This window comes from Schistocerca serialis, chromosome 1 (assembly GCF_023864345.2).
Source record: "Schistocerca serialis cubense isolate TAMUIC-IGC-003099 chromosome 1, iqSchSeri2.2, whole genome shotgun sequence".
Taxonomy (NCBI): domain Eukaryota; kingdom Metazoa; phylum Arthropoda; class Insecta; order Orthoptera; family Acrididae; genus Schistocerca; species Schistocerca serialis.
The window spans coordinates 231140873-231212961 of NC_064638.1; the positions used below are offsets into that span (position 1 = coordinate 231140873).

Here is a 72089-nt window from a genome sequence, read left to right on the forward strand (position 1 = left end):
GATGAGGGGAGATAAGAGTTTAACATCCTGTTGATGACACAGTCATTAGAGATGGAAAACAAACTCAGATTTAAGAAGAATGGAGAAGGAACATGGTCATGGCCTTTTCAAATAAGTCACCCTAGTTATGTGCCTTACGTGGTTTAGGGAAGCCCTGGAAAATCTATATCCGGGTAGCTGGTTGGGAATTTGAGTTGCCACCCTTTTGAATTGCGTCCACTGTGCCGTGGTGCTTGGTACCACCAACAGAATCATCTGCCATAGGCAATGGAGGTTTCTATAAGAGATTCTGACAGCAGATAAATGGGCCAATGTGAAACATTCCATATGCCAATTTAATACTGGTATGAGGCTTTCCACTCTCAACCACCAGCTCATAATGGAGTACCGAAAGTACCACTCTAAACCTGTACATCTACTCACTGCATGTCACAGGATGAGAGATTAGCATGTAAACACAGCACTGCCATTCACTATCCAAAGCATGAGAAGAGGTAGCCTGATCTGTTTGATAAAGTGATACATCATGATACACAATGGTGTTAGGGTATGAGCATTTTAAAAATTCATGTGAAGTTACGTGCCCTGTTTCCCAACAGAGCACAGATCATGTAGGTGGCAAAGATATTCTCATGTGGATGATGTCCACATACAGGATCAAATGGAGCACCTCTTTACCCACTTGCAAATAATAATGGAAGCTACTGTCCAATCACGTGCAGCTGTTTGTTGATCTAAAGCTACATGCAGGCAACCTATTCCTTATGCAAGAAAACTGACCACTTCATCACTCTTAAATTGTGTCAGTTTTGAGCAACACTCCATGGACACTAGAATATGTGTGTGTGTGTGTGTGTGTGTGTGTGTGTGTGTGTGTGTGTGTGTGTGTCCAAGCCAATCCTGTTAAACATGTCTGGGACACCACAGCATACCTTGAATGCAGCTCAAATCGATCTCCAAGTACTGACTTGGTTGAGTGATTCATGGATTATGATGACTCTCCAATTCTTTTGTTCTATTGTAGAATCCATGTCATGTCATTCACAGCATCGAGGCAGAACAGTGAGAAGCAGGTCATTCACAGCTGCCAGAGCTGGTGGGGAGCAGCATACACTGCATGTGATGTGAGCTGGGAAGGGGTGGCAGGACAGGGGAATGGAAAACTGTTGGGTGAAGTGTGTGGAGAGAGAAGGTTACATGAGACTGAGACCAGGACTCTTACAGGAGGAAAGGTTATGTACTAAGGATAACTGCCATCTGCATAGCACAGAGAGGCTAGTGGCGGAGGGAAGGATCCAGGTGTCCTGAGGTGTGAAGCAGCCACTGAAATTCAGCATGTCGTGCTCAGCTGCATGTTGTGATACCAGGTGGTCACCTGTGTTCTTGGCGACCGTTTGGTGGTAGCCATCCATCTTTGTGGGCAGCTAGCTGGTAGTCACACCAACATAAAAACTGTGGAGTGTGAGCACCCGAGTTGGCATACGACACTGTCTCTTTCACAGGTGGCCCAGCCTCTGACAGGCAGTGGGAGTGGCTTAGGGATGGACTAGAAGGAGTGAGTTGGATCATGAGTAGTATGTCCCTCATTTCACAGCAGACCTACAATAAGTGTTAACCAAACACTGCTGGGGAAAACTTAAGACTAATGAAAACCTATGGGCAAGGGCATAGAGCATTTTCAACAACACCATACTTCAAACTTTTTAATATTACAATATAGGTTATTACTTCTTGGAGAATTAATAACCTGGTAATTTTCTGATGTAGGTTAACTGCATGAACAATTAGGAAATATTAAGTCATATTGTTACTGATTCTAGTAACTTTTAGGCTAAGGTGATCAATTACCAGCGTTTTAAGCTCATAGAGAAGTCTTTATTTTACCTCATAAAGCTTTATCAACTCAGACCTTCACAGGAATAAAACCACTGTGATGATGGAAATTTACCTTTCTAGCCTCTCTAACACTTGACTGATTAAATACTTCTGCAACAATAAGATACTCTCATCATTACAATTTGAATGTCTGAAGAATTATCATCATTGAATACACCAGTTACCAAATTTTTAAGACAAAGGTCATAACTGGATAAACCAATCATTTAACTTATCTACAACGTATGATTGTAGCATCTGTAACTGGTTCTTGCCAAAGAAGTTAATAACAACTTTTTTGGGGAGACTTAACCATGCAGCCTTCTGCTTGGAAATTAATTAACTGGTTTCTTCATGTACAAGTATCTTGAACGTACTTTGAGAAGGAACTCCAAGTTTATCTAACCTTTTTACTGATGGGCACAATTTTATTATATAGCTTTATTTGAGTTATATTATACTTTTATCATTAATCGTAATTTATATGTAGTGCTCTTTCATAACTGTCGTTCATACTGTGGCCTTTTTGTTTGATTAGCTGCATTTATTCTTAGCCTACCAATTTTTTAAATTACAAAGTGAAAACAAAATGTCTGGATTCAGCAAATATTACACAAATTCTGAAATTCCATGTTTCGCTAACGGTAGATACTCTACTTTGTTGTTTCTTTTCCATTGCTAATTAAAAACAAAAAACATTCAAATCAGTTACTGTTTTTGAATTACTTCGAAGTGTTAACAGAAGCACTAACATAGAGGCAATGGAGGCAGTTCCAAAGCATTATATAATGCATGGCACTTTATTTATGTGTGTTGAAATTAAGATTGGAAGATAATGAAAACGATTTTATTTACATTAATAAAGGACAGTATAGATTTGGATCATCAAATATAGTGCCGCTGAAAAGGGCTGGCTCTTGAAAGAATTCGAAATGCGTTCATTTACATAAAGGAACGGGCAGTATAGACTGAGACACGACAGGTGATTCTTCAAGTGGAATGCTATCTTCAAAAATTATGTCCCTGACAAGGGCTGTGTGTTCGGAATATCTGGGAAAAAGGCCAAGGGTGATACACAAATGTATATAGTCTAAAATGTCGTAGTACCCTGAAACTGGTTTCAGTTTGTCAGCAAAGTACAGAAAGCAAAAGTAACATCGATTCTGGAGAATGTAAATGTGGATACAACGCGAAATGAAAATTTGTCCACAATAAAATAACAATCTACAGCAAACAATGAACAAGAAAATGTAACAATTGTACCGTTAACTAGTTACTTCGGAGTTTACATTAACAGAAAATACAACATAAGTAAACATCGATACAGTGTTGTAGTAACGTTACTTATACCACATAATACCTCATCCGGCTCTCATTCCGTTTGTAAACAAATACACTAAATGGGCTGTTGTTCAACTGTTTGCCAGGTGTGGCAACAGTGTTCCAGGTAGGGTTACTGATGGTAGACGATTTGGTGTGGACTCTCTGCCCTCTGGTAAATGTGTTGCACTTGGAACTTTGATGCGGGAAGTGGCAAGTTTTGATATGCAATATGGTGTTGCTTGAGAATGAAGTTGTAAGAAGCAAATATAAATGTTTTGTATGTAATTTGTTAGTATTGGTTTTGAAAGATTTTGTTCCCATATATTCGTTCCTTTGCAGTTTCTGACGGAGCTCACGCGAATGTTCCAGCGCGCGCGAAACAGTGGGGCTGTGGTTATGGTTATGAAGAGGTGTAAGTTTTCGGATTCTAATTGGAAACCCGTAACATGTGAAGTTTTTTTATTATTATGTCGAGCAACTAGATTTTTCTCCTCCACTCATATCTCTCACGTGTCAAAATGTCGATGTTAGTATAAGCGTGTCTTTGTTAGTATTGTATCGCGTAGATTATTCCTCAAGGCTCCTTTTTCTTGTACTCTATGTTTGAATGATTTTTTTAAGACCCCATCTCCACTTCTGTAGCCCGCTTTTTATTTTTTTTATACCGCTCATGTATTTTCCACTTGCGTATAATAAACTAAGTTGTTTTCAAGAGGTTGCAGCTGAAGTTTAGTGGTAGGTTATAACAGTGTTGTTTCTTTTTACAACATTTTGCGTAGTGTTTTTTCTTGTCTTGGAGAAGCACGAGTGTTAATATATTTGCTTTGTGAGTAGCTATGTAACATAGAACATGGTTATGTGTTTACATATGTTTTCTTTCCACCTGACGTGTTTATTTGTGACGAAGTGGCTGTAGTGGCCATATTTTTATCCTGTGTAGTTTTGTGCATATCACCTCTTTCCATTAGTGTTTAATTTTGTGTATTTTTGTTTCCATCGCATTACACACAAACAATAAGCACATCAGGAGCTACTTTGAGAAATTCATTGATGTTAGTTGAGGTGTGTGCAATTATTTCCCATTTTTCGTTTGTGGCTAGTGTGTTATGTCATATCCCTCTGAAATCTGATCTGCAGCATAGTGCACCCAGCCCTCTGCAACTGTTTGGGATTCTCTTACACCGTCATGACTTTAGATTTATATGTATAACAGTATTATGATAAGCATAGTTGCTGCTCACCATGCTGAATCTCAGATAGGCACAACAAAAAGGCTGTCAGAAAGTGAGCTGTCAGTCAAAAAGACCTTTGTTGGCAATTGGGGGGGGGGGGGGGGGCACATGAGTGCGTGCGCAAATGCAACTCATGCACACTTCAGGTGTTGATGTGCGCACGTGTATATGTTGTTATTTTTTCTGACAAAGGCCTTGTTGGCTCAATGTAATTTATGCAGAGATAAGCCTGGCAATAACTCTTGATTATCTACCAAACTGTGGTTCATATATCAGTTTGAACAACTCATTTCATGTTTCAGAACAAAAGTATTTATCTGATTATTCATAAATCAGTGATTTGCTTTATCAAGGTTCTTAGTGATTATGTGAATATGTGTTGGCATTTGTAGCATAATATTTATTTTGCTGTGTACTCACAGTATTCACACAACTTGTTTTGAGATATTACAGATTAAATCCCTCATATTGGACAATTGCAGGAATGCCATAGAACTCAGAATCCACTCCAGCAATTGTTGTTTCCAGATTTGTATTTGCACCACAAATGTTCTTCATTCCATTTACTAGTAGTTTGTTGAAGAGCTCCACCTGTGCAATCTTTTCCAGATATTGTTTTAATAAGTCATTGGAGCCTGAACATTAACCTGCAACTTTCATTTTTTTCATGAATTTGTAGGATCCTCCTTGTTTTTTGCTACCCTGGGATTTATCAAATGACCCAGAAAAAGATGGCTGGATCAGATTAAGGAAGATCCAAAGAACAGAGTAGAAAAGTGGGAAACAATATCAAGACAGAAAGTATTCAAGATAGAGCAAAATGCAGGGAAATTGTTTGTAAACATCCTACCTGGCATGCTGGATGGATTTGAAGATGATGAATGTGCATGGGAAGAGCCTGATACGCATTAAGTGCACTTTAGCCAATCAGTCCCATACTTTGAACTCGGGACACCCCATCTCAAATTTTTGTCAAAATAATCTTCAGAGATGGGTTTCTGTAGGCTGTCACTTTGTCTGTAGTTGGGTAGAAATTTCAGTGGACTTACTTTGGAGTCAGCAAACATAATTGCACATAAATCTCCTGGTTGCACAACAAAAACATCTTACATAACAGAACACATAGGCACCACCTGATTATGAGTGCATAGCACCTGTTAAACAGCATGAGTGATTCTCACTAAAGATGGAAAGTAATGAGCTTCGGCGAGTGCTTCCCATTTCTGACAATGTAAGCATGCACAAATGTGCATGTGTATTTGCACTGCTGGAAAAGTGGAGCCTATACACAGGCTGAACAGAGAATAAGGCATCTTGTTGTGGATGCATCCTAAAAGAAATGGAATTGTATCCCAATGTGTGTTTTCAGAATAAAACATTTAATACAACATTACAGAATGTGTACTAACATGCTTTATTCTTCTGGAAAGTGCCCATGGAATGATGTTTGTTTTCATCAAGGATATTACTGCACTGCATATTCCAGGGCCCCATTTATAAGCAGGCTTTGTAAGCTGCAGCCTAAGGACCCACATCAAAAAAATTTAATGTAAAAGTGTATTTGTTTTAATATGGTGCTCTTGGCTCTCTTATCACCATAAAAGGCTTTGTGTGGCCTTATTTAGCTGAATTTTATAGTGGAGAGCTGACATGAACTAAGTTAACATTTATGTGTAATATCCCTTCCTCCTTTGCATTAAATTCTGAGAATAACTTGGTCAGATGTGTGACACTACAATTCCTGAATCGCCAAAACTTTTAAAAGAATGGTTAATTGAGTTTTGGCAGTTCGAAGTGAGTTCAGCTTCTCGAAAAGTCAACTTCGTCTGTAGGCCTACATCATTTCATTCGAGCTAGGAAGCCAAACGCTCTGTGTGTGTGTGTGTGTGTGTGTGTGTGTGTGTGTGTGTGTGTGTGAGAGAGAGAGAGAGAGAGAGAGAGAGATATCATGATTATCATTTTGTCACCAATGATGCACAAATTGCCGTCAAATATAAAGACTTACTGGCCGAACATTCTGAATTGCCTCTCCTGGGCAATAAAGCCACACGCACATTTCATTTCATTTTACTGGCATGTGAGTGCAGCTGCAGGTAACATCTAGTTTTATAATAAACTGTAAATACTGCATTATAGTCCTTTAATTTTAAAACTGCTGCAAAATACTATTTTTTGTGGGTTGATTACCATAAAATTACTCCTGATACTCTGCACCCCAGGTTGAGCTTTGAATCTGTAGATTTTAAATTTGGCCCCAATACATGCATTAACTGACTGTTTCAATGCAGACTACTATGAGGATGTCAACATTGGTCATTGATTCTGGTAAGACCAACTCATTGTGAACAGTCATTGAACCTGGCATTTGATGATGTCTACAGTGGTGATTGTCATACTAATTCGTGTTTATTGTTTGCAATTCATCCTTCAGTATTAAATTACATATATGTAAAGAAGTTATTTGTGATTTGGGTAAAACAGTGTTAGAAGATTTTGATTCAGAAGAAAGTAAAAGTTTATTTCAGCACTAAAACTGGCAAAATTATGAAAAAGATAGATTGTACAGTGAAAAAGATGTGTTACCAATGGCATAGTTCAGCTGGTGTCTGTGTTTGGAATGTTTTTACTGTGTCAGATGGCTGTCAGTTTCTGTTATATGTCTTACTGACGAGCCTTTATGAATTGTTACTCCTGCCCTTACAGTGCACATGGACTGGGGTGCATGGTATCTGCTTCTTTCTTATACACCGCCATATGGAGGAGATGAATTGCAGATGGGCACGACGACCACTGTATCTGGTTACTGAGGCCAGTGCCAGTGGCCATAGACAGTGGTCACGTGTGTGAGTTGTGTTTGTATGAATGTGTGTTTTCTACTGTAGAAGGTCTTTTGGCTGGAAGCTCATCTGTACAGCAGTCTTTTTGTTGTGCCTGTAGGTCATTCAGTGTCTCCTCTAAATGGTGAATAGGAATCTATGCTTTTCATAATATTGTCATTTTTCCAGCCCAGGTTTTCCATTGTTTAGTATTAAAACTGAGAAATACATCACTGTTGTTAGGATACTGGATTGACTTATGAGTGGGAGGAGATTTGAATCCCAGTCTAACTATTTTTCATTTGTACTTGCAGTAGTTTCCATAAACAGTTCAAGTGAATAACTCAATGGTTACTTAAATATGACGACTGCCTTCTTTTCCCTCCTTTTGATCGGCGTTAGTGCTCTGTCCCCTTTCTTTTTGAGGATATCTGTCCATTCTAGCTACCAAAGAACTCCAGTATGTTTATGGAATAGTTAAGTGCAGCAAATTGTGTATTTAATGTAGGGTCATCTTGTATCCCAGATTTATTTTTGAGCCATGCAGCATAGAAGTAATATAAATGAATGTGACACTCTTGGTTGTTCAGTGCTTCATTCAAATCCTGTTTTTGAATTCATCTTAATGAGGAGTCAGCTGGGATACAGTCCTGAGAGAAGAATGGTACATGGATGGACACAAGTGCAGATCACTTATAAACCACATCTGAGCAGCTGGACTAAAAAATGATGATGATGATGATGATGATGATAATAGCCTAATTTAAGGTGTTAGCCAAGTATATGTATTCAATACTGAATGTATTACAACAAAAACACGTTGTGGAGAGTTGAATATTTTCCTTCTGTTCTGGTGTGTTGGTAGTGACTGTGAGGCTACTGTAAGTTATTCATTCATTTCCACAGTTCTGTACTTTCCAAAGTATTATGTGTACAAGTGTAATGCAGGAATAGAACTGTAAACTTACCAGGTTTGCATTTTGCACTCTACAAAGGTGTTGCAAGTGCACTTTGGTCACACAGCACATGTCCAAGCAGTAGCCAAATTTGTTCCACATTTTATGTAACAACTTGAAGATGGTCATCACAGCAGCATTGATGTGTTCTCTGAGCTGTTCCAGTGTTCTTGGCAGTGGAGGTACATAAACATGGTTCTTAATGTACACCCAAAAGAAAAAGTCACAAGGTGTTACGCCAGACAACCTGGGGGAGGGGTCAAGGGAACAATCATATGATTTTCATCACTATGCCCAATCTAATGATCCAAGAGTTCATTGTTAAGGTAGGGACAAACATCAGTGCTCCAGTGGGAGGGTGCCCTGTCTTGTTGGAAGATGAAATTCTCAGAATCAGCAGTCAGTTGTGAAAACAAACACTACTGCAGTATGTCAAGGTAAGAGGTACCTGTCACAGCCAATACAGCAAGCAACCCAAACAGCTTTGTCTTTGAAATTGCACAGAAAACAGTAACCTTTGGCAAATTTCATTTGTGCACCTTAGTTTCAAGAGAATTTCAGTGCCTCACACTTTGAAATTGTGGTGATTAACTTTTTCATATAAGTTGAGGGTTACTTTGTCACTGAATGTCAGCTTGGAGGCAAAATGTTAATCCTCAATTCCTTACTGCATAGTGAAGTGAAATTGATGATGTTGGGCATAATCTCCTCGTTTTAATTGTTGCATGGGTTGGAGACGCTATGGTTTGAAATGAAACCACCACCATAAAATCTTCCCCATTAATTGTTTGCTGCCATTTGCCAAGTTCGTCATTTGTGTGGAACATTGATTTTTTTGGACTATGTATGAAGCTTTACCTGACTAACTCCACATTTGCATCTGGCACACTTGATCAACTGGTACTTTTCTGTTTGCAGATACAATCAGTTCCCCTAAATTGTTGATACTAACCCACAATACTCTGTATACATAGTGGTTCTTTTCCATAATTACTTCTGAATGCACGCTGCACTATTATAACAGGTAAATATCTTCCAGCACAAAAACTCTTTTGTTACTTTGTCAGCATTTTGTCAAGGCACTGCACGCTAATGGCAATAGTGGGCAGAATGCAGACTCAGCGAGTTTCCCATTCAATTCCTGCATTACTCACATTTATACATGTAATACATTGGAAAATACAGAAGTTTGAAAATGAGTGAATTATTTATAATGGCCCTGTACAGTGCATCAGTGAGAGAATATGTGGTTGAAAATATGGGACAGTGGACCGTATAGATGCCTTTTAAATACCTTGTATAGATGCCCTGTACAGATGCCTTTTGTACTGGGAAGTTCCATCGTAGTTGTTAACATCATTATGCTATGCTTCAGCGGAGCATCTTTCATTATCTAATAAAGAGAGAGTACATACTTGATTGATGATGATGCAGTAATAAGTAGTGTATGAAATACAAGTCAGTAAATTGTTTATACCTAGTAGTAGTAATTACTGTTGAACTAGCTTTTCTCAAAGTTTAAGCGTAAAATTTTCTGTTACTGACTGCAGCCGAATCCGGTAATATAAATTAACTCATCTCTACCTTACTAGCTTACATATCAACTGGTCTACTTGAACTTGCAGTTGAAATATCTGTTAGTGTAGCTTATCTCCGATTACTTATATTCAGTGAAATTTAAGGCTTGTTGTATTGCAGTTCATGCACTAGGATTTGTTCTTCAATTGTTGTGCAATGAACTTGGACAACACAGTATGCTCAACCAAGAGTGTGCTAACACAGTTGTTGCTGTAGTCTTACAGTATTACTAAATATATTAACCCCATACCATAAAACCCAAGTTCTCATTATTTTTTATTTTGACAGAAACTTAAAACCCTGGGTATGCTCAGGTGACTTGAGAACAGATCTTCAAGAAAAGTAAAACCCTACTTATATCCATTTCAGCACTGATAGTTAAGTAATTGGCCGCTAGGAAGGATCTGTTACTACAATTGTAGTCTAGCTGTCATGTTTTGGTTGAGATGGAATCCACTAGATATTGTCTTTAGTGTGTGCAGCTTTGGATACTCGACATCAAAACACATGCTTTCAAGTACACTCCTGCATTGTGTTTAGGCATAGTTGTCGAAAAAAGATGGCTATAGTGATTATAAGTTTGATGGTGAATTTAGCAGCTGTGAAAGTGAACAAGAATGTGATGTTACCTCATTAGAGACTGAAAGTGATGGCAGTTTGTCAGTTGAGTGACAAATGCTCGCCATTGGTATGAGATAAATACATCCACTGTGCTCCAGCCAGCTCTTCAAAGGTTTATGTTCACAGGAAACTGTTGTGAAATACATGGTTAGACCTCAAAGCTACACAGAAACTTAAAAATGACTTCGAGTTTCAGAATATTAAAGTGCAGTGCGAGAGTATAGTCAGGATTTTATTATGAGTGATCTTTAAAATTTTGTAAGTCATTATTTTGAGCTTTATAAGCTGTCCTTATATGTCCCTATGTAAAGTCATTCATTGTTTGCTCCGTATTAGATACTGCCACACTTTTTTTTTTTTCCTTTACCTGGCATTTCTTAACATTATCTCAAGCTTTCACCTGTCTTTGTTGTTGGTGTTCCTTCTCTTGGACATGCAGGCTACTGGGGAAAATTTCAAATATTATGAAAAAACACAAATGAAGGAAAAGATTCATTTATGTCCTTAATAACAAAACTTTAATCTTTTCAGATGATGGCCGCACGAAACCACATCCAGCAAAAGGAAAGAAGCCTCTTCCAGAACCTACTGAATTTATGTGTCTAATGAGAGCGACTTTAAAGAACAAAAAAATCAGTACTGTTGTAAGTTACAAAACATATTTGCAGTTTGTTTTATAATAATCAATTTATTGTTTATTAGGGTGTACCTATGAAAAGTTTTGAGTGCTAAGTGCAAAATGAAGTTGGCAAAGAGATTCGCATGTGCGATGTCCCAAAGTAAAGCTTGTGGTTATCTCTTTTTTTGCTATGATTGTGTGCCAGATGAAGGGAAGAACATGAGTTCAGTGAAAAATCAAAGATATTTGAAGGAGCATTTTGCACCAATTATTTTAATGTTATTATATCTAAGTAGTGCAAGTTTATAAAGATACATGCCACTGATAGATCTAGACAGCATGAAGTTTCTCATATGCAACGAGTGGAGCATCTGGGTGGAGAAATTTCACTTTATTTCAGTTTTTACCAGTATTACATGAAGCACTATTTAATTCTTCAGAGGAAGAAAGTGAAAATATAAGATATATTTATTCAAGATAGTAGGTTAGTTTCGCTCCTAGGATTTCCTTTTTGTGCAGCTTCCTTCATCAATTTGAGAACTATTCAGCATGGTTTGTATTAGCATCAGCACAGTTTTTAATTGTTATAAAGTTGCTATCATTTAAATGTCAAAAGTAATGGATTGAATGGCATTAAGCTCTTTCCCTTCTCACTTCGTCTTTGTCCATTGGTACATAGTAAATTTTCTTAAAGAACATCCTAGCTTGAGTTGGTGTATGAGAAGAGCACAGTACTAGGAACAAAGTGAACAGTTCTCATCAAAGAAATGGTTTACCTCCAGCATTGAGAGCCTTCATACTATAAAGGGACATAAGCTGGCAATCAAACAAACGTGTAACACCAGCTCACAATTGACAAAATCTGTTACTCGATGCTCACCTGTTTGTCATTAGGACCAATCATCATCAGATCGTCGGTGAAATGTAGGGCATGAAATTCTGCCAGTGATGTGGATGACGCAAATCATTGTTTCCATACTGAAGTATGATACTGTCTAATTTTTTAAGCTACTGCTTCAGCAAAGCTCTTGAAATGTTTTTTGAAAACATATCAGAAATAGCTGCTGGATGCCCAGCACTCGAATCAGCTTCAGAAAAGGAAGGAAAGACTTATAGTAATTACGCAGAGTTGACAGCTAACACTTTGACCACATTCATCTGGAAAAGCTTCCTTGTCATTTGGATGTTATATTGTACACATTCCTATACTCGTACATAAGCTGTGAACTTCTAGAATTTCAGATATGGCAGCATGAATTTATATATTGCCTCATACGTGATGGACATACATCCGATTGGGAGACAAGATGGTGCTCCTATGGAAAATATTACAAGGCCTCCCTCAGACAGTAGTACAATATTGTTTATCATATATTTCGCTGATACTGTAACTTCTCTACTCCCAACTGTTATTTCGCACGGGATAGCCATGCGGTCTGAGGTGCCTTGCCACAGTTCACGCAGCTCGCTATCCCCCCCCCCCCCCCCTACTCCCAACAGCTTCCCCCCTCCCTGTTGGACACCGAGCGAGGTGGCGCAGTGGTTAGCACACTGGACTCGCATTCGGGAGGACGACGGTTCAATCCCGCGTCCGGCCATCCTGATTTAGGTTTTCCGTGATTTCCCTAAATCGCTCCAGGCAAATGCCGGGATGGTTCCTTTGAAAGGGCACGGCCGACTTCCTTCCCCGTCCTTCCCTAATCCGATGAGACCGATGACCTCGCTGTTTGGTCTCTTCCCCCAAACAACCCAACCCCCCCTCCCTGTTGGAGGTTTGGGTCCTCCCTTGGGCGTGTGTGTGTGTGTGTGTGTGTGTGTGTGTGTGTGTGTGTGTTGTTCTTAGTGTAAGTTAGAAGTTAGATTAAGTAGAGTGTAAGCCTAGGGACTGATGAACTCAGCAGTTTGGTCCCATAGGAACTTACCACCACTACCACTACCCAACTGTTACAACATGCCTCTATTCAGTTAATATGTCTGTGGGATACCTGTCATAGTCTACATTGTGCTGTCATAATACTGGCTGATAAAACTGGGCAAGGAATATCAGCTTGCAAATGCCAAGTAGCGACAGATCCTTACAAAAAATTAAAGCAGCTTGATTCATGGCTGAATTTGGGAGTCCACATGTTACCACATGTTCTAAAGGTGGCAGGGGTAAAATACAGGGAGCGAAAGGCTATTTACAATTTGTACAGAAACCAGATGGCAGTTATAACGAGTCGAGGGACATGAAAGGGAAGCAGTGGTTGGGAAGGGAGTAAGACTGGGTTGTAGCCTCTCCCCGATGTTGTTCAATCTGTATATTGAGCAAGCAGTAAAGGAAACAAAAGAAAAATTCGGAGTAGGTATTAAAATTCATGGAGAAGAAGTAAAAACTTTGAGGTTCGCCGATGACATTGTAATTCTGTCAGAGACAGCAAAGGACTTGGAAGAGCAGTTGAATGGAATGGACAGTGTCTTGAAGGGAGGATATAAGATGAACATCAACAAAAGCAAAACAAGGATAATGGAATGTAGTCTATTTAAGTCGGGTGATGCTGAGGGAATTAGATTAGGAAATGAGGCACTTAAAGTAGTAAAGGAGTTTTGCTATTTGGGGAGCAAAATAACTGATGATGGTCGAAGTAGAGAGGATATAAAATGTAGGCTGGCAATGGCAAGGAAAGCGTTTCTGAAGAAGAGAAATTTGTTAACATCCAGTATTGATTTAAGTGTCAGGAAGTCATTTCTGAAAGTATTCGTATGGAGTGTAGCCATGTAAAGAAGTGAAACATGGACGATAAATAGTTTGGACAAGAAGAGAATAGAAGCTTTCGAAATGTGGTGCTACAGAAGAATGCTGAAGATTAGATGGGTAGATCACATAACTAATGAGGAAGTATTGAATAGGATTGGGGAGAAGAGAAGTTTGTGGCACAACTTGACCAGAAGAAGGGATCGGTTGGTAGGACATGTTCTGAGGCATCAAGGGATCACCAATTTAGTATTGGAGGGCAGCGTGGAGGGTAAAAATCGTAGAGGGAGACCAAGAGATGAATACACTAAGCAGATTCAAAAGGATGTAGGTTGCAGTAGGTACTGGGAGATGAAGAAGCTTGCACAGGATAGAGTAGCATGGGGAGCTGCATCAAACCAGTCTCAGGACTGAAGACCACAACAACAACATGTTACCAGTAACCTTGACTGCATGATTCCTAGTACCAATCTTTGACTGTCAGCTGACATGGTAAATCCACATAAAGTATTTTCTTTAGAGAGTAGAACATGCAAGAAATGTTTATTGTGCACTGGCATGTATTTCATGGTGCATGCCTCCCACCTCAGTGCTAATCCTGTATCATTCACTGCTGTGACACCAACTGAGTTACAGTGCAATCTTCCACCACAAAGGTTTATATTATTACTACTACTACTACTACTACTACTACTACTGTTAACACAGTGGTCTCAGGCTAGTGCTCACCAAATCAGACAAAATACAGTATTCCTGTGTTAGAATTTGTATGTGAGTGATACCTTCACTACAGGTTAAATGCCTGAGGGTGTACAAAGGAGGGCAGCTTGAATGCTCAATGTATTTGACCCATGGGTAGTGTCACTGAGATATTGGAAAAACAGAACTGACAGATGCATGAAGATAGGTGAAAGCTCATAAAGGGTTATTGCATGTCAGACTAACACGGCGCCAAACCACACCATCTCATATTTTCTTGAAATTTGGCATAGGTGTACTGTTAGTATAGACAAAGAAAAATGTGAAATTTTGCTGGGCCAAGTCAATTCCTGAATTACATAGCTGTAAAATTATAAATGGGCCCAAAAACAGGGAATGGCAGGTTTTGGAGTTGCATTAGAAGCTTTTCTAATTGAGCTACAGACCATGGATCAATACCATTTTATAGTATTTTTCACACTCTTTCCTATGGTATACAACAAGATATGGTTAATATAAGAAAATTCTTTTCAAAACAAAATTTAAAATTTTAATTTTTTTTGAAAAGTACATGTTTTAACATTTCCAGATTTATGCTGTTGTAAATCACAGGCCAGAATATAACTCTACTAATGTTGATATTTTCAAATATAAACATTGTTATGATAAAGATTTAAGTAAATAGTCCACTGTAAAACTTACTATTAAGTAATAGGTTCTGTTTATCACTTTAAGTTTGAAAAAGCTTCATTCGTTTGGTACACATCACTTCCAAGTAAAATATATGTTCTTCCAGTAGGATTCACAGGTTTTATTTTCACCAAAACAACCATTACTGATACTCACAGAATATAAGAATTTCTTGGATGTGAAAAGTGCAGTGATGCATGTGCGTACTTTCAAATCTGCAGTGTGTGCCTTGGACTTTTGTATGTGTGTGCGAGATCACCGTCATAGCCCGCCATGTGGTCAACTCTACTTAAGGCCCCCCCTGCGGGTTCGGGGGTTAGAATAGGCCCGCGGTATTCCTGCCTGTCGTAAGAGGCGACTAAAAGGAGTCTCACATGTTTCGGCCTTATGTGATGGTCCCCTCTCGGGTTTGACCTCCATCTTTCTAAATTTATCCGAAGAGCGAGCCAATTGGGGAAGGGCGCCTTACATGGTGCACTGTATCCGTCGTGCAATTAGACCTTTAGCCGGATTGCTCGTCGTTGCAATGGTGTCCCGCTCGTTTTCGATCTCTTGGGCGAGAATACGTCCCTGGGTGCGATTACCACGCTGCCCTCTGCAGTGTTTCTTTTAACTGCGACAACGACCTTGGACATTTTTGCACCTAAGATCCAGCACGGTAGCCAGTCCGTTGTGGTGGGGCCGCCATTTACCCTCTTGGTTGTAGCCCCCTGACAACACAGGGATCGCTCTACTGATGCCTGCGCCGTTAACTCCCCACGTATGCCAAGGAGTAGATGCCTATGCTCCTGGGGTATCGGGACTCCCGGCAACGGCCATCCTGCCATGTGGCCTTTGCTGTGGCTGGGTGGCGCCCGTGGGGAGGGCCCTTGGTCGGAGTAGGTGGCATCAGGGCGGATGACCCGCAATGAAGCGTGGTACATCATCTCTCGCTGGCGGCCAGCCGCCAGCAGTCTCTAAGCGTTCTCGGGCTCAATTTAATGCTCAGAAGTACGATCCGAAAACGTTCCCCTCTCTGGCCATGCCGTGGGAAGAGCGTAAGTCTCAGGATGGAGGTAACAGTTATTCGCCCCGATTCTTAGTTTGTACGAGAGCTGATGGGGAGTCTTTTCTCTCCACAAAGCCTCAGTTCTTCGTCGAGCATTTAGAGGACAAGTTTGGGGAGGTGGAGGGCTTGTCTAAAATGCGCTCTGGGTCAGTACTGATACAAACGGCATCCTCCGCCCAGTCACGCAGGTTACTTGCTTGTGACAAGTTGGGGGATGTTAATGTTACTATTACACCACATAAGAGTTTAAATATGGTCCAGGGTGTTATTTTCCATAGGGACCTCCTCTTGCAGTCTGATGATGAGCTGCGCGCCAACTTAGAACGTAGAGGTGTTCATTTCGTCCGGCGCGTTCATCGGGGTCCGACGGACAATCAGGTTGCTACCGGTGCCTTCATCTTGGCCTTCGAGGGTGATACGTTACCGGAAAAGGTCAAGGTGATGGTCTACCGATGTGACGTCAAACCCTATATCCCTCCCCCGATGCGGTGCTTCAAGTGCTGGAAGTTCGGCCATATGTCTTCCCGCTGCACTTCCAGCCTCACATGTCGAGATTGCGGACGCTCATCTCATTCCGATACTCCATGTGCCCCGCCTCCCATCTGCGTCAACTGCGGGGAGCACCATTCACCTTGCTCGCCTGACGGCAAAGTCTTTCAGAAAGAGTGCAAAATCATGGAATATAAGACCCTGGACCGGCTGACCTATACTGAGGCCAAAAGGAAATATGACAGACTCCATCCTGTGAGAATGACATCTTCTTATGCAGCTGCTACAACACCTGTGCTAGCCCCATCAGTTTCGAGACTTCCAGCCAGCTCGATAAGCAGTATGACTCCTCCTGCCCCCTTGCCCGTGGGGGGCTCTACCCAACCGGTTGCTCCTGCACCACCTACCTCAGGAGCAACCTCCTCCCACCCGTCGGGGACGTCCGTCCCCGCTTCTCATCCGGAGAAGCGTCTAACTTCTTCAGCTCCTCTCGCCCGTAAGAGTTCCCTTGGGACCCTCCCTTCCCAGGGTTCCACCAGCGGGAAGGATGACGGCCGCCAGTGGCATAAGTCCTCACCAGCGGCCGGGCGTAGGGCTTCACGATCCTCCTCTGTCCCGGAGACTGAATCGGTGAAGCCTTCCCGGCCGGTGAAACCCAAGGTTCAGCGAGAGAAGTCCAAGAAAAAGACCTCTAATGCCAAAGAACTTGCAGTGGCACCAACCCCACCGCACCTTTCGCGCTCTGCGTCTGAGGATGAAGTCGAGATTCTAGCGTCCGCTGAGGACCTTGATCTCGCTGGTCCCTCAGACGCCATGGATGCCTCTCGTACGGGTACTGAATCGGTGGCAGTGAGTGAACAAGCGGCGTAAATTGCCTTCCCAGTCCTTTCACGCCTTTCTCAGCCATGGACAATATCATCCTCCAGTGGAACTGCGGCGGTTTTTTCCACCATCTAGCTGAGCTCCGCCAACTTATCAGCCTTCGCCCTTTCTTCTGCATTGCTCTCCAGGAAACTTGGTTTCCAGCAATGCGAACCCCCGCCCTCCGTGGCTATCGGGGTTATTTTAAGAACCGGGCTGCTTATGAAAGGGTGTCTGGTGGCGTCTGCATATATGTCCTTCACACTCTGCACAGCGAGTCTGTCCCTCTCCAGACGCCTTTAGAGGCTGTCGCTGTACGCGTGTGGACGCCACAGGCTGTTACCGTCTGCAGTCTTTACATTCCACCGGATGGTGATGTCTCGCAGCATGTCCTGGCTGCACTGGTCGCCCAATTGCCGCCACCTTTCTTGCTATTGGGCGACTTCAACGCCCATAACCCTCTGTGGGGTGGGTCAGTGGCCACAGGTCGAGGCGCCATCGTTGAGCATTTCTTGTCGCAGCTCGATCTCTCGCTGTTAAATGATGGTGCCTTCACACACTTCAGTGTGGCGCATGGCACCTACTCCGCCATTGACCTTTCCATCTGTAACCATAGCCTCTTACCGTCTGTCCAATGGAGTGTGCATGACGACCTGTGTGGTAGTGACCACTTTCCGCTCTTTTTGTCACTACCACAGCGTCACTCTTCTCATAGCCCTAGCAGATGGGCTCTGAATAAGGCTGACTGGGATTTGTTCTCCTCCACTGCCTCTTTTGAGCCTCTCTCTACTGATGACATTGATGCGGTGGTTCAATCGGTCACCACCAGAATCGTTACTGCCGCCGAATCTGCCATTCCCCGTTCTTCTGGGTTCCCTCGGCGGAAGGCTGTGCCTTGGTGGTCGCCTGCGATCGCTGAAGCGATTAAAGATCACCGGCGGGCGCTCCAGCGTCACAAGCGACATCCCTCCTTAGCCCACCTTATCGCCTTCAAACGGCTGCATGCGCGGGCCCGCCTCCTTATCCGCCAAGGCAAGAAGGAGTGCTGGGAGTGGTATGTGTCCACCATTGGCCTCCATGTCACTCCGTCGCAGGTCTGGGCCAAGATTCGACGCGTCTACGGCTATCGGACCCCTGCCAGCGTCCCTGCGCTCTCACTGAATGGAGCCGTTTGTACTGACTCCGACGTCATTGCAAATCGCTTAGCAGAGCATTTTGCTATGAGTTCCGCTTCTGCGAATTACCCCCAGGCCTTCCGCTCCATTAAAGAGCGGATGGAACGTCGGAGCCTTTCGTTTCGCACCAACCACCCGGAATCTTACAATGCTCCATTCAGTGAGTGGGAATTTCGCAGTGCCCTAGCTGCTTGCCCTGATACCGCTCCTGGGCCAGATGGCATCCACTGTCAGATGCTGAAACACCTTTCAGTGGACTGCCAGCGGCGCCTTCTCGATCTTTACAACCGTCTTTGGGTCGAGGGGGAGTTTCCGTCGCAATGGCGGGAAGGCATTGTCATCCCCGTTTTGAAACCTGGACAGAGCCCTCTGGAGGTGGACAGCTACCGTCCCATTAGCCTCACCAACGTTCTTTGTAAGTTGCTTGAACGGATGGTGAGCCGGCGCTTGCATTGGGTACTGGAGTCTCGGGGCCTTCTGGCTCCGTCTCAGGGTGGGTTCCGTAAAGGCCGCTCCGCCACCGACAATCTGGTGAGCCTGGAGTCGGCCATCCGTACTGCTTTTGCCCGCTGTCAGCACCTGGTCGCTGTCTTTTTCGACATGCGGAAGGCGTACGATACGACATGGCGTCATCACATTCTTTCTACGCTTCATGGATGGGGTCTTCGGGGTCCTCTGCCGATTTTTATCCGCAATTTTCTGTCGTGTCGTACCTTCCGCGTGCAAGTCGCGGCCTCGTATAGTTCCTCCCACGTCCAGGAGAACGGTGTGCCACAGGGCTCTGTTTTAAGTGTCTGTCTGTTTTTAATAGCCATTAACGGGCTTGCTGCGGCCGTGGGAAATTCTGTCTCCGCTTCCCTGTATGCTGACGACTTCTGCCTTTACTACAGCTCTACTGGCATTGCAGCTGTTGAACGTCAGCTACAGGGCGCTATCCGTAAGGCGCAGTCTTGGGCTGTAGCGCATGGGTTTCAGTTTTCGGCAGCCAAGACCCGCGTTATGCATTTCTGCTGGCGCCGAACAGTCCATCCTGAGCCGCGGCTTTATCTTGCCGACGAACTCCTTGCTGTGGTGGAGACCCACAGGTTTTTGGGGGTGGTTTTCGATGCCTGGTTGACTTGGCTGCCTCATATCCGGCAGCTGAAACAGACGTGTTGGCAGCATCTAAACGCTCTGAGATGCTTGAGCCACACCCGCTGGGGCGCCGACCGCTCTACCCTGTTGCGGCTCTACCAGGCGTTAATCCAGTCCCGTCTGGATTATGGGAGCCTGGCTTATGGCTCAGCATCCCCATCTGCGTTACGGGTGCTGGACCCAATTCTCCACAGTGGGATACGCCTTGCCACTGGTGCTTTCCGCACCAGCCCTGTGGACAGCGTCCTAGTGGAGGCAGGTGTACCTCCACTGCGGGTACGACGCCAACAATTACTGGCTGCTTATGCTGCCCATGTTTTTAGTTTGCCCGGGCATCCAAATTCCCGTGTCCTGTTCCCGCAGTCGGTCGTCCATCTGCCGGACCGTCGGCCCCGGTCGGGTTGTTCGATCGCCGTACGCGTCAAGGAGCTTCTCTGCGGGCTTGGGTTTTTCCCTGTTCCACCTCCTTTCCAGGCGCCTCTGCGTACACCCCAGTGGTGTGTTCCTCGCCCTTGCCTTCGGCTCGACTTGGCACAGGGCTCGAAGGACTCGGTCCCTCCAGAGGCCTTCCGCCGCCGCTTTTATTCCATCCTTGCCACGTATCAGGGCTCTGGAATTGTTTACACCGACGGTTCGATGGTTGCTGGTCGTGTCGGGTATGCGCTAACTCTAGGGGACCATTCCGAACAATGGTCCTTGGCGGCTGGCTGCAGCGTTTACACTGCTGAGCTAGTCGCCATCTTTCGAGCCCTAGAGTATATCCGCTCCTGCTCAGGTGAGTCCTTCGTGATCTGTAGCGATTCCCTGAGCGGTTTACGAGCTCTCGACCAGTGTTTTCCTCGTTCTCGTCTGGTGATGGCTATCCATGAGTCCCTGCATACTCTTGCGCGTTGCGGCCGCTCTGTGGTCTTTGTGTGGACCCCTGGTCATGTCGGTATCCCGGGCAATGAACATGTTGACCGCCTGGCGAAAGAGGCCACGTGTAAACCGTCTCTGGATGTTGGCCTCCCAGAGACTGATTTGCGGGCAGTCCTCCGCCGAAAAGTTTTTGCGCTTTGGGACGCTGAATGGCGCGATCGGATTACACCCAATAAACTCCGTGCCATTAAGGAGACGACGACTGTGTGGCGGTCATCCATGCGAGCCCACCGCAGGGACTCCGTCGTCCTTTGTCGGCTCCGCATTGGCCACTCCCGGCTAACACACAGTTATTTACTGCGCCGGGAGGACCCTCCTGTATGTCGCTGCGGGGCGGCTTTGACAGTGGCCCACATTCTGTTGGCCTGCCCCCTTTTAGCTGTGGTCAGGCAGACATTTGTGCTGCCTGATACGCTCCCTGCCCTTTTAACAGACGACTCCACTATGGCTGACTTAGTTTTACGTTTTATTCGGGCAGGGGGATTTTATCATTTAATCTGAGTGTTTCTGTTTTATTTTATTGTTTTGTGTTGTTTCTGGCCTTTGGCCTATGATTTTCAACTGTTTTTTTTAATGTGTTTCTAAGTGGTTGGTTTTTCCTTTTTTATTTCTATGGTCAGCCAACCACCGTCACACTCTGTGTGGTTTTAGTTCGTTTTGTCTTGTCTTTGTCTCAGTTTCTCTTGTTCTGTATCGTCTGTGATCTCTTCTGTTCCTCGTTTTTATTCTCTGTGGGTGTTCTTTGTCTTTGGAAAAAGGGACCGATGACCGTAGCAGTCTGGTCCCTTTAATCCCCCAAACCAACCAATCTACTTAAGGCCAGCCAAGCAGTGCTCAGCCTGTTCTCTGTGTGCTTTGCTGTAGCTCTTTGTGTGCATGTTGGTTCCTGCTGAATGTTACTTAAACACTATGTTCAAGTTGTTAACACTTTCGTGGCATAAAGTTGTGTTCAGTCTACTGGTCATGTTGTGCTTGTACCTAATTACAACATGATTGGTGGCCAGTGGTGGTCCTGTTATCCGTGCATTTTTATGTCTTGGTTGGTCCTTCATTAATTCTCATGATGGCTAATAGTGTTAAGTAGGACATTTTACATTGGTTGATCAGAGATCAAGAATCCTTCTCCACAGTGTTGCACCACCAAAGACAATGGGCAATCAAACTGTGGTACTTCAACCATTGGTTTCTGTTTTGTTTAGTCGGCATGCTCCTTGGCTGCTGTTTCGGCCTTTGCGGCCCCCATGGTTTATCTGTCTCCCTTTTCTACATACGATGGGTCTGTTGAGGAATAGGACACATATGAGAAAAGTGTGCGACAACACTGTCAAGCTTTTGGGACTACTGACAGTTAATGTTGGACCAAATCTGTGGACCTCTTTCAAAAATGTACTGTAAGTGCATCCATGTTATTGAATCCTGGGTTGAGTTTTACCACTGAAGGAAGCAACCACATCAGTCCTGTTGAACACGGGCGGCGAACGCCATGGGTTAAGTTGTCATTGTCATTTGTGTCCGATATGATAGTCATATGCTGATTAGATTGTGAGAGATGCTATTACACTTTTAATTCCAGATCTTGAGTGTGACCTCTAGTGTGAAAATCCACCCCTTTCTGAGGTTTTAGCTATAGCACAGTGAGCAGTGGATAACCAGATTGAGTCATGGTGTGCAGTATCAGCAGTCCAACCCTCTCCCCTACAACAAGGTTCATATAGTTCGCAGTGAGAAGACATGGGCTCGATGGCCCGCACACGATCACAGCATCAAGGTGGCTGGTGTCGCAAAGTAAACTGGCCAGTGAACAGCAACATACGCGCTCCACACTCCTATACTGTCCTTGTTGTTTCATTAACCATGAGCACCCAGACTCCCCAAAACACTAAGCTAAATGTCATAATTGCAACGAAAAAGGTCACATTGCTTCTATTTGTAATGCTAAAACTTAGCACAACGATCCTGATGTGGATATGGACAACATTGTATTGACTATTTCTGTTGTGTCAACCAAGTTTTTAATTGATGTTGTGGTTTTTCATAAAGTTCTACACATGCAAGTGGATACAGGAGCTGCAGTAATCTAGTTAAAGTCACAAATTTGTACGAGCTTGAGTTCCTCTTTGCTTCTCCCGGTGTCACGAAAGTTAGTAAATTACAATAAACAGTGTGTTCCTATTCTTGGCCAGTTCTCTGCCGCAGTGACAAACAAGTCAGTAGTCCAGTCATGTACATTTCTTGTAGATGACACATGTAAGGAGCATCTTTTGCATTAGTTGCTTTTTAGTTGTTTGGTTTCACCATTTCACATGAAGTGAATTTAGTATCTGAAAATGTGCTGTGTACACAGTTATATGCATTATGTTCTGAGTTTTCCTCTTTGTTCTCTCCTGGATTGGAGTGTACCAACAGTTTTCAAGTGCACATTACCATGAAACCTGCTTGGCCTCGTCTTCTGGGCCCACCTGCTTCCACAACTATGAAAGATGAGTTAGATCTCCTTGCGGAACCTGGCATTGTTAGACTTGTTGTATTAAGTGAACGGTCTACTCCCTTAATTATAGTAAAGAAACCATTGGGCTGCTTACACCTCTGTGCCAAGTTTCAAATGTCTGTGAATGCACACTCTATAGTGGATACATACCTGACACCGTGCGTGGGCAAACATTTCAAAGTTATCAGGTGGTCAATATTTCTCAAAAGTTCACCTGTCGGACACCTATTTACAACTCCATTTACATAGAGTGTCACGACGTATATGGGTTGTCAATACCTTCTTCGTTCTTTACCATTACTTGCAGCTATCTTTCAGAGTCGCAGTGCTACTGCTATTTTTCACTGGTTTTTGGGGCAACTTACATCGTCTGTGCTGGACTGTGCAAACTATTTGGATGATATTGTAGTTTCCGGTGCCTTCACTGAGGAGCATTTACAAAATCTCCATACTCGTTTTACTCTCGTCCAAGTGGCCAAGTTGAAGTGTAATTTAGAAAAATATCAATTTTTTTTCAAGCTTTTATCATTCATCTTTTGAAGTTTCTTACGAGGGTCTCAAACCCCTGCATCAACATGTTTCTGCTATTATGTTACTTACACACCCTATGTCAGTCAAAGAATTTCAGATTTTTGTAGGTAAAGTCACCTACCATCATAAATTTTTGTCTGGGACAGCGACAATTGCGAAGCCAATCGCTGCGCCAGGCGACTCATGTTCACTGACTGCTGGCTTGCGAAACCACATTTTCCACCCATAAGCCTACGTTACAGTCTGGGACCTGCGTAGTAGTGTACCAGCAAGGTTTCCACTTGCTCCTAGCAACAGAAGATTCAAATTATTGGTTGCGGGCGGTACTGGCTCATAGATATCGTGATGTCTCCTAGCAGCTTATTGTTTATGCCCAAAAAATGCTGACTCCTCCTTAAACTAGGCACACTCAGATAGAAAACTTTATCTGTTGTATATGCTGTGAAGATTTTTTTCTCTGTGGTACCAAATTCCACCTGATCACTGATCACAAACCATTGGTTTCCTCATTCAGTCCTTCTGCGTCGTTACCAGGTGAAGTGGCACATAACATTCAGTGTTGGACTGTTTTGTTTTTCTGTTACAACTATGAGATTCATTTCTGTTCTAAGAGTCAACATGCAAATACTGATGCTTTGTCTTGTCTGCCGGCCATTCTGGACCCAGGATTTGATCAGGAGAAATTGCTTTTTACCCACAATGATGTCTCTGTGCAGAAGACAATTGATGGTTTTCCTGTAACTAGTGCACAGGTCTTGAAGGTTGTAACTTCAGACTCCATTTTATGGGAGGTCATAACGTTTGTACAACATGGTTAGCTGGATTTACCAATTCCTTATGCGCCCAACACCCTCAATAATTATTGGATCTTTCGAAATGGTGTTCTGCTTTTAGCCATGTATCACATGGCCCCACAGTGCTTCATTCAGGGGCATGCAGATCATTGGGGTGATCATGCATAATATAGCACTGGGCCCATTGACATGTGATTTGGCACAGCTTGAACGGTGAAATTACCCATCTTGTTGCCTCCTGTTCACAGTATGTGATGCTTTAAACTGCTCCCTGTGTATCATTGTCTCTTTGACTGATGCTGTCACATCCATAGGATCATATGCATATGGATTTAGCTGGCCCTTTTCTCAACACTTAATTGGCAATTGGTGATTGATGCATTTTCTAAATTCCTCTGTCGTTTGCACAGCCTTGTCCAAAATTTTATCATTTGAAGGCTTACCCATGACGACAGTGTCAGACGATTGTCCACAGTTTTCATTGCAAGGGTTTGCAGCATTTTGTGATTCCCTCCACATTCTTGGGCCGCAGTTCCATCCATTTTCAATCTCATGGTGAGGTGGAAGCCTAGTTTGAACGTTCAAAACTGAGATGAAACAGTATGCTGTCCACACTTTGTCTGACATTGCCTTAGCTTGATTTCTCTCCTTGTACCGTTTCAAGCCATTCGGCGAGAAGAGCTACTCCATGCATGCCAGCTGAGGACACTGGTACGCTTCCTATGTCCTCCATTTGGATGTCAACCTGTGCAGCCACTGCACCTCTTGCCACTGCACCTCTTCCAGCCAAGTGTGGCTGTCTGGTCACGTGGTTTCGGATGTCGCCAAATGTGGATTTCACCTGTCATCACCACTTGCCTTGGGCGGTGCCCTCTGACATCCACACGGACGCTCTCTGCTCGAGCCACTGGGCCCATGATGTGTGTGCGCCCGAAGCACTTCAGACTGTACGCTCCCATTGCACCACGCCATCTTAGCCAGAGTCCAGCATACAAAAAGGACAAGAATCCGTGATCTATCTAAAAGGGGAGGAATGCAGTGACACATGCACATACTTTCACAAGGCCATGTGTGTGTGGCAGTGCTGTGTTGGACCCGGGGAAGGTGCCACAAAAAGGAGGATACATATGGCCCAGCTGGATGAAGAAAAGTTATTTTTACTTCATCAAGTTCTTCATTTTTGTGTTGTAAGACATACCCAAGCCACAAGTTTGCTTGATAGAGAACAGTGATGTAGCCTGATATGTCCGCTAATTTTAGTTCATCAGGAGATTTTGACGCTCCCCTTTTACAAACTTCTGAATTCAAAGAAAAGTTTATCACCAATATTTTTGATCTAGTTTTCATAGTAAATGCATGGTATTGATGCATTCTTTGGATAGTCAGTTCTTGTTCAAAGCAGTTTTTCGAGAAACATTTGGATTCAATGTCTTGAGCTGAATATGCAAAGTCTACATTGGTAATGTTTTCTGCTGCCCATTAAAAAAGTTGCAGTGGGGTTTGTATTTGGGTTTCATAGGGACTTTGCAAACTGGCATAAGCTGCCAGTCTCTTTACAGGTCCTCCAAGACCGTCACAAGTCCCTTCTCCATGTGCTATGGCAAAAAAGTGCCTCTGTGCTTCCACTTTAAAATCTTACTAATGGAAACAGAGTTCAAGAAGAATTTTTTGTTTTTGTGTTGGGCAGCAGGCCCCTCTACATAATAGTAAAACTTTTTTGCAAGATTTTAAATTTTGGTTGTCAGAAAAGTTGAGTTTTTTAACAAGTATATACAGCAACTGTTGTTGCGCTCTAGTGAATTAGAAACAATTACATAACTAAGATGTTCAACTTTGTTTTCCTGTTTGAAATATATAACAAAGGGATGGGTTGTGACCTGTTGGTTTGTGGTAACTCTGAGCTTCATCTTGTAGAAATATGTTGTGATTTTCAGAAAAATCACATGTGGCAATGAATTCTGACTCTTTCAGATTTTCGTTTGTGCAGATAAGAAAATGTCTGTGCTGCTTGACCATGTAGTCATGCTGAACCAAAGAGGACAACTTGCTGCAGAGTAAATCCGTAAACTCTTCTGAATCTTTTTCCAAAGTCTCTAGATTACAATGGTCAAGTGAAACCTACTGATGAAATTGTACTTTTTCAATTGGATTTTTAGCATAGGATTCTTCCAAAATTTTGTGCGTCTCAGTTCCACCTGAACAAATAGCACACTTCCCCTTGTTGCAATCAACAGACAATGGGTTACAAAGCACTTTTACAAGGCATTGCTAGTGATTTTTAGTTTTACATTTTTTTACAGTTCTACGTGTAGTATTTCCTGTCCTCAGTTTTCATATTTTGCTGATTTGTCCAGTTTGGCCAGCTAACGTACAATGTGTAGATCTCAATTCAGCAAATTTAGAGAAACCACTTTGTATGCCCGAAAACATGTCTTTTAAAATTTTTATGTTCTTATTTAAGCATATGTAATACAAGTCTTTCCAAGATCTTTTATTTACTTCCGTCTGATACAGTAACTGTCTCATATTCTTTAATACCTGGCATGGCTCTACCAACTACATTATATTCATAAAATGAATTTACATTTTCCAGTGCCTATATTGGCAAGCTTTATCCTGGTTTTAAATTTGGACCTTCCAAAAAGCCTTTTTCTTTAACAATTCTTTTTGACTGCCTAGCCATGTAGTTCGGTGCATTGAATTCACGCATTATGTTTCTAATGCTCCAATTATTTGGCAAACATGTTCCCAGAAGCATTAGCCTTTTCATTCTACCAATACATCTGGAAAACTTATTTTTCAGATTTTTTTACAATTTCACATTTCTCAACATCATTGTTGGTTTCTGATGACAAACTTTCAGCAGAAGCAGAAAACAGTTTCATAGTTGCGGAAATTTTTCTTACTTTCGATGTACAGTATTATATTTTGTTTTTCTCTTAGCAGTGGGAGACTTGCCCAACTTTTCAAGAGATATATTAAGTGACTGTACAACCTTTGAAGTTCTGTATCAGTGTGCAGTAATGTTTCTGAGTAAGAATGCTCATGTTCAACATTTTTGTCACTTAGGGACTGTACATTTTTTAACACAGTAATTTTCTTCCTACATTTATCATGGATTTTTGAATTGCAGTTACAATTCAGGCATGCATTGTGTGATATTTCTGAGCTTTCTTCTGTCTCTAACAAAGTGATTTTTTCTGTAATGCATTGCAACACTGTATTCTCAATGTCTGCTCCCATCTTGATGGACACTGTCATTTTCTATCTTGGGGGGGGGGGGGGGGGACGACACTCAAACACAGTTAATGTTGAAGTGGTCGTGCGGTAGCGTTCTTGCTTCCCACGCCCGGGTTCCCGGGTTCGATTCCCGGCGGGGTCAGGGATTTTCTCTGCCCCGTGATGGCTGGGTGTTGTGTGCTGTCCTTAGGTTAGTTAGGTTTAAGTAGTTCTAAGTTCTAGGGGACTGATGACCATAGATGTTAAGTCCCATAGTGCTCACAGCCATTTGAACCATTTAGAACTACTTTCAAATTAGGAAGGACTTAGTAACGATAATCCTGACAAACTGAAGCCGTGTTTTGATTGATCTCGGTCCCTGACTTCAGCCGTCGCACGGACGCCAAAATGGAAAATATTGAAATAAACGATATCGGAATTGAAAAACAACAGCTATCACTTAGTAGCGGAAAAGCATCCGGACCAGACGAGATACCCTTAAGATTCTACAGTGATTATGCTAAAGAACTTGCCCCGTTTCTATCAGCAATTTATCGTAGATCGCTGGAAGAACGTAAAGTACCTAGCGACTGGAAGAAAGCGCAGGTCGTTCCCATTTTCAAGAAGGGTCATAAATCAGATGCGAATAATTATAGGCCTATTTCGCTTACGTCAATCTGTTGTAGAATAATGGAACATGTTTTGTGTTCTCGTATTATGACGTTCTTAGATAATACAAATCTCCTTCATCATAACCAACATGGATTCCGCAAACAGAGATCATGTGAAACTCAGCTCGCCCTATTTGCCCAAGAAATTCACAGTGCCGTAGACACTGGCGAGCAGATTGATGCCGTATTCCTGGACTTCAGGAAGGCATTTGATACGGTTCCGCACTTACGTTTAGTGAAAAAAATACGAGCTTACGGAATATCGGACCAGGTTTGTGATTGGATTCAGGATTTCCTAGAAGAAAGAACACAACATGTCATTCTTAACAGTTCAAAATCTGCAGATGTAGAGGTAATTTCAGGAGTACCGCAGGGAAGCGTGATAGGACCTTTATTGTTTACAATATACATAAATGACTTAGTTGACAACATCGGTAGCTCCGTGAGGCTATTTGCAGATGACACGGTTGTCTACAAGAAAGTAGCAACATCAGAAGACTCGTACGTACTCCAGGAGGACCTGCAGAGGATTAATGCATGGTGCGACAGCTGGCAGCTTTCCCTAAACGTAGATAAATGTAATATAATGCGCATACATAGGGGCAGAAATCCATTCCAGTACGATTATGCCATAGGTGGTAAATCATTGGAAGCGGTAACGACCGTAAAATACTTAGGAGTTACTATCCGGAGCGATCTGAAGTGGAATGATCACATAAAACAAATAGTGGGAAAAGCAGGCGCCAGGTTGAGATTCATAGGAAGAATTCTAAGAAAATGTGACTCATCGACGAAAGAAGTAGCTTACAAAACGCTTGTTCGTCCGATTCTTGAGTATTGCTCATCAGTATGGGACCCTTACCAGGTTGGATTAATAGAAGAGATAGACATGATCCAGCGAAAAGCAGCGCGATTCGTCATGGGGACATTTAGTCAGCGCGAGAGCGTTACGGAGATGCTGAACAAGCTCCAGTGGCGGACACTTCAAGAAAGGCGTTACGCAATACGGAGAGGTTTATTATCGAAATTATGAGAGAGCACATTCCGGGAAGAGATGGGCAACATATTACTACCCCCCACATATATCTCGCGTAATGATCACAACGAAAAGATCCGAGAAATTAGAGCAAATACGGAGACTTACAAGCAGTCGTTCTTTCCACGCACAATTCGTGAATGGAACAGGGAAGGGGGGATCAGATAGTGGTACAATAAGTACCCTCCGCCACACACCGTAAGGTGGCTCGCGGAGTATAGATGTAGAAGTAGAAAATCACTTTTTAAAAATTAGCCGTAACTTTTACATTTTCGTGATTGATTTTTAAGTCACTTTTTATCTTCCAATAACACCTTCTGTTATTAAAGCACAAAATATTTGGCCTACACAGTAAGTAATCTTTAATAGCAGTCACAAGTAACTAACTTAACTACACACACACACACACACACCAGGACACTCCACTGTGACAGTGAGTATTGTTGTAACAATTGGCACGAGTACATAGTTAAATGCTGTAAAGTGTTATCTATCCCAAGTCTGTAGGTCCAGTTGTTCTAAGAACTGCCATTCCCTGTTCTTGGTCCCATTTATGATAACTTCACAGCTCTGTAATTCAGAAATGAAGAGTCGACATAGATCAGTAAAATTTCATATTTTGCTAAGTGTATACCAACAGTACACCTGTGCCAAATTTTAAGAAAATCTGAGGCAGTGAAGTGAAAAATGATCTTTTTCTGTGTTGATCTGACATGGAATGACCCTAAATGAAGATACCCCTCCCCCACTCTTGTAGAATAACAAAAAGAGATTTAGGCTAATTACAGCATGCACAGTAGTGATTGATCACTTTCGTCATGCTTCATACAGGAATGGAATAGGAAAAGGTACTGGGAAGATGCACACTCAGTGGTTTGCAGGGTATGGGTATACATGCAGAATTCTCCTCTAATAAGGCCTACTAGGAAGCTGAAGGGACAGAAACATAAAATTATGTGGACAGTGGTTCCTAAGATCAAGGGACTTCTTTGGATCTGAGAATGTCATATTAATCATAAAAATACGTCTACTGATCTTAGAAATGCTGTAGAAGAAAATTGAGTTACCTCAGTGGTAAAGTCTAAAACTGTGCTAAGGAGCAAACGTTGCTAAATGAAACAGTAAAGATGGCTTTCTTGGCTCACAGTGGGAGAAATGTATTAACAGTTCTGGCCAATACTTTTGAAATAATAAACAGTTAACTTACTTTTTCTGTTTGCTTGCTTTCATTTGACTGCCCTTATATATTCAATTTTGGCATTGTCTTTTGTGGACAAAATAGGAGTTTCCCTGCTGTTCACAAACATTCAGCTGGAAAAAAATGTTGGCTCTCATGCAAAGTTACCTGCGGATACATTGCTACAGGAACTGTAAGTCATAAGCAGTTCATTTGAAAATACTGGACTCAAACTGTGATCCCGATGCTTTCTTTGTGAATGGGAAAGAAATTCCCGAATTACTTGATATGTCTGCCAGTTTTTAATTGAGTGTATTAACATAATGTCTCATAAACTACATGTTACAATTTACTCTTAATTTGAAATACTTTGTTACTTTGATTTGCTAACATTAGTGGCCAGATTTGTCTACTTCGCTGATAATGTGATGATGAAATATGTAAGTTTTGCCAGATGTTGTCTGCTTTGGACAATCATCTCTTACCTGCTTGCAATAGTAATCTGAGAGATCAGTGCTTCAGAAATTTTGTCATCAGCTTTACTTCTGCAAGTGTTATTCTCACACAGTCATTACATATTGGTGTAATGATGTATTAGCAGTAGATAAGAGTTAAGTGGTCATAATCTGTCTAACAAATTGTTACTGGCAACATTAAGGAAAGTAACTGTGCAAGACACAGTGCACTTTTTCCTTTTTTTTTTTTCTTTTTTTTCTTTGGCGGGGGGGAAGAAATAACGTTTTGAGAGCAGATGGCAGTCTCGATGTGCTATTGGATTGGTAAGGCACACAGGAATTACTATTCACTGCTTATTTGCTGCTTACTGATAAGCCTATAACTGTATACAAGGTGTACATAAAATGTGGGAACACTTTCAATTATTTACTGCACAAGAACTAGACATTGTACAGATGTCATACATATTGCATTTTGAAGAGAAACTCTGAAAGCTTTTTTTACAAACATTCAATATGTGAACCATGAGTGACCCGGGAGACGTCAATACAGTAATCGAATTCTTGCTGTACCCGTCCCAGCATGGCGTCATCGACTGTGGCAGTCACTGCCTGTATTCTCTCACGGAGCTGTGCTACATCACATTGTCGAGGCGGTACATGACACCAGATCTTTAATGTGTCCCCACAGAAAAAAGCCACACGGATTGAGATCTGGTGATTGGGGAGGCCATTTTGAAACAGCTGTCCCCTTCTGTAGCACAGCCGATTCATCGATGTGGCAGCTCCGTGTTCAGGTACCCACAAACTTCATGATGAAAATAGGGTGGATCCCCATCCTGCTGAAAAATGCCTGGAGAGTCCGATTGCATTTGAGGCATCAGCCATTGCTGCACACTTGTTTTTGTTGAACTCCAAAACACAGAAAGCTCACTCCGCACCTGAACTCGTGATGTTTGCGACTAGCGCTGACTATCGACAAATGACCAAACTATGTTGTGGTGTATACATGAAAATAAACTTTCAGGGTTTCTCTTTAAAATGACATATTTATGATATCTGTACAATGTTCGGTTCTTGTGCAATAAATAAATAATTGAAAGTGTTTTCGGACTTTATGTACACCTTGTATAGTGTTCAGTTAGAAGGTAAGGTGTTACGTGACATATCAGTGTTGATGACTTACAAGCACGTACTCATACTACAGCTCAGGAGTATTTTGTTGTGGGATGTGAATATGAATTGACTAAATCTTTCCAGAATGCTGTCGTAATGTTTGTTACACGTGCACCACCTTTTCAAATTGCCAATTGTTTTCATTTACTAACACAAATGTTAAATATTTGTTCTTTTGTGTCATGGTGAGTGCCAGAGTTTTTCAAGTTTGTGGAATGTGTTTTATTTCCACCCTGGCCTTTTTTTTATCAACTGAAATTTAATTTGGAAGAAATGTGCAAGTTTTGCCAGAGTTTGGCTGTTGTGGCCAAACATCTCTTACCTGCTTGCAATAACAATCTGAGAGTGCATTTTTACAGAAGTTGCGAGCCATCTGCTCTACTTCAACTATGTTCTCTCAAACAGTTAACATTCTTGCTACACATTATGTGAATATTGAGAGCTAATAAAGGGTCTCCATAATTTCTTGATTATTTGATCAACCATAATTGCAGTAAATTTATACAAACAAAATTCCTTGAACCTTGACCAGTTGAACTTCGTTACAAAGGTTCATCATCACTGAGGCAAAAAAGGGGCTTGGAAGCAACTGGTTTTAAGTTATTCATAAACTTTTAATTGCTCAGTGGAGTCACTGACTTTTCAGACATCTACTTATTTCTCATTTCTGAAATTCTGGTACTAACCATATGCCTGATGCTGTGCTGCAGTAATGATCACTGCGTGTAGGGAACATCACAATGTGTCGCAATTTGAAATGTGCAGACCTCCATGGTTCTCACATTTGTTGGCTGGTACTTAGCAGACGGTTGCCTTTTTTTTATTGTTTGTAGATCAGGAAGGTAGTTGCAAATGGTAAGGATTTGTTTTGCTGTTGGGAACACTGATTGGAAGCTTTGTAGTGTTACCCTATTTACCTGTGCTAAAATGCCTCCAGTAGCTGCACCTCTGCCATATCTGGCTGAAAAGTGATTGTCATTAGTAGTCTATTGTAAATAATGTGGTCAACACCAGTTTTACAGTCCAGAACACTTTAATTGCACTTCGACTACTGTTTATTTTCAGCTCGAGTATCATCTATCATAATTTATGCACAGATAAATGGTTAATCCCTTACTACACTCTGTTGATGTTCTATTAATACAGTTGTTGAAGTGCAGTAACTTAACATAGACGTATTAGTTCAGTGAATCGTTAACACATTCACTAAATAAAGCTTACAAATCTCTGTCCTTGAAATCTAATGGGCAACTCATTACAAAAATTATGTACACAGTAAGTATAATTTGGAAATAATGATTCACAGTCCAATACTGTTGTCACAGTTTTCACATTATTCAAGATTTACATAATTCATGAGATTAATTACAAGTTCACAGACAATCACTGAAATACAGTCACTGTATAAACTCTTGAAAACAGAATTTGGGCAGAACTGCACCTTTTACGACATATGATTTGTGCTAGCTTATCTGCGTACATTGGCTGTAATTTTGAGCACAGATCTTCTGTACTTCTGTTAGTTACAATTCCAGATTTCTATTATAGAATAACTGAATGGTGGAATAGACTTGTTAGACTGAAAACTTTTATCTAAAACAATAATTTCTATTAAATCACACTGGTTAGTTTGCCAAAATATGGGGTTCTATTTCAGTAACAATATTTTAGTCAACAGTGTTAATTACTCTGATGTGCCGTACCTGTGTGTTATGTCTCAGGCATTGAAGCAGTTCAATGGCATGGTGCAGTATTTGTTACCGGGAGGTTGTCAACACACAAGCATTATGGAGAAGCTTTGCAAACTCAAATGGGTATCCTTGGAGGGAAGATAATGTTCTTTTCATGATAAAATTTAGAGAATGGCATTTGAAGCTGAATGCAGGATGATTCTACTGCTGCCAATATACATTTTGTGTAAGGATCAGAAAGACTAGGGCTTATACAGAGGCTTATAGACAGCCATTTTCCCCTTGCGCTATTTGTGAGTGCAACAGGAAAGGAAATGACTATTATTGGTTCAAGATACCCTTTGGCATGGATTGTGGACTATGTATGCAGATGCAAATGTAAATGTACATAAATACCAGGTAAGTGAGGATTAGCAATTACTGTCAGAAGAAACAATAGACAAGAATATGGAATTGGTAATACATATGATCAGGATCAATGTGTCTTATTCTTTGGACATCTAATCAGAACAACAGAAAACAGAATGGGTAGAGAATAATACAAAACTGTGGGATAGTAAGAATAACATTAAATGGATTGCAGAAATTGAGGCAGTTGGAAGAGAACTCCATATTACAGTAGATGACCTAGAAAACAAAACAGACAATACCAAAATACAGCAAGAGGGAGTTGGGGATGGGATACCAGAAGACTGAAGACATATTGAACAGGCACAAGAGCAAAGAAACCTATGTAGTAACACATTATAATAATTCATTGTATAACTATTGTACTATAGAATAACAACAACTCCTTGTATTAATAATTGTACAGTGACCTAGAGTGGTCCATTGAAGGCCATATTGCAAATTTTGGTATCACTTTTTTTATAATCTTGGCAAGTTCTTTGAAATCAAATACTGTAACCCACAGTATCTCTACTGTATGTGAAAATGGTTTTTTTTTTGGTCGCCACCAGGGTTCATGTAATCCTTTGTCAAAATATCTATTTAATTTTAAATGTTCTCAATGAGAAATGCATCAAAATGCACATTGGTTATGATGGAATTTACATTTGTGGGCAGGTCGTCAGAGTATTTTATATTTTTCTGTTATAGACTACTAACATAAGTCTGTACTTCCCTTGAAATCATGTTGAGCTGACATTTTTGCACTTAAGTACACATGCGATAAGAGAGATGTGAACTGATATCTGTTGCTGCACCTGCTCTGCCAGGTATATAACTGGCAGGATCAGGACTGGATTTAGCAGACTGAATGTACCAAACATAGATAGAACAGAGATGATGTATCCTTAGCTTCTCCATTACAGGAATGTGGTTATTAATGTAAGCTGTGAACCATGTTATCAAACTATACATGCAGTGGTATGTGAAGCCATTGAACGATATTGTGGAAAATATTGCTACCAACAATTAAGCATGTGAACTTATGATGGAGTCTTCAAGTTAGCTTTTTATGTGTGATTATGTATCGTGTACGAAGCTTGATTATTCATTTTGATAGAAGAAAAGTAACTAATACTCATTTGTCTCCTACATTATCTAGTGCCAAAGTTATTTTCAGTCTTTCAGCTCAAATGAACAGATCATTTTCTTCTCTCCTCGCTTCTTATTTTTAAAGACACATGGACATTTCAGGCTCATTTCGAATTACTGTCCATTTAAATTTCCTAATGCTGGTGTTACAGACATCAATGTTTGTCCACTACACGAGTTATAAGTTTCAGACTTCTCAAAACTGACTGGATGTGTTGTCAAATGAAAGAAAGATGTAAATTTAGATACTGATATGAATATGCAAGTTTTGACAGGTGCCATCAGTGTAGCCAAATCTCTCATACCAGTTTGCACTATTAACCTAAAAGAGCATTGTTTCTGTAGTTGTGAGTAATCATTGGTTCTGCTTGGTACCCTTATACAGTCAATATTACACATAATTATTACAGTGTGAAGGACTGGAAGCGTATAAGAAAGGTTCCATGATTACTTGATTTTCTGTCATTGTTTAATTGAGCTTACTGTGTCATGGATTACATATCACAATCTGCACTTTGTGTCACGCCGTTGTTCTGACTTACTTACACTAATGTTACAGAGTGTTTAAGTTTGTGTCATTTGTCTGTAATGAGATTAGACAGGAAGCAATATGCAAGTTTGGTTACATGATATCTCTTGTGGCCAAATATCTCTTACCCGCTTCCAGTAGTAAGTTACGTTTTTACAGAGGTAGTGTTGTCAGGTTTAACTGGTTCATTGATTGCTTCTGGCAGCAGTGAAGGGACTAACCGTTCAAGCTGTGGGATCCTTAGGATGGAGGAGGAGCATAGTTGTGAGCAAGTCATGGTTCAAGAGCATCTGTGTGTACTGCAGGTTCTGTAAGGAGTAGACCAACACCTATTCACTATTCTTTTATTACGCAGTACAAAACTAATAAACTTACTTAATATTTGTGTGCGTGCGTGCGTGCGTGCGCGCGCGCGCGCGCGATCTCCCTTCCCTCAGTGTTCGTGGAATATTTATGCTAGTAACCAGCATGACAAAATATTTTTAGTGGCGGAAACTGTCGTAATACTGTCATAAATGTTGTGGGTGAGAGTTTTCAGAACTTCCAGTGTCTCTTGTACAGTTTTAATTTACTCTAATAAATACAGTAATGCTTCTTCAGGAAAAGGAGCGTTTCAGGATCAATATCTTCCTTTTGCACAGACTGTAGTAGCCAATTGCATTAGTGAAGTTGAGCACCAGTACTTGAATTATTCAGTTGGTACACTGTTGTTAGTTGCACAACTCTGTGAGCAGATGCTACTGACACCATAGTCTGAAGTGACGATTAGTTATTTTCCAAAACTACTCCCAACTTGTCTACTCTACTGCTTATATAGTAGCATCCTTTGGAATGCTCAAATGTTTGCATTTGCTGACACTGTGTTACAGTTTTGTCCTGGTCAGGAAAAAGTGGCAGACTCATCACAATTTGTAGTATTTGTTTTCTTTCTGCCTCTGTGTTTGCATCAAGAAAATTAAATGTGTAATTTAGATGCTGAAAGGAATACACAAGTTTGTGCCAGATGTTGGCTTTTCTCATGCTCAAACATCTCTTTATCTACTTGCAGTAACAACCAGTTCAAATGGTTCAAATGGCTCTGAGCACTATGGGACTCAACTGCTGAGGTTATTAGTCCTCTAGAACTTAGAACTACTTAAACCTAACTAACCTAAGGACATCACAAACATCCATGCCCGAGGCAGGATTCGAACCTGCGACCGTAGCGGTCTTGCGGTTCCAGACTGCAGCGCCTTTAACCGCACGGCCACTTCGGCCGGCTAACAACCAGTGAGTGCATTGTTACAGAAGTTGTGAGCCATCTGTTACACTCTGTCTGGTTGTAGAGAGGTGTATTAGCAAGTGAGCATTCTGCTTCAATAAATGTAAATACATAGATTATCAAACACCAGTCTTTTTCTTGGTTGCAACCAAAAACTACTGAGTAGTACACACGTTTTACAATCATAGTGTTGTCATTGGTGGGGACTTTATAATGATCCAACAATCAATAGGGGTAGTTACAATTTTGTATGTGGTAGTGAGACAAGGCACCCTGTAAAAAACTAGTCATATGCCTTCTCTGAAGAATACTTTGATTATATAGTTTGGAAGCCCACTTGTGCAGGAAGTGTATTGGATGTTATGGCAACAAAAAGAACTGTCGTTTTCGAAGATGTCCATGTTGAAAGTGGTATCAGTCACCATGGGTCAGTTGTAGCAGCAATCATTGCTCAGGTACAAAGGGCAACTAAAGCAGTAAAGTAGACAAAAAGGCAATATGTATTATTTATTGCTGCAACTCAACATCTCCGCTATATGGTGAGTGCAATTTTCCTTTTCGTAATATTGTTACATTCCATCCTGGATTTTCCATTGTTTGAAGAACTAATCATTTAGGTCTGGACAGGACCATGGATCCAATGGTGGCTCAATTTTAAACAAGTAATTAACAAGTAATTAATTGATGGATACGTAACTAGAAAAACAGTTCAAGTTGGGAGGCACCTCCTGTGTTATATAGTTGCTGTAAACAAACTTCAAAAGAAACATTGACTACATCATAACAGGTGTAAAGCAAAACATATGGCTATAGATAGATGTTGAATGAAAGTTGTTTATCTGTGAAGAGGGCAACATTTTAAGCATTCAGTGACTATTACAGCTGAATATTATCAAAACATTTCTCTCAAAATCCAGGAAATTTTGGTCATATGTAAAAGTTTTTAGTGGCACCAAAGTTAGTTTCCAGATACTCATTGATAAGGCAAGGACTGAAACTGAAGGTAACAAGGGGAGTATAGCCCCAATTTAATTTTCACATCACCACAGAGATAAGCAGATGTTAAGTGTCAGCAGCATTGAGGAACACCGGAAATTGCTATAATTGAAAAAAGCTCAAGTCCCAATTGAATCTCCATCAGATTCTGTACTGAATATGTGGTTAAATTAGCTCCTCTTTTCACCTCAGTATACCATAGATCCTTCAAACAAAAAACTGTGCGCAGTTTCATATAACTACAATATCAATGAGTCGTAACTGGGATTAGTGAACACAAGGTCATTGTAGCGAGGCTCAAAACCATATCAACCAAAACCACTAAACAGCAGATAAAAATTCGGCTGATGCCTTCCTAAGAGAGAGTCTCCATTCCTTCCAAGCTAATTATGTAAGTGTAGACCAGATATGGCTCAAATTCAAAGATACAGTATCGACAGCAATAGATAGATTCATACCACATAAGTTAATAAGAGACGGGACTGATACACCATGGTACACAAAACACGTTAGAACACTGTTGCAGAAGCAACGAAAAAAGCATGCCAAATTCAGAAGAAGGCAAAATCCCCAAGACTGGCTAAGTTTCACAGAAGCTCAAAATTTAGTGCGGACGTCAATGCGAGATGCTTTTAATAGTTTTCACAATGTAATATTGTCTCAGAATATGGTAGAAAACCCGAAGAGATTCTATTCGTATGTAAAGTACACCAGTGGCAAAAAACAGTCAATACAGTAACTGCGTGATAGCGATGGAAATGTTACCGATGACGGTGCCACTAAAGCAGAGTTACTAAATACAGTTTTCCGTAATTCCTTCATGAAAGAAGACGAAGTAAATATTCCAGAATTCGAAACCAGAACAGCTGTTAGCATGAGTGACATAAAAGTAGATATCTTAGGTGTTGCGAAACAACTCAAATTACTGAAGAAAGGAAAGTCTTCCGGTCCAGATAGTATACCAGTCAGGTTCCTTTCAGAGTATGCAGACACAATAGCACCTTTCTTAGCAATCATATACTACTGCTCTCTTGACGGAAGGTCTGTTCCTAAAGACTGGAAAGTAGCACAGGTCACACCAATATTCAAGAAAGGAGATAGGAGTAACCCATTGAATTACAGACCCATATCACTGACCTCAATTTGCAGTAAGATTTTGGAGCATATACTGTACTCGAACATTATGAATCACCTTGAAGAAAATGACTTATTGATACATAACCAACACGGATTCAGAAAATATCGTTCTTGTGAAACACAACTAGCTCTTTATTCCCATGAAGTAATGAGTGCTGTCGACATGGGATCTGGGATCGATTCCATATTCCTAGATTTTCAGAAGGCTTTTGATACCGTTCTTCGCAAGCGACTATTAATCAAATTGCGTGCATATTTAGTATCGTCTCAGTTGTGTGACTGGATTCATTATTTCCTCTCAGAGAGATCACAGTAACCGAGCGAGGTGGCGCAGTGGTTAGACACTGGACTCGCATTCGGGAGGACGACGGTTCAATCCCGCGTCCGGCCAGCCTGATTTAGGCTTTCCATGATTTCCCTAAATCGCTCCAGACAAATGCTGGGATGATTCCTTTCAAAGGGCACAGCCAACTTCCTTCCCTAATCCAATGAGACCGATGACCTCGCTGTCTGGTCTCCTTCCCCAAAAACAACCAACAACCAACCAGATCACAGTACATAGTGATAGACGGTAAATCGTCGAGTAGAACAGAAGTGATATCTGGTGTTCCGCAAGGTAGTGTCATAGGCCCTTTGCTGTTCCTGATTTATATAAATGATCTAGGTGATAATCTGAGCAGCCCTCTTAGATTGTTTGCAGATGACACTGTAATTCACCGTCTAGTAAAATCATCAGACAATCAATTCCAATTACAAAATGATCTAGAGAGAATTTCTGTATGGTGCGAAAAGTGGCAATTAGCACTAAACAAAGAAAAGCGCGACGTCATCCACATGGGTACTAAAAGAAATCCCATAAATTTTGGGCATACGATAAATTGAACAAATCTAAGGGCTGTCAATTCAACTAACTACGTAGGAATTACAAATACGAGCAACTTAAATTGGAAAGACTACATAGATAATATTGTGGGGAAAACAAAAACTGTACTTTGTTGGCAGAACACTTAGAAGATGTGACAAACCCATTAAAGAGACAGCCTACATTACACTTGTCCGTCCTCTGCTGGAATATTGCTGCGCGGTATGGGATCCTTACCAGGTAGGTTTGATGGAGGACAACGAAAAAGTGCAAAGAAGGGCAGCTTGTTTCGTGTTATTGTGCAACAGGGGTGAGAGTATCACTGATATGATATGCGGGTTGGGGTGGCAGTCACTGAAACAAAGGCGGTTTTCTTTGCAGCGAGATCTATTTATGAAATTTAAATCACCAACTTTCTCTTCGGAATGTTTAAATATTTTGTTGACACCCACTAGGCAGAAATGATCATAATAATAAAATAAGAGAAATCAGAGCTCGAACGGAAAGATGTAGGTGTTCCTTTTTCCCACGCGCCATTTGAGAGTGGAATGGTAGAGAAGTAGTATAAAAATGGTTCGATGAACCCTCTGCTAGGCACTTAAGTGTGAATTGCAGAGTAACCATGTAGATGTAGGTGGTCAACCCATACAAATACCAGTGTGTAATAACTTGTAGATTTGTGAAATGAAAGGATCACATAAGCCCAAGAGCAGTTGGCAGACTTCATTTCAGTGGTAGAATACCAGAGAAATGCAGTCAGTGTACAAAACAGATTTAGCCCTAGATAAAAAAAAAAAAAAAAAAAAAAAAAAAAACAAACACACACACACACACACACACACACACACATTGCCTGGTGGCGAGGGGGGAAATCACCTAGTTGAAAATTTTTGTACAGTGCTAGGAGGGAGTGCTATGAACAATATGTGTGTGATTGTGTGTTCATTACAAAATTAAACTGCATTAAATTTCATACAAAAACATCCTCTTCATTTATTCTTCAAGATTAATAGTTTTCAAGTTGCAGGGGATAGAAAAATTACAGATTATTAAAAATATTATTTCAATGTTATAAAATAAATGTTAATCTTTAAATGAAATGGATTAAAACAAATATTAAATGTTTGTACCACTTCTAAATGCATTAGAGTCATGTCGGGATAAATTATGTTCTGGGGGTGTAACGGGGTGGAAAGGGGGAGATGTGTGTGGCAGAAGAGCAAGAGGAGGTAGGTTCTCAGATTGTGTTCATGCACTTCCTTCATTCACAGGTCTGCAAACTGAAGAGCAAGAAGGGGATTTCTCATTCTGTCTACCCCACTATCTCACAAGAAGCAACTTCAGAGTGTTTCACAAAGTTATACTCATACTCCCCAGTACCCCTTATGAACCACTGGTGATGCAGCATGCAGACATGCCCAGAGAGAGTTTATTTTCCACAACATACGAGGGCTATCCACAAAGTACATTACGTTTTGAAATTAAAAATAAAGAAACTATTGTAAAAAAATTTTATTATATACAGATGAAAGCCACACTTAAATAATACTTTTTTACATAGTTGCCATTTAAATTAAGGCACTTATCGTAGCAATAGACGAGCTTGGAAGTTCCTTCGTCGTAAAATTCGGCCGCCTGCGCCTCCAACCACGTGGCGACTGTCTTTTGGGACAGAAAAGGTGTGATTTTTGTGGATTTCCTGGAAAGAGGCACTACAATAAACTCTCAAAGGTATTGCCAAACTCTGCACAACCTCAGAAGAGCAATACAAAACAAGTGCAGGGGAAAATTGGGCTCAAAGATCTTGCTGATTCACGACAACGCCCGGGCCCACACGGCAAATGCCACTCGTGAAGTTCTCGGATCTTTTAAGTGGGAGTTGTTTCCTCATCAGCCGTACAGTCCCGACCTGGCACCGAGCGACTTCCACTTAATTCCCAGCAATGAAGAAGTGGTTGGCTATGCAGCGTTTTGATGATGGTGCACAACTTCAAGAAGAGGTAACCACATGGTTGAAGGCACAGGCGGCCGAATTTTACGACAAAGGAATTTCCAAGCTCATCCATTGCTACGATAAGTGCCTTAATTTAAATGACAACTATGTAGAAAAGTAGTATTTAAGTGTGGCTTTCATCTGTATATAATAAAAAAAATTTCCAATACTTTATTTATTTTTAGTTCCAAAACGTAATGTACTTTGTGGATAGCCCTCGTACACTATCACTACATGGAATGCAACTACGAGATACTAACAACACAAACACCAGAAACACAAAGGACAGAATCTTACCTGAATCTCTGCTCACTATTCCACACAGTTAGAGGGGAAATTTATTCTTAGTCATCCTATAGTGCCTCTGTATTGTTCTTCCGGGAAAGGCATTTCCCCAACACCAGCGCTGCTCGCTTTTCAGTTTACAGGTAAACTATACTGCCCCAGCATTTCCTGTTCAATTCTCTTATGTTAGTAGAGAAAATAACTTTAGTGAGCTTTTCTGTGGAGTGGAGTTATTTACAGTTAATTAAGTGAGTGCTTATCTGCAGTTGTTGAGTGAGCTGTTACGTAATAAAGCTCAGCTGCTGGGGCTGTCAGCTGTGTGCCGCCATGAGGAGCTTGTACCAACTGCAACATGCTATCAATATCTATTCGACAATGCCAATTTCATTGTCTCCACTGTCTGGAATACTTTTCACCATCTGAGGGGTATGAAATGCATCATACCAGACTCAGCTCACCCAACATCTGAAGGGGCTAAAGACTTAAATTGTCCCCCTCTGCAACAGAAATAGGTCACCCAAGTGTTACTGAACTTCAGACATTTCAGCATAAGTCAAACAGTGCATTGCAGCAATTACTGTTTTAAATTTGAATGTTTCATCGAACATATTCACATCCATATTGGAAGATATACTAGTTGCTGAAAGGAAAAGATTTATACAGTCTTCCAGTAACAAAATTAATGGTGAGAAATGTGCAGTAACTTTCTGGTTATTCATCAATTCACTACCAAGTGACTACAACACAGTTGTATGGCTTTACAACGTGCTACAAACAATAGACAGCTGCAAGGTGCCATGTTTACCAATCAAATCCTCTTCCCACCACCACTACACATGTCACTGAGAACATTGTACTTACAAGTTAAACACTTTTCAGTCATTGTTTACAGGAACATTTTTTACACAAAAGCTCACTTAACAACTGCAAATAACTTCTCATTTAATAAACTGAAAATAACTCCGCTATATAAACAATGATCCATGAAGTTATTTTGTCTGCATGCATAAAAGAACTGAACAGGAAATATAAGAGAGGTATGGTTTGTCTACAAATTCTAAATCTAGCAATGTTCATGTTGAGGTAATTTGCCTTTACCAGAAGAACACTACACCAGCTGTACAGAATGACTAAAAATAAATTTCACCTGTCGCAGAGTAGAACAGTGTGCAGAGATTTGTGCAGATTCTGTCCACATTGTTTTCTTGCATTAGTGTTATTAACGACTCAGATCAGCATGCCATGTAGTTTTAATTCAATGTGTAGAAAATATAGACCCCTCCGGGTATACCTGCGCATTGTATTGCCAGTGATGAAGAAGGAGGAGGGCCAGTATAACTTTGTGAAACACCCTGTAGGTGCTTCTTGTGAAGTAGGGGGAATCGCCTGCTCGATCTTTAGTTGCAGATCTGTGTAAGAGGGAAGTACTAGAGGTTGAAAATACCACTTCAGTTGTATGAGTGCAGAACTTCCTGTTCTCTACTCATAGGTAGCGCACCGCACCTAGTACACGTCCACTGCGGTGCTCGGGGTCCACAGCACAGTTGCGACACTTGAGGATGGGCTTATGAGAGCCCAAAACTGGCATGATAATAAAAGAAATTTAAAAGTGAAGCGGTATTTTCAACCTCTGGTATAATGCTTAGTTGCGGATGTTCTTCCAACAGGATTGTTTGTAAAAGGGAAGTGCATGAATATATATGTGCTTCTGCCCATATGTCCTCCTCCTTGATCCCCCTCCACCATGTTACACCAACAGAACAAAATTTGTTGCTTAATACACCTCTGATGCACTTATTTATGCTACACACATTTAGTATTTGTTTTAATCCCACTTCACTGAAAGATAAATGTTAATTTTATAGCATTAAAACAATATGTTTAATAATCTGAATTTTCCATCTTCTGCAATGCAGAAACAATTAGTTTCCAAGGAAAAATGAATAATACTTTTTTTTTTTTTTAATATGAAACTAAATGTGGTTTAATTAGTGTAGACATGCTGAAAGAGAAAATTGAGTTACTTCAGTAGTAAAATTTAAAATTATTGTAAGGAGCAAAGTTGCTAAGTAAAGCTGTTGCTCCCCAATTTGATTCAGTACTCTTCAGTAGTTATTCAATCTACCCATAAAATTGTCAGCATTCTTCAGTTACACCACACGTCTTGTTTGTACTGTTTATTCCCATGCTTTGATTCCGATTAAGATTACATTCCTAAGTGTATTTCCAAAAGAAACATCACAGAACTTCTCAACAAATTCAGTTTTTGTTTCTTCTAGTAGTTTTCCACTTTACTGGTTTCTCCCCCGTGATCTTTATCATCCTCTGCATTGTTACAACTCATGACAGTCTTACACATACTTGTTGGTTTGGGAGGGAACCAATGTGTATCAGTACTATTAGTTACGAAAACCATTCATCGGTGGGTGAAGGTATAGAGTAACTGCTTACATTCTATTAAAATAGTCTGAAGGTATCCAGTTATAGTGTGTGTGTGTGTGTGTGTGTGTGTGTGTGTGTGTGTGTGTGTGTGTGTGTGTAAGAATTGTTCCTCTCTTTGTGATGCACCGTGCATTTGTTGTATTGTCTCCTGTTAAAGTTGATTGCGTGCATCTAATACATTCCTACTCAGTAAACAAAACTTTGATGAATGATGCTCTTCTTCTATGAATTTCATGTAATTTTTCCATTAATCATGTGTAGTAAGAGTAATGGGCGGAACAGTAATCAAGACTGACTGAGAGATATAGACATATTTTTCTGAATGGTGTCCCTCATTGATGAACTATATTTGGAATCATTCTCCCTATGAAGATCAACTTAGGCTCTACTTTCTTGACAGTTATGCTGCCTAAATATATTATTTTTGTGAATGAGTGACTAAAGATTTGTTTCATGTATTGTAGTTCTACAAAGCTGCTCATCATGCCTTTTCATGTGTGTTACATATTAAGTTTATGTGTATTAAGCACTCTATTATGCAATACTCAGCTGTATCAGTATATTTCATTAGAGAGACAATTGATTTCAGTCTACGATCAGACCATCATTGGGTCCAGAGACACCCCCGCTATGGACCCAATGATTGTCCGTTACTAGACCTAAATTCGTACTCTCTAATAAAATGTACTGCTAAATCTGTATAACACCATCTTCATAAAATATTTGTTTATATAATTTAAATATTGTATCACTGGATATACTGCCAATTAGGTGAAAGTGTTCCTGCATTGCAAGAAAATTTCCCACTGATTGCAGTTATTTGTAAATTAAAACATCATCTATGAGCAGCCTGATAAAGATGTTGGCAGTATCTTCAAAGTTATTTATAAATACCATAAATGGTAAAAATATTTTGGCACTGTCTCTCCCTTGTGAACAATGTATAAAATTTGTATTTTCCCTGCTATTCGCAAGCATTCAAACAGGAAGGCACAGACTTTGGCAGATGTTGGCTATCACTGCCTGCAATCTGATACACTAATTATCTGCAGCTACATTGCTACAGGAACTATAAGTCACAAGTTGTTTGTTTGAAAATATTGCACTCAAACTGTGAATGTGATGCTTTCTCTAGTGTGACACTATGAACAGGAAGAGCATTCTCAGATTGCTTTATTTGGTGGCCATTTTTAAATTGAATCTTTTAGGATAATGTCTCATAAACTACATGTTATATCTATTGTAATTCAAAATGTTTTGTTATTTTGATTTACTAACATTAATGACCAATTTTGTCTGCATTGCTGATAATGAGATGATGAAATATGCAAGTTTTGCCAGATGTCGTCTGCTTTGGACAATCATCTCTTACCTGCTTGCAATAGTAATCTGTGAGATCAAGTGCTTCAGAAATTTTGTCATCAGCTTTACTTCTGCAAGTGTTATTCTCACACAGTCATTACACATTGAGTGTAATGATGTATTACCAGTACATAAAGGAGATCAGTGATTATAATCTGTCTAACTAATCACTACTGCCCCAACACTGAAGAAAGTAACTGTGTGGGGCATAGTGCACTTGTGATTTTTTTCATTTTTATTTACTTATATATTTTGGAGGGGATGGGGTAAGTTCGGGGGAAGAAATAATGTTTTGAGAGCAGATGGCAGCCTTGGTGTGCTATTGTTTTGGTAAGGCAAACAAGAATTACTATTCACTACTTATTTACTACCTACTGATAAGCCTATGACTGTATATAGTGTTCAGTTGGAAGGTTAGGTGTTACATGACAAATCGGTGTTGACGACGTACAAGCAGGTACTCATACTAGAGCTCAGGTGCATTTTGTCGTGGGATGTGAATATGCGTCAACTGAATCTTTCCAGAATGCTGTTGTAATGTTTGTTATACATGCTTTTCAGATTGACAGTTGTTTTTTCATTTACGAACAAAAGTGTTATAGTCCGTGAGACGGGTGATTGGTACTGACAGTTCCGGCGGGCAGACGGCGCTGTTGCCGAACGTTGCTCCCAGCACGCGGCGCCCTGTCTGCTACACGCATTCTCTAGCAGCAGAAATAATAGCGAGACAAAATACAAGTCTTATTGGTACGCGTGAATTTATTTAAAGTTGATGCTTGAAATATATTAACTCGAAAACTGATAAGAGCTATTTAGTACAAGTATCTAAGATGCTGAAACATAATAAAGTTATTTGTTAAACTTCACAACTGAAATGAAAACTATTTTCGCAAGTTGTTGAACATTAGCAGTTTTGGTTTCCATTGTTAAGTATTAGCATTATTAATTTGTTCTACTACAAGCTACAGAATAATTGGTCAGTGTATTAAGAGTTATAATCTGAAGAAAGTACTCACAATATGATGATCTGGTTGTAGATCGATAGCAAACTCCCTCCTTACATTCCTGAATACGTTGTAGTTACTGTAATGGAAAAACACCACTCACATCACTGTCAGAATCTGATTTGACATTGTCTTCCTCAGCACTACTCGAACTATCACTGCTCTCTCCCAGATGTATAATTAAATTTTCGATGCATTCTTCCACAACCCCTTCGGTTTTGGCCGCCTCTCTGATGGCACTTTCAGTGCTGTTTACAATTTTAGCCCACGTCTCGCTTGTCACTTTATTGATAGCTGCTGGAAGGAGAGTTTCCACTTCAGAGTTCTTGAATTTTTTATTGTTTGCAGCAATGTAATTTTTTATTTGTGCCCACACTCCTTCAATTGCTTTGAAGTGACAGTGGTATGGAGGAAGCCGAACGATTTCATGCCCGTGCCTTTTAGCAATCTCGTCAATTACATATGTTGGAAATTGGGGTTTCTTTTGTGCCACAATTTCTAGCAGTTCCGCCTTCCTTAAATCTTCTCTGAAATCTACTTTTCGCCGTTTCAACCACTGAATGATATCGTCTTTTTTTGTTGCCAAGGTTGGTGCCTTATCGTGAACAACGGAATGATAAGGCGCATTGTCCATAACAATCACTGATGGACATGTCAGATTCGTCATAAGCGATGTCTCGAACCATTCTTGAAATACTACACTGTTCATTTGTTCATGGTAATCTCCCGTCTTTTTTGACCGAAGCATTTTCAAGCAGTTTGGCACAAAACCTTTCGATGTTCCTGCATGTAAGACAATAATACGCCCTCCTTTGCCAACAGGCACTGCCATTGTCCCCTCGGGCGTTCCATCATCCAGCCTCTATGTAAAGAATGGCTGGCATTGACCCAAGTTTGATCTAACCACACTATACTTTTGAATTCCACACCCATGATCCTGCGCAGAAATCTGCACAGCCATGCAACTACATCTGTCCTTTCCATTAATATTTTGCGTCCGTTAAACAGTGAATAGCTGAAGCCTATGTCTTTCAACACTGTACGCAATGAAAATTTGCTCCCTTTAAAAATATCATCTTTCTGAAGCGACACCTGTAATTTAGATAGAGTGGGATGTTCCCTTCTCTTATAATAGCTGTATATATGACGACGAATAGCGCCTTTCTGAAAATCGTCCAAAGCTGTCACCTGCTTATTTCTCGGTCGCTTCTTTCCTGGTGTGTGCAGCTACGTTGTGCCACTCTCGTCACAATCTACACTATACTGTTCTTTCCCTATCTTTACAACAGTGTTCTTACTTATTTTCAACGCTGCTGCAGTTCTCTTCACAACCTGAACAACAGGAATTAAGGGCCCACCTTTGTCCTTTTCTTTCTCAAAGTAATCCCTCACAGAGCACACGAATTCACGGGTCTGGGTGTGTAGCACACTTTTCTTCCTCCGTTTCACTTCTTGTGTTGGGCTGGTACTACCCGCCGCACTAGACATTGTTTACAACGAAACATAATCAAAGAAACACTAAAAACAACAAAAACGAAATAAACTGCGAATTCAACTTCAGACAAACGCCGAACGATCGCACCGCATGCACGCGAGACACTGGTAAGTTTCATAAGCGCGCGCGACCGGGTTTCAGAGCGGCAACGTGGCCCTTGCTACCCGCTCAAAGTCAGGCCGTCATTGGCTGCCTGCCTGTGGTCGCTAGGCAATGGAAAGACGCTACCGAGCTGTCAATACCAAAGACTCGTCTCCCAGACTATAGGTGGTTTTATGTTTTTTTGTCCCCCCCCTCCATCATGCTGAATGCCAGAGTTTTCAAAGTTTGTAGACTGTGTTTTCTTTTTACCTTGCCTTTTTTAATCAACTGAAATTTAATTTTGGATACTGAAAAAAATATGCCAGATTTTGGCTGTTGTGGCCCAACACCTCTTACCTGCTTGCAATAAAAATCTGAGAGTGCATTTTTACAGGAGATTAGTCATTTGCTTTACTTTGAGAATGTTATTCTCAAACACATGTAATGTGAATATTGTGAGCTAAGAACTTTTTATTCATTTTTTAAATCTCTGAGTAATTGATTAGCCTTAATGGCATTGAAATTTATACAGAACAAAATACCTTCAACTTTGACAGGTTGACTTTGTAACACAGGTTTTTCATCACAGAAAACAATCTCGGAGGAAACTCCTGGGTTGCAATAAGGTCCCTGCACGTTGGAAACAGCAATACTCCAGAATAGGGCGTACAAGCGTGGTGTAAGCAGTCTTGTTTAGTAGACGTGTTGCACCTTCTAAGTGTAGTGCCAATGAATCGCAGTCTTGGGTTTGCTCTACCCACAATATTATCTATGTGATCATTCCAGTTTAGGTTATTTGTAATTGTAATCCCCAAGTATTTAGCTGAATTTACAGCCTTCAGATTTGTGTGACTTACCGCGTAATCTAAATTTAGCTGATTTCTTTTAGTACTCATGTGAATACTTCACACTTTTATTTATTCAGGGTCAATTGCCGCTTTTCACACCTTACAGATATCTTATCTAAATCATTTTACAAGTTGTTTTGATCATTTGATGACTTTACAAGACGATAAATGACAGCATCATCTGCAAACAATCTAAGACGGCTACTCAGATTGTCTCCTATGTCGTTAATATAGATCGGGAACAATAAAGGGCCTATAACACTTCCTTGGGGAACGCCGGATATTACTTCTGTTTTACTCGATGACTTTCCATCTATTACTACAAACTGTGACCTTCCTGACAGGAAATCATGAATCCAGACGATACTCCGTGGGCACACAGTTTGGTTAGAAGACACTTCTGAGGAACGGTGTCGAAAGCCTTCTGGAAATCTAAAAATATGGAATCAATTTGACATCCCCTGTCGATTGCACTTATTACTTCATGAGTACAAAGAGCTAGTTGTGTTTCACAAGAATGATATTTTCTGAATCCATGCTGACTGTGTGTCAATAAATCATTTTCTTTGAGGTACTTCATAATGCTCGAATACAGTATATGTTCCAAAACCCTACTGCAAATCGACATTAGGGATATAGGCCTGTAATTCAGTGGATTACTCCTACTTCCCCTTTTGGGTGTTGGTATGACTTGAGCAATTTTCCAGTCTTTAAGTACGGATCTTTCTGTGAGCGAGTGGTTGTATATAATTGCTAAATATGGAGCTATTTTATCAGCATACTCTGAGAGGAACCTGACTAGTATACAATCTGGACTGGAGGCCTTGCATTTAAGTGATTTAAGCTGCTTCGTTACTCCAAGGATATCTACTTCTATGTTTCTCATCTTGGCAGTTGTTCTTGATTGGAATTCAGGAATATTTACTTAGTCTTCTTTGGTGAAGGAGTTTCGGAAAACCGTGTTTAATAACTCTGTGATCAGTGACTTCACCATTGTTATCACGCAGTGAAGGTATTGATTGCGTCTTGCCACTGGTGTGCGTTATGTTTGACCGGAATCTCTTTGGGTTTTCTGCCAGATTTTGAGACAGAATTTTGTTGTGGAGATTATTAAAAGCATCTCGCATTGAAGTACGTGCTATATTTCGAACATCTGTAAAACTTTGACAGTCTTGGGGATTTTGCGCTCTTTTGAATTTGGCATGATGTTTTGTTGCTTCTGCAACAACGATCTGATCCGTTTTGTGTACCACGGGGGATCAGTACCATCACTTATTAATATATGCGGTATATATATCTGAATTGCTGTCGATACTATCTCTTTGAAAACATTCCACAACTTTTCTACACTTACATGATCAGATCGGAAGGAGTGAAGACTGTCTCTTAAAAAGGTGTTAAGAGCATTTTTATCAGCTTTTTTAAATAGATATACTTTGTGTTTCTTTTTGATGGTTGCAGGTGTTACGATATTCAGCCTAGCAGCAACTGCCTAGTGGTCGCTAATCCCTGTATTTGTCACAATACTCGCTATTTGTCCAGGATTATTTGTTGCTAAAAGGCTAAGTATGCTTTCGCAACCATTTACGCTTCGAGTGGGCTCATGAACTAATTGTTCAAAATAATTTTCTGAGAAAGCATCCAGTACAATTTCAGATGATGCTTTATGCCTGCCGCCGGCTTTAAACATATAATTTTTCCACCATATTGAGGGTAGATTGAAGTCGCCACCGACTATATTTGTATCAGCAGGGTACTTATTTGAAATGACTCAAGTTTTCGTTGAACTGTTCAGCAACTATATCTTCTGAGTCGGGGGGTCGGTAAAACGATTCTATTAATAGTTTAGTCCGATTTTCAGGTATAACCTCTACCCGTACTATTTCACACGAACTATCTACTTCAATTTTGCTACAAGGCAAACTATCTATGACAGCAATAAATACTCCACCACCAACTGTATTTAGTCTATCCTTTCTGAACACTGTTAGATCATTTGGAAAAATTTCGGCTGAACTTATTTCCGGCTTTAGCCAGCTCTCTGTACCTACAACTATTTGAGCTTCAGTGCTTTCTCTTAGGGCTTGGAGCTCTGGTTCTTTCCCAACACAGCTACGACAATTTACAACTACAATACCAATCGTTTCTACAACTACCTTATCGTGTTTTACCTGATCACTTTTAGACGGACGCCCCTTCTGTGGTTCCCTGAGAAATTCTAACCTAAAAAACTGCCCGCTACCCATGTAAACGCCTCCTGCGTGTAGTAGAACCCTGACCTATTAAGCGGAACCTGGAAACCCACCACCCGATCGCGCAAGTCAAGGAATCTGCAGCCTACACGGTCACAGAACCGCCTGAGCCTCTGATTCAGACCCTCCACTCGGCTCTGCACCAAAGGACCATAGTCGGCTCTATCGACTATGCTGCAGATGGTGAGCTCTGCCTTAATCTCGGAAGAAAGACTGGCAGTTTTTACCATTTCCGCTAGCTGTCCGAAACCAGACAGAATCTGCTCCCATACAAAGTGACACACGTCATTGGTATCGCCATGAGCCACCACCTGCAGTTGGCTGCACCCTGTACTCTTCATGGCATCCGGAAGCACCCTTTCAACATCAGGAATGGCTCCCCCCCAGAATGCACACGGAGTGCACACTGGCTTCCTTCCCCTCCTTGGCAGCCATGTTCCTAATGGGCCCCATTACGCGCCTAACGTTGGAGCTTCCAGCTGCCAGCAAATCCACCCTCTGTGAATGCCCAGACCTTGCGGGCCGAGAAGTGTCCTCTGGAACAGGGTGGATGATTGCATCTGGCTCAGAGACATCGTCAGCCACAGATAATGCCCGAAACCTGTTTGTCAAACGAACTGGGGAGGCCCTACGATCGGCCCCTCGGAAAGTTTTTCGCTGCCTGCCAGACTTTGGAATGATCTCCCACTTGACAACGGATGAGGGATCATCCTCAGCGCAGGCAGCACCTGGGGTGATCACAGCAGTAGACCGATCGGGGGACACATAGGATGTGCTCGATGTCCCTTGCATCCCCGCGCTCGATCCCCCACAGTGATGCCCCTTGGCAGCAGCCTCAAGCTGTGTGACGGAAGCCAACACAGTCTGTAGCTGTGAGCGAAGGGTCGCCAAATCGGCTCGCATTTGTACACAACAATCACAGTTCCTATCCATTACTGCTATCGCTCCTGTTTTAAGCCCTTAAAAATATGCAACAAACGAATGGTGTACTCGCTTTATTAGTAGCAGGAACTAGTGGTGCGCTCTCGATGACGGTCTAACATATATGTATGGCACCTCCATACGCAAATATTTTTATGAGCCATCTAGAAGAAACCTTTTCTGAACATCAATACCTTAAACCGCTTGTCTGAATCAGATTCTTTAATAACATCATCATGATGTGACATATGGCCTTCACTCTTTTCTCTGGACCCACAATACCTATTCCCAAATCTATCACATGGTCCTTATGATGTTGAGCTGCCTTCATGGGAACTGATCTCAATTTCTGTGGCTCTCCATAAAATATTCTCATAATACAATTGTGCCAACAATCAAACAGTACCTGTGCTTTGACAGCTATCAATTGTTTCTTGTCAGAATTCCCTTCTCTGCAGCTTTGGTAACTATGGATGCTATCTGCTGTAGCAAGCAGGTTAAGTTTACTAGAGCCAGTTAGTGTTTCCTCAACTTGACCTACATGGCTGTTCTACCATAAATCCATTGAGTGTTTTATATTTGTTGCATTTCAGTGATTGATTGAGAAAGGTTTATTAAAGTAAGATTAGATGTTTTTAACTTTTTGTTACTGTTGTTTATATTCATAGTCATTTGGTGTGTGTCCTATGTAGGTCTCATTTTGTAAATGTTTTCTTTGTATGGGAAATCCGTTTGTACAAATGCATGCGTGTGAAAAACTGGAAAGCTGTGAGTGTTATCTGTCAAATAATTCCTGTGTACAAGTGAGTAGCATAGTTCTGTGACTTGTTACTCAGGGTAGGCTTATTTAAGTTTTGTTTCTGACAATGAGGTCCTTGCATTTAGAACAAAATACTGGGTTCTATCAACATAAGAGTTCTTTGGACCAGTTGCATACCTGACATATTTTGTTAACATGTAGATCTGTGTTGGAGTTAGCAGTATAAAACTGAACTGAAGGCTTTCCAAAAATGGGGAAAGACAAATCAATGTATACTCCAGCCTACAGGACTGAATGAATGAATGAAAAGAGTGAACTGTTTTTTGATTGTAGAATGTGTTGATTTCTATAATGTAGTCATTCAGTCTTCAAGAGAAGCATTGTCTGCTAGTGTTATAAATGTTTCAGTACTTTGCAAAATATTAATGAGAGTAATGTAATTTTTGGTGCTGTACCTGTGTTGAAAATTTTCTGAAAAACTGAAATGTTGGACACTTTTTATGGGCAAAGGGATTTAATGATTCTAATACTTTGCTTCGTTGGAAAGAGGAGAAAGGTCATTACTAGAATTGACTGTGAAGAAATCAAATTCTATAACTAAAAATCTTATCCACTTACTACATAAAGAAGGCGTTGAGTTTGACAGGAACAGTGAAAAGACTGTTAAACATTGAAGGTTACACACACACACACACACACACACACACACACACAAATTCACACAAACACAGCTTGCACATACATAGCTGCTGTCTCCGGCCACTAGAGACCAGTACTCTCTCTCTCTCTCTCTCTCTCTCTCTCTCTCTCTCTCTCTCTCTCTCTCTCTCTCTCTCTCTCTTTCTGTGTGCGTATTTCAGAAGTGGGATTTTTTTGTCTGAAAGCTTAAATGTGTGGCACTATGTTCATTGTGCCTCTCTGCATCTCAGTGCCTCCTGAATGTGATGAGTAGCAATCTATCATTTTCATATGTTATTATTACATCCAGGGCTTTCCATTGTTTAAATACTGTATTGGCAATTTTACCACTTGCACTTGGACCAAATTATTTGTGAATTATAACCTGACTTTACAGCTTCAGTTTCAGTGAAACTGGAACTGCACAGTGGTAAATCAAAATCAGGATGCAATTCTTCACATGAGCGTTCCACTTTAAACAACGTCTGACCATAACTGATTATTTGTGAGATGTTTTGCTGTTGCTGTATTGGCATATTGAATTGATGTAGCAACATTATGTCATGGCTGCAAATTGAATATTCCCACCTGAAAATGACTATCCCCTTGGTATAACATTATGCATGAATAATACTGATACAACTTACGCACAGAACATTGTATACCTGGATTTATTGTAGATTTCTGTACCTTGTTCATGGGACATAAAATTTATTTTTAATATTAATAGCTGATATTTCAGAAAAATCTGTTAATTTTTTGCTTAGTCTTGGAGTGAGAAAATTGAAATCATAATCTATTGCATGTATGAGGAAAGAGGCGTTCCATATTATTTACATATATTTGATTGCATATTTCTGTTTTCAGATTCATCCTAAGGATGTCAACAAGTTTCAGCAAGCCTATTGCAACCTACTGAGGGGAAATTTGGATGGACTGAAGAAACTTAAGAAAACGAAAACTAAAGCAAAAGCTACTCAATAATGTTGATGTATTTGTATATAACTGATATATTGTGTTATTTAAGAGTCTAATTTATGTTTTCTATGAGATGTTCCTGATGTGTTAGTCTCTGAATGAAAAAGAAATTTTTTGTGGAACTGGTTTTTTACATTTTATTTAAGAGAATGGGTACTTGACTATAATATGTTGTTAGCACATTGCCTTAGCAGTGAGTAAAATCCACTTCCTTGAATATATCTTGTTGGAACATGACTTTATTCTAGAGAAAAGTATAAAATATAACAGCACAAAAAGAGATCATTAAAATGGATCAGACAATTGATATGTACAACTTATCTGGGCCTATAGTTTTAAGTTTGTAATTGCTATGGCAAAACAGGGACAAACAGTTAGTGATTGTAGTTCAGCGGACCTCTATCTTATTACTGAGTAAAAATGTGATTCTATTTATTTCAGTTACATTGATAGTGTTGTATGCTAGCTAGTTTGAAAAGGGGTTGTTACTTTTTTGGCTGTTATATAAATATGATGTGAGGAACACCACAAAAATGTACAAATGCCTTAATTCCTACAGTTGATGTTACAAGTGTCATTAGTACCATAATTTTAAATACAAGAAGGAAAAGAGATATTGGATCTACAATTGACAGTTTGATGCAACAGTAATGAAAATTTTGTCAGATGTAGTTGGAGTTGAGGAAGAAGATCATGTTTCTCTTTTTTTCTATATACTCTAACTTAAAATTGTTGAGAGCTAATGGGCCTCGCAGGGTTCTTGGTACTGTGAGGTCGTACATTGAGATTGCAACTTTACTTGGCTAAAACCCTACAGAAATTCACAGTGCATGAAGGGGAGATGTGGGAGAAAATGGATTTGTTTGCATAATCTAACACAGTATTTGATGCTTGAAAGATAATAGAACCAAATTTTGCATGTTAGGTAATTATGTAACGGGCTACGGTCTGGATTTTTTCAAATTTTTTTCTCAAAATATTTTATCATGGTATTGTTGGAAATTTTTACATTTGCTGTCACACAAGGAACATTTTCACAAAAATGACTTTACTTACAACCTTCATATTGTGGTAGGTAATTCTTAGTAACCAGATAGCAAACATGTGGAACAGTTTCTTGATATCAGTTTTAGAGCTCTTACAATGTATTTTAAAAAATTATGCATATGAAACAAAGCAATTTCAATTTCACAGAAAAGTAACTAATTTTGACAGAAATACACATAGAACAATTTGGTACCACAGGAAGTTGTGTTATACTATGAACAAATCTGCAGAAAATTTCACTTTTCTATCTCCAGTTGTTCAGGGGAAAATGTTCCTTATGCACTGAAAAATAAAAGTTCCTTGAAATGCACAGAAAAGATTTTATAAGGATTTGGACCATTAACTAGTACCTTAATGATGACCATAACCATACATTTGGTCTTCGTGTATGTGTTTACTTTTTATCTGATGTTTCTGGCATGTCCTTGTGGGTATATCCTTCACAGACAGTTCAGAACGTGCAACACTCTCGCAGTATCTCGTCTTCTTCAATAGCTTCTCGGTGGAGCAACCTGCAACAAATCTTAGTCCAGTAAGGGTCCTTATTCTTCCAATGTTACTATCATTAAACACCAGACATGAATCGTATGTGGCAATTTTAACAAGAGTAGATGAGCTAAATGTTGTTTTTGAGCATTTCTTCCAAATGAGACTGTTGAAGCTCTCAGTTGGGTTTTATGTTCCGCCATGGGTACATTTCTTTAACAAATCTGAATGAGCTAGAAACTGGAATTTTGGCTTTGTGGTGTTTAAGACTGCTTCAGGAAGACTGTGTTTATGTTAATTAGTTTTGTTTTCGGCTTTTGCCTGCTTATATTTGCATCAAGATATATCACACAGTTCATGTACTTCATCAGTTGACAACTTGTGAAAAAATGAATGTTGTCTACACTACTTCTGCATTGTCTTCAAATCTCCAGTGTTTTGGCTTATTGCTTTGCCATAATATGTTTGCAAATTGTGGATCTCTTTGTCAGTCAGGCATTGTGGCCCACCCCGTGGCTTTCCATCTTTGAGTTTTATACTTTTTTGTTCTCGTTTCAGTTTCAGAAGTCGATCGCCCATCCTCTTCTGAATGTGCCCCACACACTCGAGCTTTTCAATGTTGCATCCATTTCTATGTGGCTTGCTTTCTACAACAGATTTGAAAGCACTAGAACCTCCATCACCAAGATATTTCACATATCTAACACCATGCCTCATTTCGCTCCGATGAAATATTAATTCTTACTGGCTCCATGCCACCAGTACAACCATCATAATTGTTGCTGCAAATTATTTTGGGGTTTATTTGCCATTGTCTCTCTTCTTCATTATTGCCTAATGTCGTGCGACGATCTGTGTCATTTTGTTTTGATTTGCGCCCACTACTACATTCACACGATGACGTCTTTCCATGTTTTGTGTAGGCTGTCATGAATGTTGAAACATTTGCTCTTGAGACATTCAATAAGTTGGCTGTCTGGGTTACTGATACTCCAGCTAATCAGATCCTCAAAATGTGCCCTGTTTGGAACTCTATTAGGTCTTTCATTGCACATCAACCTCAACCTCTAAACTCAATTATGAAATGTGCACTACTCGTAAAAAAAACTGCACTGATGCCTAGTCCGTACTGAACACTAACAGACAGCATGACTTTTGCCTTACCTGCACTGTTGACCGTGAAACACAACCATCCCATTATTACCATTGTTCACATTATTTTACCTATCTCATGTATGTAAGATACAAATGAGAAGAATTAACAACAACTAAAATCTGGTCTAAAAAAAGTAAGGATTTAAACTAAAATACATACAGTAAACGAAAATAAGTCGTCATTACCAGTAGCTCGTTACAGCTCAAGCTAGACAATCTACTCTGATGTTCTACTGCAGAGACAAGCTGTCTACCAATGCCTTAGTGATGTTTTGGACAGGTTGTGACTTAGCAAACTGAATCATCGCTCCTGTCCTATCAGCTTTTTGATTGCCACTCATTCCTGAATTACCTAGGACTCATTCAGGTTTATGCTAGTGCTTTCCTCTATCCTCGCAAGGGCTTCATGGAATTCTGTGACGATCTTTGATATCATTGCAGGGGCTGAAAGGGATTTCAGAGCCACGTGGTTGTGTGAATGAATGATGCCATGATTCTTGTTCCACCTGTGCAGATTCTCCTCCGCACACGCTCTGATAGCAATGTTTCTGCCCAGACTACTGTGGCCGGCTTCCCTAGAGAGATTTTTAGTCTAGGGTGTACCCCCTATACCCCAGCCTCACCAGCTTTGTCTGTTCTCCAGATGTTTGTAAACTAAACTATGTCTTCTGAATGGTATCGTGCTTCCCCCACTGCTCACTTCTTTCAGTTGTTACCATGAAAGGTTTATTGAAGCTGCTGGAAATTATTGTACATCCAGTCAACATTTCCCCCATTGTTTCTATATTTACCACATTCATTATATCGGTGTGTGATTCTGGACATCCTAATGGTTTCCAGTTATTTCCAGTTTTTAACCGAATATCCCCTTCTGGTGCCTCCATTATAATCCAGAGGTGTGATTGGGACATGTCTACCATGGTCTCCATCTCAGCGGGTGGTGAGCTGCTCATTATGCCTATTATTGCTACGTAGAACAGTCTCTCAACCTTCCCAAGCTCCTTAGCAGCACTCTTCTCTTCTGCTTTAGTTAACCATACTGTAGACACAAAAATTATCACATGTCTTATTACAGAAGTGTATGTACAGTACATGGTCCTGTGATTTGGATCCCAGCCTTTACCACAGGCCATTCTATCACACGAGAGAGTACCTTTTGCCTTAGAACATATATTCTTTACGTGAAGGTGTGAGGGAACCACGATAGTTTCACATCCAGGATTTGCCTTCTGTACAGATAGAATTTCGTCGAAGAGCTTAAGATTCGAGCACTTGTTATGCATATGTTTCCTCATGAACGGTAGTTAACATGTTTTCCTTGGACTGACCCATAGATTCTATTTCCTGCACCAGTTCTGCGCAATGTTCAGAATGCATTGTGCCATTGTTTTGATTGTATTTGTATATCCTTGGCAAAAACTAACTTCTAGTAGTTAATTCTTTGATGAATTCATTCAGAATTAGATTCCATAGTACTTGGAATAAAAGCCCTCCTTCTGAATAGTCTTTGTTGGTGTTTATCATCATTTTCTCATTCATCATGGTGGCGTCTACCTTTCGTGTACTCGGCATGGTTTTAGTCCACCTGAGTATACTTGTCTTAAGGCCATACACTTCTGCAGTTCTGACCATGAATTTGAAGGTCATACTGCTAAAAGCCCTCAATATTCAGGAAGATGCAATATCCAGGAAGACACACTTCCTCAGTATTCAGCACTTCCTGAAAGTGAAGAGCTTTTTCCAACTTTCCATCAAACTGGTGAAGTGCTGTTTTGCAGGATTTACCTGGTTGGTATGTATTTTGGTTTGCATGTAGAGGAACGTTTGTTTATCTCCTTTACCTGATGTACACATTAACGAATGCATTGATTTGAAAAAAAAAAAAAAGGTCCAATTGTGGTGGGAATGTTTCAATCGTTCAAATCGCCAAGTGGAGATGGAAGTTTCCTGGCTGTCCTAGCAGCAGGAGTCATTCCTAATGCTTGGAGGACAGTGAACGTAGTTTCCCTTCCTAAGCCAGGGAGAACTGCTCATACGAGGGCTAAGGAGGAGACTGATGTCTGACCTCCTAAATGTTTTCCTAATATCTTTATGAGAGAGGAGGACAGACATGTCAGTCTCGTCCTCAGCCTGTGTGTGACCAGTTCTCCCTGCTTAGGAAAGAAAACAATCTTCACTGCCCCTGAAGCATTGGGAATGATTCCTGGGCGTGGTGACTTGAACAGCTGAAACATTCCACCACACACTGGATTTATATTATTATTATCTTTTTAATCACATTCTTTGGTTACCTATGAAGCAATACCTCCCAGGGATTGAGTCTTGGTCTGTGTTATCTGTCAGAATGCAACAAGGCAAGTGAGTTCTGAGGAGCACAACTAGCGTCTCAAGTGCTGTCCTTGCATACCTACCATCCTCCTTACTTAGAGTGCCTCCTGGATTATTTGATATTCTTGTGAGGCCTTTATGCTTAATAGAAAGGCTGTATTTGGCAAGAGCCTCTCAAAATTTTAACCATTATCTTTTCCTACTTGCAAAGTTGGACAGTTTTCTTACCTGCTTTTCTTGCGATTCCATGTTATTGTTTCCCCAAGGTACACTCCTGTTTGTGCACTTCTTAATGATTGAGCAGTTTTTTAAGTACAAGGTCTTATAATTTCATCCACATACTGTATTTATTATCGAGGTTTTGTCTTGATATAAGGATGAGTCTGTGTCTCTTCTAGATGAGTACCAGCTTGTTTTCAGAGTATACCTGTAAGCCATGATCTGTTTGACACTGATTTCAACCCCAGACTTAATATACATGTGGCCAGACGAGGTTGGCTCCGTCACCACATGCTTTTGTTCGACCTCACTATCCATTAAGATACATGCGAAAGTTACATCTTCCTTTCTTCTATTCTTGTAGATAGGTTCCCTACCACTAGTCAAGATCTCCCAATTCCTCTTAAGTATGTATTCAAATAGGTGGCTACCTCTGCTGTTGGCGTCACTGCTTCTCCTCACCAGTTTGTGGGCATTGCCATCACAACAAACCAACAGCTGTGAGCAGTTATCTATCTGTCTCCTCACTTCCTGGGAAGTAGGAGTATTGTCCTTGTGAGGAAGATTCCCTCGTGCCTTCTTCCTCATGCTGTCTCGTCGTCGTGATGGTCAGTAAGAGTAAGTCCCGGAACAAAGGTCCACCATTGACATGTGTGAAGTCCCATTCTTGGCATAATGTTTTTTTTTTTCTTTTTTTTTTTACATAAATCAACTTCAGTTCCTCAGAGGATTGAGATGCTTCCTTTTTGTAAATAGGGTCTCTGCATCAGATTCACATCCACATCCTGTCTTCGCAGAATGTTGCCACTTCCTGTTTTTCAGGTTTATCTTTTACACTTCCAGCCATGAGCTTGGTGCTGGGATCATTTCCGGCATCTTCGATTGTCCTGACGATAACCTCGAAGGACCCTAAATGCAATTTCAGGTTCTGTTCTTGCATTGCCCTGAGGGATTCTTTATCGACCTCCACCACAAGGGTTTGGCCATGTGATACAACCTTCTCATTGATTACTTTCCTGTCTTCTGCTGCAACCTTCTGGTTCTGTACCTGTACTTTCTCGAACAGAGTTTTAGGAGGAATGTCGTTACGAAGTTTAGATACTCAAGTTGATATCTTCGCAGTCTTGAAGAACTCAGCCTCTTTGTAGACCAGCTTATTTGAGTTCTTGAGCTCTGCCATGAAGATATCTTGGACAACATCTCCTTAAGCCAATCCACTGTTCCCTTCCCCTCAGAGACAAAGAAAAGTGCATCTCTGTCCCAACCCTCCTGCATTTGGAGCCTGGACTTACTTCCTCCCAAATGGTCTCTAAGACAGCCATATGAACAAGCTCCACCTGGTGTGAGGTTATGTCAGTCAGTGGCTATTGTTATTGGGTAACCACCATTCTAAAGACCGAGATTGCAGTGCTATGTGTCAGTATCCATATTTATTGCCTCGACTTTTTCTGGGCCTGTTTATCCTGAGAAATGGCAGTATCAGACTCCTCCCTTCTTCTCTTGTTCCCTGTCTTAGAGGTAGAAGGGATCTGATATCTGCTTTCACTCTGAGACGGTATTTTTTGAAGGTCCTTTATGTTTAAGAAGCCATTCTTTATCTTCCTGTTCTTTCTGTTCTGTGAGAAGTTTTCTCAAAGGATTTGACCCTGAGTTGGTCCAACTTCTAAGTGATGTTTACCACTTCTTGGACTGGTCTGACACCTGATCCAGTTGCCTAAATGGTTTCCATCACTTCCAACACCGATACTCAGTTATTTGATGTTTCATAAAATTCATCATTTTTGTACTGTTTTCTGTGTCTTCCATTTTGGTTCCGTGAGAACTGGAGACTTAAGAGGTCAATACCAGAAGAGAACTTCCAAAGTGCCTCACGGTCTTTGACACAGATTGCATTGTACTTTGGGTTGGATGCTTAGGAAGTTTGGGAAAGGCTATGGGAATGGGTTTTGGAAGAGATGGGCATTGTGGGACACACTTTGTCTGATCCACTTACCGAGACTTTCACAGCGTGAGAGATCCTTCCCATAGCTGCGCTACAGTTGGCTTAATCCTAAGCTTCAATGAACACACAAATCTATCTGCCTGCACGGTCAGATGGTGTCCCCTGGAGAGTGAGTTTTTTTCAGAAGCACAGCCTCTCCTGAAGCAGCGTATAATCTTCTCATCTGAGATAAGTTGTAAAGAATTAGCTGCTGTAGACATGGCAACAGTGTGCACTTATGTATTTAATAGTGTTACACTGTTGAAGTGAGTCAGTTTTACCAGTAACCAGGTCTTCATTTAAACATTGTTCTATATCGTCACTTCATGCACACACATTTGCTACCAAGTCAGTCTTAGCACATAATTACATAATTCCGGAAATGAAACAACAAATAAGCACAGGTTATTCTAATCTTTTCACACTTCCTCTCTCTCTCTCTCTCTCTCTCTCTCTCTCTCTCACTCCCCCCCTCTCTCACCCTCCCTCCCTCCCTCTAGTATCCAGTATAAAGTGTTAACTCAGACCTGTTTCTGATAGAGATGCACTTTTCATCAGTTGATAAACAGTTTGTAAAAACACACAGTGATTAATGGCTTTAAAAGCTTGCTCAAGTGCTACGTGGATCATCACTTTTAGACTCTTGCATGTTCGCAGTTACGACTGCACAGCACGCCACGCGGATTTTATGCACCCCAAAAGAAAGTCTCAGTCCTCATTAAAGTTCCGAAGTTGTATTAAGGATTCACCACAATTCAGTCTTAACGACAATGACTAGAGCTCCGCATTACGTGACTACTCGTCACAAGAGCTGCCCACAGACTCTTCTCGACTAGGCCTTATATTTCAGTTCATATAACCCGGTACTCTCCCTCAGTGAACCAATTCCAAAAACAGTTTACGTGAAATTAAAAAATAATGCATTTTCAAAAAATCAATAAAAACAAATTAACCCCATCTTTAATCATTCTAAGGAGTGAAATATATTTTACATTTGCGAAATATCAAATAATGGCTGTCTTACATTTGTTATGTTCCCACATAACTCACATCAAGGCTGCACAATCTGATTTCCATGCTCACTCATAGTTACTCGTGGTTTCAATGATTCATACTCCACATACAAGTGTTGAACTATATGAAAAAAAAAACGTAAAATAGTTGCAAAGTACGGCGTGTATACATTTTATTCAACATGTAATTTAGTTTGCGGTATGTTCTATACGCCTACCATTATTGCTGCTGATGTGGCGCAGACGAATAGCGAAATTCTGTGTGACACACTGAAGTGTCTGAACATCGAGGCTGTCGATGGTCTTCTGAATGGCTGTTTTGCGCTCAGCTATTCCTGTACACCTTGTCCTTAATATAGCTCCACAAAAGAGTCGTGTGTGTTCAGATTCAGAGAATATGGTGGCCTCAGGGTGCCCCAGAGGCAGAATGTGCTCCTCGAAGACATCAAACCCTCTCCTGCTTCCATGGGGTCGAGCTCCATCCTGCATGAACCACATCTTGTCGAAATCTGGATCACACTGGATAATGAGGCTGAAATCAACTTCCATAACCTTCACGTACTGTTCGGTAGTCACCGTGCCATGAAGGAATATTGCACCGATTATTCCGTGACTGGACATCGCACACGACACAGTCATCTGTTGATGGTGAAGGGAATTCTCGTTCGCGAAATGCGGATTCTCAGTCCCCCAAACGTGCTATTTTGGTTATTGACGAACCCATCCAGTTGAAAGTGGGGTTCATCGCTAAATCGAAACATACAGCGAATGTTAATTCCCATCATGTCCCGCGGCCAATTGTGCAGTTTGAACATCCTAATGCAAACCATTATGAAGTTATGACGATTTTATTTCATTAGTTCAATAATCGTCAGCCTGTATGTACCTGCGTATCGCTTGAAGAACCACTTTATTCACATGTGAATATATCTTACTGTCAGTTTGCGAAAACACTGTATGGGACCATGACGCATTGCATACGACAAGGAACCTTGTCAGATTCCCAACGTCTCAGTTTCGTTGTAGTATTCACTGTAGGGGAGGGCTAGGCAAAGTGGCCATAGGTGTCCTGGGGGCTATAAGGTGCTGGCATGGCGCTGGAAATGCTTTAACTTATTCTACCTTATCCAGTCACCCCGTGAAATCTAATCTGTCTGCTGTGCCGCTCCTAGGAGTTTTAACAATTTTTGTGAATTTTGGTTATCCTAATGCAAGGTAAGCGGTCAGTTTGTATATTTATTGTGGAGAGAGAATGTGACTTATGTCTTTTTAATGACTGTTTCATAGCTTTTTAATGACTGTTTCATAGCGTGAATCCACAATGTTACTTTTGTTACTGAAGATTGTCATGTTATTAGAGGATATACAAGCTTCTGTGCAAAGGCGTCAATGCGGGCAAAGTGCCCAACTCGGCAGTGGCTTCTAGCCACTTCGTGTAGGGAGAAACGTAAAAGCAGCGACCAGAAGGATGGCTCCGCGGTCATAGGCCTACTTATAGCAAGTCCTTATAACAATGACACAGAAGTGGCAAGTAAAGAAAGACAAGAAAAAGAAAGCAAAAAGAAAAAAAAACCGGACATCAGCCGTCGCAGAAAGGTAGTAAAAATGAGTACGAAGAGCAGGAAACCCAACCCTAGAAGAGCTCATTTTGACGAAAACGACGAATACAGAGAGTGCATGTAATACGAAGAAAAATTTTCAGATTCAGAGCCAGAAGATCAGTACCATTTGTGCTCCTTCTTGACCCACCATCTTTGTAGTGGAGTCGAGGGAAAAAATTTGACTTGTGTGTGAAAAGTATAATTCGAATCACATTTCACAATAAAATATGTTTAGTTAAAAGTGAAAACAGTTTTTATTCGTCATTTCTGTGTTTTAAGCTGATCACTTTCCCCACACTTGTTTGGGCAAAATGGTCAGTTTGTCACTTTGTGAAAATTGAATTGTTTAAAGTACTTAATTTGATACTAAGGTAATCAAACTACTCGATACTACACTTCATTATCCGCACTCTACAATCGCTCATTTGTATACATTTCCATCTATTACGACACAGCTTAAAAATAGGAATATCTTAGCATGGCCACTTCGCTCGGTTCTCCTCTTCTGGTTTCTGCATTTACTGTGCACATAAATCGAGCCATGGCGCCATATTTTGCTTCACTTGGGTCTTGTCTGGCACCACTGGCTCAAGTTTGCTATCGATTTACTATTTGTTCAGCAAGTATCTTTGGTCGAAGTCGGCCTAGTTGGCTGTGTGATGTCTTGGGGCAGGAAGACAGTTGGTCTGAGACAAGGGAATTGCACGGTTAGAGCCGAGTTGTTTGTGACATCGGGTTCCTGTGTGAGAGCTGAGATGGGCTGTTTGAGCCAAGTTGGTCTGCGAAAGCCGCATCCGTCCGACACAGGAAATTGGCTGCTGGACGAGTGGTGTGTGGGGCGTGTCGGTCGGTTGGTGGGGTTTGCCTTCATCGCGTCCGCTAGCTGGTGCGGGCGTCCGGCTGTGGAAAGGGGCAACTTTGTGGCCATCCGATCGTTGGTTAGCGATACCGAAGCTCATCGGGTTTTATGGACTGCCCCTTCACGTTGCTCGCAGCCTGATTTGTCTGCTTCACCCTGGACTGATCTTCCGGATACACTATCCGACTGTTTGTTAAAAAATTACCACTTAAGGCATCCTTGCAGCGCCGACGCCTTACACAAGATTACTGAGTGTGGCTTCGTTTGACTACAGTAGCCTGAAAAGAATAACTCTGTAGTCATATTTCTTTAAACTGTGCCCTTACGATTTAAATTGCACATTTCACCTGAACTTTTACATATCTGGTCTTTTCTGGTTATTATTATTATTATTATTATTATTATTATTATTATTATTATTATTATTAAAAGCACGTTATATTTCTCCAAACTGTGCCCTTACGATTTAAATTGCAGATTTCACCTGAACTTTCACGTAGCTAGCCCTTCCATTATTATTATAAGCATGTTACATTTCTTTTAAAATGTGGCCTTAAAATTTAAATGGCAGTATTTATTTCTTCGATTTTAAGTTAAACTTTAACTTAATCAATAAATTATTTGCCTGAAATAAGTACCACATGATTTGTGAGCCTGCTCCTTCCCGTTTTCCTTAACTCCCGGTTGTCCGGTTCATAAATAGTGACTTTTTTGTACTGCTAAACTGGTGGCCAAATATTAACGAACTAGAAGCACGCACTATGGAATCAGTGCTGCTTTAAAGAGTTGGAAGAACAGCAGCAGATCCCGACGCAGTGGCAGCCTTTGGGCCGTCTATAGAAGCAGCTGCCTACGGATGACTGGGTCAGTTATTTGTGGTAAGTATGCGTAAAACTTCACTATGCTATGTTTCAGGTTCAAGAACCTTTCATTCAGAGGTCGCTTCTCTCTGTCTTTGGTCGATTCTATCTTTGTGTCGTTTGTTCCGAAGAGATTGTGCCTGTTGTCTGATCCACACGAATGACACTTCCCTCACATGTGCGAGGTGCTGTCGGAATATTACGGCAGCAGAAGACGTGGTGGCCACCCGTCTAGAATTTGGTCAATGATGGAAGACTGCACGTTTGTCTTGGGTAGTGTCGATTGCTGATTTAAAAGCTTTGAGGAGAAAGTGTCACTTTGTATATAGTAATGTGCATTGCAAAGCTATCTTGTTCTCATTTATGATTGGTGGTTGTGTAATTAAGTTTTCGCCGGATGGGGAAATCCATGCACTTGCCCACAAATTGTCAGATTTTTGATGGGAGAATGTGTCTACTATACCAAATGGCTTTTACACTGATTCCGCAGCGCAGTGTCGATTTTAAATTAGTATGAACGTTTCTGCTTGGCGGTCGGATCGTGACGAAAACAAACAGACTATTAGATAGTCTCACAAACCAGCTAGTCCAAATCTCCAACAGCAGTCCTCGATGCGTCGCCCATAGCGACACTGCAAGCGTCAGTAATCGATGCTCGGCACTTGATCATCATCATCATCATCATCCTCTGTAGATTTTGACCCAAGGCGGAGATCCGTCTAAATGTAAACTTCCCTGTTCAAGATCTTTTTACTAGTATCCGTCACCCACCATATCGCTTCCAGCGATCGGCAGTGCCGTTTTTATGTCACGAGAAAAGCTACATTCTCTCGACAATCGATCTTCAGCTCCGTCGCTTGACAGGACCACACTCCTCGTTACATTTTACTCGTTTTCCACACAGTGGAAGCTGGGTGCAGGCAAACCACGAAAAGTTGACGGAAGATCTACAGAACTGGGTAAAGATGTACAACGCTGGGAACAGACAGACGCATCGGACTAATGTGCCTGAATTTAGGCTCGCCTCGTCGTAACAACACCCCTCTGCGCTAAACAGTTTCGGTCTCGATGCTTTTGATTGTTTCGGTTTCTAGATTGGTGAATCAGTTAAGGTTAATTTTTGGCCACATTAGGATGTACCACTAATAACATGCAGACACACATCACAATAAGTACAGAAAATTTTCACATTTGCTCGAGCGTACCAAACTAGAAAGTTCTACTTAACGGCTTCAAAACAGAATTAGAGTCGACCGGAGTGGCAGAGCGGTTCTAGGCGCTACGATCTGGAACCGCGCGACCGCTACGGTCGCAGGTTCGAATCCTGCCTCGGCCATGGATGTGTGTGATGTCCTTAGGTTCGTTAGGTTTAAGTAGTTCTAAGTTCTAGGGGACTGATGACCTCAGAAATTAAGTCCCATAGTGCTCAGAGCCATTTGAACCATTTTTGAACAGGATTAGATGTGTTGTACAGACAAAATCATTTTCTTCTTAGTTTCGTCCAGTTCGTGAGATTGCCCATTTGCCCTAATGAAGAAAGCGAACGGCTCTTTCAATCTTTGAAACCATTTTCATACAGTCACCACACAGTTCATTGCGGATACGTAGCAAATTACACAATCAGACGAAATACACAATCCGAGATTGATTTCATTCCTGGCGTGTACGCGACGCCAGCATTGTAACTACGGTGGTAGCTTAAACTAACAACTATAACAAAACAGATGTGCATTTTACCATTCAGTTGCGAGCAGGCAGTGTTAGACAGTGGACATGGGACCGTAGTATGTCCACTGATGTGTCACAAATCGCAATGGAGCAACATATACAAAGCAACTGTTCAAGACATTCCCCAGAACGTTTCGAAGAAGAGGAAAATGTGGGCAAAGTCTGCATCGCACACCTCGACTCCCGAAAAAAAATTGCGACACATGGCTGTCTGCTGCAGGTTGATTGAAATGCAAAACGCGGGCAGTTCTTTTCTGGAAAAAATCATCACAGGTGACAAGACTTGGTGTTATCAATACGAACCTACCTCAAAGCGACAAAGTGCAAAAATTCACAAGGTTTATTGCTTTGACTACGTAATCGACATCAAGCCAGTGTGAAGCGCGAGTTGAACATAATCCCATAGAAAGACTTTCGTGACAGTTTCAGTCGGTTGTAAGAACGTTCTTTGCATTGTACTCAAGTGGAGAGAGACTTTGTAGAATAGCTGAAGCAACAAAACCATCATTCTTCAATTTCTTAGTAGCCCAGTCCCGAAACTTTTTGAACAGACAGCGTATATATTGTTTTGAAAAATGGTGTTTGTTATTCGAAGAGCAATTTGTCAGATTTTTATTTTAATTTGCCCCTGTTTGAGACAGATGCAATATCTAATTACATCCATGCTGCTTGGTCTCCAGTATCTCAAGTAATTGGTTGTTCCTGCCCGTTGTGTCTAGAGTGCAGCATTTCTATATCTACTACAGTACTGTGTTTGGTTTCCCGACAATGCTGTGCTGCAGTCAATTTCGTGCCGCTTCCAGCTTCTGGGGTGCTTTTTAAGACTGGTGCACACTGATCTATCTGTTTTTCCTATGTATTATGGACAACGCTCTGTACAACTGATCTGTTTCCAAGCATGTACCGCTCGACGCTCATCGTCTACCGCAGCCTGGACGAATGTTTGCGTGGATGCCAACTAAGGACGTTGCTCATCCCTTTGATGCCATCGATGGAGGTGGCGGCGTGGTAAAACACTTGACTTGTATTGCCGGGGGGGGGGGGGGGGGGGGCATTGGTTGAAATCGCCACCTGCTCACCTAGATTTATGTTTTAATATGTTTCCTCTAAATCGCTTATGGCACAAATGCTGCGATGGTTGCAATGAAAGGGCGCGGGCACTTTTATTCCCCTATCGAAGTTCGCGTTCTGGCTCTAATGACTTCATTATCGACGAGACGTTGAATCCTATGCTTCCCTCCTTCCTTTACCACGCTACTCCAGCCAGCACCAACACCAACACCAGCCATAAGCAGCTGCTTCGCTGCTGGCACTTGCATCTGAGGACAGATATTTAGTCGAGAGCACCTTGTGATCTTCAGGGATGACGTTCGCCCACAATTCCAAAACCAGCTTCAACTGCAGAGACTAACTAGGATCCGATCGCAGTTGTGTACATTCCATGGCGAAAATCCCAGAACACGGAACCCATCACCAGTTGCCAGCTGCCTATCTCACTTCTTCCTGGGCAACAAAAACTTGATTCTCAATATTTCGCGTAATTGTCGACCGAATTTAAAAACTTAAAATGCTGTGATAATGTCCTCATTAATTAAGATATATACTCTTACGTTAAATGTTTGAGAGGGTGATCAAATCCGTTATAGATGTAACACACTAAGACAAGTATTTAATTAGAACCTGATTATAAATGTCTGGAGCTCACAGCCCGCAAGTACTTGGATTTTATTCATCCCTATTTGAGAATGAGAGTATTTACCGACTTGCAACAAAGTTTAAGCATAATTTCAAACCTTTACGAAACTTTTTCTCCCTGACACCCCCCCTGCGCCCCTCTCTCAAAAATGAACAGAAAAACGTTTATCGCTTACTACATTTTCGCTGTTCATACAGTAAAACTTATGGATCAGACACGACGTTTTAACTTACAACTTCCTTACAACTAATTCTATTCGCGTGCCTGCGAAACAATACCATTGTACGATACACATCTTACGTCATAAACATTAAGATGCGTGGAAAACTTGCCGTTGTATAAAACAGAGCGCGAATTATCCAGACTGCATTTATCCAGTGCTTCATGATGAGACCGAATTCCAACAAACTTTAACCATAATTTTAAACCGTTTCTCAACTTTTTCTCAATTCTATGCTTAACGTCAAGTTAAGATCTCCCGCGCACTGAGACCAAAGAGAGACAGTCTTCGGGCAGAGAGGGTGGCCAACAAAGTCAATATGGGACGGCACACTGGATCACGGAGGTATAAAATAAAATAAGCCAAAAAATTCAGTGGGTAGCCATCTTGGTCCGACCAAAACAGGACTGCTCTAAACTTGCGTGCATAGGATTGTCTGTAGTTTTTGGTAGCTTTTTGAGCTATAATGGTGAGGTGTTTAGTGATTGTAGTGTAAAATCCAAAGGAATAGCATTTCAGGTGTAAGTTGTCTCGCTAATGTGTTATGTTGCACTTTTATTGCTAACAAATTTGTTTTACTTCTTTACTTGTACTATTCCACATTTTTCTCTCATACGATTTCAGATTAAGAAAAGATGGTCGGAAGGCTCCGTGGTGGAATGGCATGAGGAGAAAGAACTGGCGAGGAGAAAGAACTGGCGAGCACCCAAAAGCAACACTGTACGTTCTCAAGCACTGTCGAGAAGAAGACATCGACTGAACGTCTCTTTCGACAGTTTGTCTTAGGAAAGCGATCATATTTTCCTTCTCATGTAAAACATTTGCAACAGGTACGTTATTTTACAGATTACAAGTGTATGTTTCTGTATATATGTACCATAGAAAATCGATAACTGTTGAATGGTTTACTTTCTCAATTTTCATGTTCTGAGATTTTAAAATCTGACAGTAAATTAACAGGCTTAAGTATAAATAGGATGCTGTGTAGTTCTAAAATTCTAATTATTTCCATAAATATTGGTATTTTCAGAAGAATGTTTCACAGTAATGTTACTTCACTTAAATGTGCTTGTAGATACCATAAGCAAGAAGTATGAATGAGGTATTTATTTTGATATTAAACTTGTTTTCCTTCTCTGTTAACAGATGGTGTCACAGCAGCTGTCCTTGCATTGCAAATTTTACTTAAATGTTTGTGTTTGAGATAATCCAGCGAGTGAGAGTTGATTAGGCAACGAATTATTCATTTAAAATTATCAAAATACTTGTATTAATTCTTTTTTGTGTATATATGATTATTCTGCTCTGTGCTAATTATTATGTTGCAAGAGTTTTCTTTATTTTGGGAACTACGGAAACTAATAATACTTTATGTGCACCAAAGTCCGCAGCTCGTGGTCTTGCGGTAGCGTTCTCGCTTCGCACGCCCGGGTTCCCGGGTTCGATTCCCGGCGGGGTCAGGGATTT

General features: G+C 40.9%; 1 protein-coding gene across 1 annotated transcript; it reads left to right on the forward strand.

Moving 5' to 3' along the window:
- Positions 1 to 3304: 3304 nt before the first annotated feature.
- LOC126466546 (signal recognition particle 14 kDa protein) lies at positions 3305 to 55551 on the forward strand. The gene is made up of 4 exons (XM_050096394.1): positions 3305 to 3451; positions 3538 to 3610; positions 10933 to 11045; positions 55319 to 55551. Exons 1-4 carry the CDS (start codon positions 3428 to 3430, stop codon positions 55433 to 55435), a joined length of 327 nt encoding a protein of 108 aa, XP_049952351.1. The 5' UTR covers positions 3305 to 3427; the 3' UTR covers positions 55436 to 55551.
- Positions 55552 to 72089: the final 16538 nt, after the last annotated feature.

Excerpts from the sequence above, each read along its gene's own strand:
- LOC126466546 (XM_050096394.1), top strand. The coding sequence starts at position 3,428 with ATGGTGTTGCTTGAGAATGAAGTT. Across the intron at positions 3,452-3,537 it reads TGTTGCTTGAGAATGAAGTT|TTTCTGACGGAGCTCACGCG; the intron begins GTAAGAAGCAAA and ends GTTCCTTTGCAG. Across the intron at positions 3,611-10,932 it reads GGTTATGGTTATGAAGAGGT|ATGATGGCCGCACGAAACCA; the intron begins GTAAGTTTTCGG and ends TAATCTTTTCAG.